This window comes from Pinus tabuliformis, chromosome 6 (assembly GCF_031772625.1).
Source record: "Pinus tabuliformis cultivar Carrire ecotype Pingquan chromosome 6, CPIR1, whole genome shotgun sequence".
Lineage (NCBI taxonomy): Eukaryota > Viridiplantae > Streptophyta > Pinopsida > Pinales > Pinaceae > Pinus > Pinus tabuliformis.
The window spans coordinates 1,302,058,046-1,302,130,134 of NC_142292.1; the positions used below are offsets into that span (position 1 = coordinate 1,302,058,046).

Consider the following 72,089-nt stretch of genomic DNA (forward strand, 5'->3'; position numbering starts at 1 on the left):
AAGAAATTCAATCCCTTGAGTTCTTATGTTAAGAGTGTCCATCATCAACATATGCACAAAATTTGAGTTGGAGTATTTACCGATGTCTATAGCAACCTCAAAACTTCAACATGCCTCTAAATAGTTCAAGAGGGGATTTTTCAGTGTTGCAAGGAGCTTTAGGGAATGATCCCTCATCTCTCTTCCTCTTTGAGTCATTTCCTTCAGTGTTACTATTTGTTGGTTCATGTGCTTAGAATTCACATGAACTACTCTTCTTCTTTCATTGTGTAATATTCCTAGTGGAAATTTTACAATGATAACAAAGACATGCAAATACAATAACACAAAAAAATTTAGAAACAAATGCACATGAACCAGACATTTTTGCAAATCCCCAAACTGGCCAATGTTTTATTAATAATATCAGCTTGTGGTACAAAGAGTTGGAGTAAGTGCACCTGGGCTTGCACAAGGAAAGCTACAAGCACCAAGTGATGAGTACAAGTAAGCCCAATAGCTGCAATATCCAGTTCCTCCAGAAAATTGCGTTGTTGTTCCAAGACTACACTGTTGCCTGAATTCGACCTTTGATTTTCCCACTCTAGAGAGCCCAAAAAATTCTAAGAATTTGAGAGTGTGATCCTAGCTCAAAACCCAGAAAAACTTAGAAAGGGTTTTCCTTGGTTTCAACCTTCAAAAATTGACCCTTCACAGCTTGGCCCTCCTCCAAATACGAATTTTATTGTTGTGACTGATCCTGTCAATCTCTGCACTCCCACCTCCAACAATCCTTCTGAAATGGCCCTCCAAATGATCTCCCAGCTCCCCAGCTCCAAAATCCCTAGGATAATGTTGTGCCAACAAATCTCACTCCAATGACTGCACAGTCCCTGTGTTGTTGTTACCCTCCCTGCTCTGCGTTGTTGTTACTCTCCCTGCTCTGCGTTGCTGCTACTCTCCTTGTTGTTGGAACTCAACCTCCTTGCTGCTATTTTCCTGTTGCTATGACTCGACCCTCCTACTGCTACTTTCCTGTTGTTGTAACTCGGCCTCCTTGTTGTAACTCGACTTACTATTGTTGTAACTCAACTCACTGCTGCTGGTACAACTTGGAACGAAGTAGAACTCCCTCCTAGGGCTGGCACTCGAAGTCCACCGAAGCAAGGGTTGAGATCTCCGCTCGGAGACACTCGTGTGCTAAACAACACAATATTGGCTCAGCTAAACAACTAAGGCAAATTTGATTTTCAAATAGACAAAAAAAAAACCCCATTTCTCCCTCATTCCTTCCTTTTATAATTGTTGGCCATGCATTCCTTGTGGGTCTCTCCACCAATTCGATTTGCCTCAAGGAATTCGAATTCCTTTTTCCCCAACTACGTACTTCATGTGGACCCCATATTCCACTACCAAATTAAACTTCTTTTTCTCTAATTTTGGTGGCCTTCATTTCTCCAAAAATTAAGAGGGGACTCCCTCGACCCACTTTTCCTACGTTTTCATGCCAAAACATTACTAACGCCCAAATTACAAAAAAATGGAAATTATTCTTACCAAAATAAATTTAATTGGGGAAATTACACGTTGTTTGTCAGGGTAGACTCTTCTCATATGTTCCTCTCCATAGTACCAACATGAAATTAGCTTTCTTTTCTCTTTGTCCTTACAAGGTCTCTTTTTGGCCTTGTTAACATGACGTTCTTTTGTATCTTTAGAGGTCGATACATGTTGCAATGACCCTTGCGGGTATGATAGGTTATGTAGTAACATTATGTTCTGCCTTTCCCACTCCTTTTTCTTCCTAATGAGCCTTTTATTTTCTGCCTTGCAACTCTTCAACTCAATTTTCAAGCTCCTAAAGGTTTCTACTCTTTCAAGGGAACTTTCCCTTTCCTGCTCATGGACTTGGTCCAAGCTATGTTGTACCTCACTGTCATCCATCCTTTTGTTTATTTGTACAAATGGATCTTATTATGTGTTGTCATACACACATAGCGGTTAGTTATATCAGTATAAACAAATTGACTTGTTACCTTGCCATGACAACATCAAGCATGTTGATCTATTGTTGTTCACATATCTAGAACTCATGTCAGTGACATATTATAAGAATGAAAAGTGCACATTAGTATGTTTATATTCAAATCATTACTAAGTTTGAAATCAACCCTTTTACCAAGACTAGTAGCCAAAACAATTACAAGCTTAAAAGTCAGTTAGAAAATATAATAACATTTCAAAATATACCATTCTATCACTTCATAGTTTTGATATCAACACATGCATTCAATAGACTTAGTCAATTCTACAATCAACACACATTCAAAGAAATTAAAAGAGCATATCAACACGTTTATAACCATACCAATCAACATATTACAAAAATTAACGCCCATGACATATGCACGTTTAAAAGCATGTGTTGCCCTTCAATAAGAGAATATGAAAATGACAAACTACTTATCTATATAAGTTTTAATCATTTGCATGCAAGCCTCCTCAGGTTCAGTGCTGAACCTTAAGCTCTCATTCTAACTCTTACTTTCATTTCCCATCTTGTGTAAGTGTTGAACCATGCTCTAATACCACTTTGCAACACTTCCTCCCAACCCCTTGGGTTATTCTCGGGCCATGGGAGGTGTTATCTTAACCTTAACCCAACTTCTATGGTCTCTTTATGGAAATGGAGTTACAAAATTCCATCTCACCCAAAGTGTGCAAAACTCACTATGGACAACACCATTGCATCCAACTCGTCAAGAACTTTCCAACAATATGAATTTTATCTTGATTTGTATCCTGGATTGAAAGTTATGCCCATTTGAAAATCGAACACATTCCAACTCTACCACATCAACATGCACTGCCACGTGGCATACGTGGCTCTACCACATCACACAAATCCCACATAGCCCCCGCCATATCATAGCGCCATATTGCCACCACGCCCCACACCATTCCTTCAAGATTTACCCCATTCAAACCTCCATGGTGTGCCAATACCTTTCCCATCACTTGCTATTGGGTTTTCCCATTACACACTCACCATTAGTCATGCCATTCTTCCAAGGGTATCCTGTTTCAATCCTTTACGGCATGCTGAGACATTAATATTTATGTTATGTAATGGGAAGGTTCCCATTTCACGTCTTTTGTCTATCGTGACTCTTCACAAATGAGCATTGTAAATATTTTTGGGAGATCCATGGTCCACAATGACATGGCCCTGTATTGTGTAAACTCCATGCTTGTGCCACCTATCACATCTAGGTCACGTGGCACCACATGCCACATACCACATCATCGTCTATACACGTCACGTGTACTCCTAACGCCTTGCTGACAACATCCTGATGTCATGGTTATGTCACCCTGCCACGTGGCACCCTTTGATTGTGCTATGTTTCACTTAGAAATAGACTCTTTGGTCATCCAATGGGGCTGATTCTTATTGCCATGTGTCACACCATGCAGGTGCCACATTAGCATATGTCCACATCATCACCCATGTAGTGTCCATGTAACCATGCTTGGTCTATGTGGCACCTTCCACCTCATCCTTCGCCAGGGGGTCCCACACGGGTAGACCCTTCGCGCAATATGCTAATTCACATTATAATGTGTTTAATGTTAACAACACAATTTCTCCATTAACTGCTTGATCCATTTCTTCATTCCCCGGGGCAAAGATATTGTTGTCTCGCCACTGCGCCATAGTGCTTTAGTGCCACGACAAAGTCTTATGCCATCTGGGTGTTGAAAAATGGTAATGTTTCAAAATAAGTGACAGAGGGGTGATTCAATCCTACACCTTCTGTCAACATTCACTTGACTCATCATGTGCTACTTGCTGAGCGTGGAAAGGTGCGGCGCGACGTGAAAGTTTCTCATCCAATGATGAAGGAGATTTTGTCCTGCGCTCTCTTTCTATAATGCCCAACCTAAATGACCATTTCATACAACTTAGTAAGGCAAGGCTCAGCACATCATGAAATCTTGCATCAGGTAACAAGGATATTTGAGTCTCATTTCCCCATCTTCACCGACTCAAAATCTCATGTATATGTTAGCCTAAGGACATATTTGGCTAGAATAAAGGCCTATGCAGACCATGCACAAACTTAGGACTCCAAGTGTTTTCTGAGGCTCTGCTGAGCCTTCCTTGGATCTGATTGCAGCGTGGTGCATTCTCACGATGAGAAAGAAAACATTACACATTTACCTAAGTATAGATAAACAATCGTATTCAACACACATAATGTCTATCTCATTCTCTGTATAATATAATACATTTCCAAATTTTAACAAGATGGTGAGCCTTTCAACTTATAAGCATGCCAACCAAGAGGCTCTAGAGTTTATACTAACATTGCTTAATAGTTTCACTCCCAATCAGTAGTAAGAATTTATGTCATAAAATAGACTCCACACGCACAAGACTGTTAGCTTCACTGATAAACATACATCACGGTATGGAGACAATCAACAATCTCAAGGAGTTAATAACCACGACCAAGCCAAGCAATGGAGTCCACATGTTATTCTAGTTAACTGAGCATATTAAACATACATGCAACATTATATAACTTAGCTCTAAATTTCCTAAAATTACTAGCAACCTAGGGATCTAAAAATCCCTCCAACCATGAGAACATTCGTACAACCATCTCAATCTAATTAGCGAGAAATAACACATCCCTCTATTAAAAATACTGATACATTCATAGCCTTCATACAAGGTAATATCATTTACTACAATGCAACACATGAGCAAGTGAGTATACTTATCTGAGTATCTTAGAGATTGACAACTGTGGGAGGGACTTCAACTCTCCACCCAACCATAGGGTAGCTACACCATAGTCATTCTTGTTGTTGTACACCTTCGAGCTAGATCCACGGTATAAGGGAGTGATTTTTGAGTGATTCCAATTTAAGTTTATTACTCAGTATTCTAGGAGTGTGAGGTTTCATTATAGGTGGTTTATGAGCTTGTTGGGTAAGCACTAAGTGGTTTATCAACTTCATAGCAAGCACTCAACACCCAACTCCTCCTCTAAGCCTCCCACTGATCTTTTAAGCTTGGACACCACAATCCAATAGCTATAGTACATCAATATTGGGAATCATACCCCAAACAACTCTAAGTCAAAATTCTCCTACGCTCCTCCTCCCCAAGAGTCCTCCCTCACTTTCCTTTTTGCTTGCATTCCTTCTCTTATTTTCTATAGGCTTGTTCGTCTTCCTTTCACGTTGTGGGCTGAACATGAAGGATTAATGCATCTTCCCTACCCTATCATTTCTTTGTAACTGTTTGGCAATAGGGCATTCTTTCATACGAGCTATTAGGTCCCTATACTACTAGTGTAACCCCGTATTGTTATTAGTACAACCCCCTTATTATATTGTTGTGCCCATGTAGTCCCCGTATTGTTATTATTGTGCCCCATAGAAGCCCACTATTGTTATTATTGTGCCCTTACATTATTATTGTTAGGTTGGCTCTGATTATATTATGACCCCTTAGACTCCTATATATAAAAAAGAGGTCTTGTCATTTGTATCATCCAAGAATTGTTCATTTGTGTAATGTAAAGGAGGTTTCCCCCTTGAAGAGGCTTATTTCTAAGGCGTTGATCTACCTTTTCTATCTTTTTGTGAGCTGGTTTCATAACATTTGGTATCAGAGCTTTGGATTATAGGGTTTTGCTACTCCAAACAGGTCATCATGGAATTTTCGCTATAATTTTTATTTTTATTTTTGCAACGTTTCAGTAGCTAAAAAAAAACCCATTTGATCTGAAATCGTTCTGAACTTCGGGTCCAAATTTCAGAGCTTGTCTCCCTATAGTTTCAAAGATATGATCTGAGGAAGTTAGGGTTTTTCAAACTCCCGAATTACATTCCAAATAGGTGACTTGGGGAAAATCATCATAACTTTTGTTCTGAGCATCAGATTGAAATTTTGTAAGAAGTTTCAAAAAGAGGACGGCTTGCATTTTTATGTATATTAGTTTCAGGTACTAAGGTTGAAACAATGACACGTGGAACTTCGTACAAGTTCGCTCGATTGAACTAGTCTATAATCAGGTCACCGTGGGAGATTTGGCATAACTCTTCCTTGGAGAATCCAAACTTGATCAGACTTGCAAGGTTAGAAATAGGACTCAAAGGGATACTGCAGGACATGATTTTAGATATTCAAGATCCGCAGTTATAGAGATACAACAGATTCAATATCGAGCTCTTACAAAGTGAAAAAAAAGGTGTGTAGTTTTTTTGTTTTGTTTTGTTTCTTTCTTGCATAAGATTGGTTTGAAAAATTAGTTTGAAGGAATTCAAAGACAATAGTGAATAATTATTAGAATTAATTGATGCCCCGAAGAAAGAAAATGGAAATACCTAGTAAGCAACCTGAAAGCTCTAGCATGACTCGTGAAGAAGAGGAAGAAATGCAACATGATATATCAAAATTATAAGATCAAATACAACAAATTTCACTCTCACAAAAGGTAACTGAAGCCAAGATGAATGGCGTGGAAGCTAATATGAATGGCGTGCAAGTTAAGATGGATGGCGTGGAAGCTAAGATGGATGGCATGGAAGCTAAGATGAATGGCATGGATGCTAAGATGGAAGAATTGAAGATAAATTTGAATAAGTTGCTACAAGAAATGGTTACTAATGGTGAAAGGGTAGTAAAGGAAACTCATGATGAGAACAAAATAAATGTTAATCATGATTTCATAGAATCTAATGTTGGATTGAAGACCCACCATGTTCCAAAAATCGATATGAGGAAATTTGATGGCAAGGATCCCGGAACATGGATACTACAGATGGAGCAATTTTTCGATCTCCATAATGTGCAAAACACACAAAATGTATGTATTGCAACTTTATATTTGGAACCAAATCAGTTTGTATGGTATTAATGGCTTTTGTCTCATAAACAAATTGTCACTTAGGCAATTTTTACGGAAGAAATGATAGCACATTATGAGGATATAAAAAACAACACCTTTTTTAGCCAATTGATAAATCTCAAACAAAAGGGTTCAATGATGGAGCACATTGAGGACTTCCAAAAATTGAACATAAGGGTAAAATATATTCCAGAGGAGCATAGGATTGATGTGTTCATAGGGACTTTAAAGGATAATATCCAACATGAGGTTCGCCTTTGGGAACCTGATTCATTGGAGAAGGCATTCAGGTTAGCAAGAAAAATGGAAAGAAAAATTATGGCAACTAGGAAGCCTACCACTCACAACTATAAAAGTTGAAGTGTTGTTGCCCCTAGCCTTCCACAACCTACAAGGTTGACACCACAACAATTGGAAGAAAAAAGATAAAAAGGGATTTGTTACAGTTGTGATAGCAAATACACTAAAGATCATAAGTGTGCTGAGAATAAATTATTCTACATAGATTGTGAAGAGGAGGAAGAAAAGGAACAAGAAATGCCAAAAGAAGAGGATATACTCCAGGAACAAACCCTAGATAAAGAAGAAATGAATCTGACCATATCTTGTAATCCATTGGCTGGAATTACCACTCCTCAAACTATCAAGATAGAAGGACATATTAAGAAGAAAAAGGTAATAGTGTTGATTGATTCGGGAAGTACCCATAATTTTATTCATTGTAAGATAGCCAAGGAATTGAATTGCTTGCTATATCTAGCACCAGAGTCTCAAGTGATGGTTGCAAGTGGAAGAACCATAAATTGCTCTAGAAAATGCAATAGTATCAAGCTATCCATGGGAGAATATGTATTGAATAGCCCAATGCTTTCCATTCCAATGGGTGGTGCTGATGTTGTACTAGGAGTCCAATGGCTACAATCCTTGGGTATAATAGCTTTTATTTTTCAAGAACTTTTCATGAAATTTGTGCGGAAGGAAAGGAAGTTGAATTAAGGGGTATTGCAGGGAAACCGGGAAAGGTAATCATCTCTAACGGTATGACAAAGCTTCTAAAGAAGGAACAATGAGGCATAATTGCATAATTATGTTCACTAGAGGTTCCCACATCGAAATCATCTATTTCTCCAGATCTCCAAAAAGTCTTGGACAATCATTCCAAGGTATTTGAGACTCCCAAAGGCCTCCCACCTATTCGTGATCATGATCATGCTATTTATTTGATTCCAGGAAGTGTTCCTCCAAACATCAGGCCGTACAGATATCCATATGCCCAAAAGAGTGAAATTGAACGTATGGTTGCAGAAATGCTAGAGGCTGGTATAATTCAACCTAGTCAAAGTTCTTTCTCTGCACCAGTAATATTGGTGCACAAGAAGGATGGATCATGGCGCATGTGTCTGGATTATAGGGAGCTCAACAAGCTCACTATTAAAGATAAATTTCCCATTCCTGTGATTGATGAATTATTGGATGAGTTGCATGGATCAATTTACTTCACCAAGTTGGATCTTCGTTTAGGATATCATCAAATCAGAATGAAGACTGAAGACATTCCGAAAACAACATTTAGAACTCATGAGGGTCATTATGAATTTTTGGTCATGCCTTTTGGCCTTACTAATGCACCTTCTACATTTCAAGGTTTGATGAATTCCATTTTCAAACCCTTCCTTAGAAAATTTGTGTTAGTATTTTTTGACGATATACTAATCTACACCAAGTCTTGGAAGGATCATGTTCAACGTGTTGACAGGGTGCTAAAACTATTGGAGGAGAAACAATTATATGCAAAAAGCTCCAAATGTTTCTTTGCAGTATAAGAGGTGGAATATCTGGGTCATATTGTATCTCATGAAGGTGTTAAGGTAGACCCTAGCAAAATTAAAGCCATTAAGGAATGGAAAATCCACAAATCCATAAAGCATATGCGAGGATTTCTCGGGTGACAGGGTATTATTGCAAGTTTGTTAAGAATTATGAGAGAATAACAGCACGTCTAACAAAGTAATTGAAGAAAGATGCATTTTCATGGACTCCAGAAGCAACAAAGGCCTTCGAACATCTTAAAGAGGCAATGTGCCAAGCACCGATCTTAGCTACGTCGGACTTCACAAAAACCTTTATGTGGAATGTGATGCTTCAGGAAATGGAATTGGTGCTGTTTTAATGCAAGATGAAAGACCCATTGCTTTCGAAAGTCGTCCAATCAAAGGAAAGTATTTACACAAAGCTATTTATGAGAAGGAAATGTTGGCAATACTACATGCACTTAAGAAATGGCGACCCTACCTAATGGGAAGACACTTCAAGGTAAAGACGGATCATGATAGTCTTAAATACTTTTTAGAACAACGATTATCCTCTGAAGAGCAACAAAAATGGGTCACAAATATTTTGGGTTATGACTTTGAAATCATCTACAAAAAAGGGAAGCAAAATGTTGTTGCAAATGCACTCTCAAGAAAGGATGAGGATGTGGAAGCATTATTTTGTGCTATTTCTCTTATCCAGCCAGATTGGATAATCGAAGCAAGGGATGTATGGAAGAAGGACGAAGAAGTGTGGCCACTCATTCAAAAGTTGTAGAAGATCCCAGTTCAAACAATATTGCCAGAACTCGACGAGGAAGGAAAAACCATAGTGGAACCTGGAGCAGTCACAAAAACAAGAACCTAACAGCAACGAAATCGATCAATTTCAGAGTATCTCATCAAGTGGAAGAACTTACTCGCTGAAGATTCCACATGGGAGGATAAGAATTTTATACAGAAGCATGAAGAACTACTCAAGCGTTGAGGACAACACTTTTTGAAGGAAAGGGGAATGTTAGGTCCCTATACTACTAGTGTAACCCTGTATTGTTATTAGTACAGCCCCCTTATTATATTGTTGTGCCCATGTAGTCCCCATATTGTTATTATTTTGCCCCATAGAAGCCCACTATTGTTATTATTGTGCCCTTACATTATTATTGTTAGGTGGACTCTGATTAAATTATGACCCCTTAGACTCCTATATAGAAAAGGGAGGTCTTGTCATTTGTATCATCCAAGAATTGTTCATTTGTGTAATGTAAAGGAGGTTTCTCCCTCGAAGAGGCTTATTTCTAAGGCATTGATCTATCTTTTCTACCTTTTTGTGAGCTGGTTTCATAAAACCAGCCCACCTACTCACAACTCTCCCTTGGATCGTGGATCCAACAATCCCACTCCGTAGGCCAACCAATTAAAATTTATTTTATTTTATAATTACATAATGTTTCAACCAACCATGATTCTCCATGCTGACATTGCACAACCATCATTTATCTTTATAAAAATAAGGGTCAACATAAGGGGTGTTACATCACCTCACAACTTGATATTTTGCCATTGTAAACTCGAATGGTCTAGGTTGGTTAGATTAGTTCCTTTTTGTCTTGAAGTTGTTTTTGATTGATGAAGTGTGATGTGGTTCACTTTAAGCAATTGACTTCATAAAGAAGGATAAATATTCAATATTATAGACAAGTCTTACTACATACAATTTAATTCTACATATACAATATTTGCATTTCATAAGTTTATGAACTTCAAATTGATAATAAAGTGTTACACAATTTAAGCAAATAAATTGCCAAACACTTCCTCTAAAATGATTATTTGTTGAAGATACCTTTGTCACTAGTGGGAGTCGCCAAAGGATTTTGGTGAAATGATCCATCATCTTGTTCCTTTGTTATTCAAGGGTGTACCCGAGTTAATGACTTGATATTTCATGCTCTATTGTTTTTCTTTAGTTCATCCACTAGGGGAGTTTGCTTGGGCTAACAAGGAAGATCTTCATTAGGGGAGTTTGCTTGGGCTAACAAGGAAGATCTTCACCAGGGTCTGTTAACTTGAGGTCAAACTCTTTGTACCTTGACCTCACATGAGACACTCATGAAAGAGCAACAAAGAGCATATTGATTTGCAGAGAATGCACAATGTTGTGAAAAATAGAGTATTACAATAAAAATCATATTCTAATAATCAATTGTTAAAAAGTTGCAATGTGCAAAAAAAATACATAATGGTTATAATGTTGATAACTTATTTATGAGAAATATATGATGACTATGCTCATTTGCAAAATAAGTCATAATAAAAGGCAAAAACTACATTTAATAATAATAATAATAATAAATCTTAAAATGCAAAAAGAGAACATGAATGTACATATTATGTTAGATGATTATTACATGAATGTTCTCAAGAGTTGGAGTATGCCCTAAAACTTGTTTAGCTAAGAGTTCATCTTTTTTGGACGTAAGGAAACAAATGAACGACCCAAGACCCAGAGACATCTAGTAAGAGCAAAACCTTGCGCCCTTATGAATCACTAGTGGGTAGTTCCAGGTGACGTAGTTTTAACGACGAGTCCACGTACATTTAAAAATAGTACTGAGTGATAATTATCCCACTACTTTTGCTCCCTTATGAATCAATCACTAGTAAGTAATTTTAAGTGATGTAGTTTCAATGACCATTGCATTTGGAGATAATAATGAGCGATAACTATCTCCCTACTTGTTTGACGACTAACTTACGGGAAATTTTCCCAATGATTAAAGCAGAGAAAATCATTTCAAAAAGAAGAAAACCTCGTCAATTCACTTTTAGCTCTTTCCTACATTTTAGTTTTTCCATAGAACAGAAATCGTCCTGTTCGTTTTGAGTTAGTCGAAAAACAGATTACAAACTACGCTGAATCTCAGTTGTTGAGTGCCAAAGCCTCACCAAATCAGAGGGGAGAGTGAAGTTTAATTTATAGGGTGTTTTTTCTGTCCAATGTATTATAGCAGCAAATATGGCTTGGATAGCTGGCGGGCTGAAGAACGTGTTAGGCAGGGCTGCTGGTTCAGCCAGAGGTGCGTGTGAGAGGGCATTGTGGGTTCGTTCAGAGAGCAGCTATGCATCATTTATTGGGAGCTGGAAGCCCACGGACAGCCCTGGTGTCGCCAAAGCCAGACTGGTAAAACTCAGGAAAAACTATGAGAAGGAGGTCAAAGAGCTCCGCAAGCAGTACTTCTACGAGATGGAGGCAAAGAAATTAGAAGATCAGGTCAAACGCGAGGCCGAACTAGAACGAATGAGGGTCGCCAGAGAAGAGCGTAAGGCTGCCAAGAGAGAACGGTCTCAATTGCTTGCAACTCAACGCCAACAACAATCGGAAGAATTCAGAGAAATGCTGGTAGTCATTCGTGCATTGTCCTTTTGTCAATACCCTTTTGAGGATTTCATTTTGGGTCTTAAAAATCAGTGCCTTTTCTGTTGAATACCCGATTGAATAAGTTGGGTCAATACTAAACATCCATGCTCTGCTAGGATTGGAAACTTTGTGGAAGTAAATAAATAAATATCTAAGATATAAACAGACTTTCCAACCCAATTGGCCTTTTTGGAATATTATAATTTATCCAGTTGATTCATGGCATGAACTAAATTACCCAATACCCAGCACATATAATAAATACCAATTACACCAAATAAACTGGGGGGACAGCTCTAAGTGTTGGGATGAGTTTCACCTACAATCTTTATGAAATGCTAGAATCTCCTTATAACCAAAGGTGGCAATATTTGATGATCATGTAGCAATATTATATAATCCTGTACAACTGGGCATAACTGTGTGAAGGACTATAATAATCTCCTAGTTTGATAGAAGCCAACTTTTTGACCCTTTTCCGATTTGTCCTCACTGGAATCCAGCGATGAAAATTTGTTGAAATTCACTGTTAAGTCTGCTGAAATTGAAAAGTTTGATTGCACAATTGGATTCAGCAACTTAGAAAACCCTTATTACACCTGGATTTTGCAATGTATTCATCTCATACCAGCAATTCCAGCAAAGGAGAAAGCTTTCTGTCTAAAATTGCTTGTTTTGCCTCCCGTTGTTTTGGCTGGATGGAAAAAGGCTCAAACGTGAGCCTTTCATATTATGCATATACTAATTTCTTACTCATTATATATGTGGGGACGGTTCATGCCAAAGTACGATTATCTTTCGCAAGTGATTCCGTAAATTGGCTAAAGTGTCATAACATCCTTTAGGATTGAATGCCCAAACAAGTAGATGTTATGCCGATATTTTTGTGATGCAGCCAAAGTGGAAGGGCTGAAAAAAATGAGTTATTTGAAAGTTTTCAGACATCCATTTCCTTTGCATATTTGTGAAGCTAGGACCACACACATGAGCAAGGGCTTGAATGACTTTGAAAATAAGTCCACATCCTACAATCATCAGAGCGTCAACAATATTGCAGGTTTCTGTCGAAGACCTTATGTCTTTTTATATTGAACAAGCTGACAGCTTCAGAACCTTCAAAGGGAAGGAAGACTTGCAAATCTCTGGCAACTTCAAGATCTTCAACTATGATGATGTTTATGTAGAAATTTCTGCAGATTGATGTTTCTTATGCAATTCAGAAATTTCACTTCTATACTAGAGTTTTCTCGGATCTTAACTTCGTGAATACTCAACAGTAGGGCTACTATGAAATATAAACAAAATGGTGGCAACAACGGATTATATTTCAACTCTTAACAACCCTAATCTACTAGGAAGTTCAAGAAAAAGATACCAAGATGCTCCAATAAGTTTCAGTCCTTTGGGGCAATCTTATCGTGCATGTAACAGATCTGAAAACACCTATGATAGCTGTAAATACAACCACAAAACTGCCATTATATTCTTCAATGTAAATATTAAATGACTTAACCTATTTGCCCTTAACTTATGTCAAATCAGAAAGACATATAGTGCTCGAAATTACAAACCATGAAGAATATAGATGGCTGAAAATCAAATTTGCAATTTGCACAAATATTGGACAGCTGAAAATTTCATTAACATGCAGAAAGATGAAGTTCATGTACATACGATAGCCTTATCACAAGGTTAGTACAATCCTCTACCTCTCCAAAACCCTAGTTAGGGAAAAGCAAGAAAACCTTGGCTCACACCAAGGAGATCCAACAAACATGTCCTCCAAGGCAAGACATCTCCCCTTCTTCTTCTCTTCACCAAGCACAACCTGGGATTCATCTCAAAATCCTTACCCAATTCTCTAAGGGATCAAACCCTAACCATAGTATTCAAGATGAGCAAAGAAGCTTAAGAAACCCTAGTGACTCCAAGGGAGAGAGAGATGAAGTACAAAAAATCTAAGAGAGAGGGAAAGAGAGAAAGGCTAGTGTGCTCATCCTAGTCACAACTCTAGCACAAGATGAACATGAATGAAAAAATAAGAAAGGACTCTTTCGTTCCTCTATATATATGAGAGGTAAGGGAGGCCAACAATACATATGCAAGCCTATGCCCTTACAAGAAACCTACAATGCCACATGTAGGCTCATACATATGGAGCGATACACTTCAAGGTTACACATGTTGAGTTCCAAGGTTATGTCGTTCATAGGTAAGGCTCCAAATGCAAGGTCACTCCATGATGTGTGTCTATTTGTAATGTTCCTAAGAAATTAATTGCCCAAGAGACGTAGTAGCCCATCGATCTCTGTAGGCTATAGTCCTTGATAAAGGGGAAAACCCCAAAATACCCAATATTTGGGCAACAAAGGGCAAGTTTTGGGGCAGCTGGGCAAAGAAACCCAAAGTTGGCGTTTGGTGTGAATTTTACTCAATTAATTAAGAAGAGAATCCCCTCGAGGAAATCTATAAATAAAAGAGGGTTAAATTCATTTTGGACCATCATTGATTGGATCATTTATCTTTGTTTTCTTTGAGCATGAGGCTTCGAGGGTTTGAAGACCCCTTTTCTCCTATCAATTTCGGTGGTGAAAGGTTCCACCCTAGTTGATAAATTTGTTTTCATCTTTTTATCTTTCTGATCTTGTTTTGGCTCAAGCATTTCTCTACATAAGGAGTAGAAAAGAAGATCTGTGGAAGCATCTTGGTAAGGAAAATCAAGACACTAGAAGTTGGACTATTTCTTAATTAAGGCTAGACCAATTGCCATTGGAAACAAACTGGATTTCTATGACCAAGGGTCTCTGAGGCCAGTTGGCCGAAACCTCTGAGGCAATTAAAATCATTAAGCCAGATCCTCGAAATTCTTCTCGAATCTGGACAATAATTCTTCCTGAAGCGACCGAGGTTTTCTGTACACAAGTTGAACTTTGCGGCCACCTCCGATTTCATCTGAGGCAGGTCATCAAATCCACTGAATCCTCTCTAAGGGCAACACCTGAAGAAAGGTTCTAGAGGTCAAACAAGTCTGCTTTAAGGACAAATAATAGTGAAGTTCTGCAATAGATCTACTCTAAGGCTATATGGGTTACACTGTGACCAACAAAAGCATTACGCATGAGATAAAGAGTATCATGGTCCAAGCGAGGGTCAAATCCGAGCAGACGCGAGGATTTTTGAGAGTCTACCACCCTTTTGTGTCGAGCCTGAAGCTCTTGAAGTAGTTTTATGATCTCCGCAGTGATTCAGGTGGTAATCCAAGTAATTTGAAGACCGAATTAATCTTCTAAAACAACTTCGAGGATTCATGTAGCAGATGTGGATCCTGTATTTGTGTATGACGAGCTCCCGAAATAGGTTCAAGTTTGTTGGATAGACTGAGGTAAGAACAGAGTACGGACCTAAGGCAAAACTCAGATGCTTGAGTATACAAGATTTCTTGTAGGGTTTTAGCACTTGGAATCTCTGGTTAGGGTATTGTTTCATTGTTAATTTGGTTATATCTATCTCCATCAAACGTGGACCATACTGTGTATGCATCTATAATACTGTGCCATATTGTTGTATGGATTTGATGAACGATATACTATACTGTCGGGCTTATTGTGTTGGTCGATTTGAGGTTTGAGTTCATACATTGCTCTATTTAGTCTACTGTATTTTTGAGAAATTGATATTGTTCATTGAAGAATACGTTATCTAATTAACCATTGTTTGGAAAAAGAAATTCCGCGGAAAACCTAGTGCCCTATGAAATCCTAGGACAAAAATCACCCTAGATCTCTAAAGTGGTATCAGAGCAGAAATCCCACCATCCTGGATGGTGCTTGAAGATGGAACAACTGGAAGAAATTTTTGGCAAGGAATTTGCAGAGTCATGGCGGAAGTTAGAAGAGCAGCAAGCAGAAACTATTAAGAGATTGCAAGAAGGGAACATAGTGGCCCTTACAATGTTAGAAAAATTTAACAAAAAGGCTACAACATCTAATGAGATTGAAGGGGATCCATTCCTTGAACTCGATGATAAGAACACACAACAAAAAACAAGTATATGGAAATGGGATGATCTTTGGGTTAACTGTAAGAAAAACAAATCAAGCAACGCCGATGATAAGCCCAAGCCTGCAAAATAAAGTACAAGAGAAACTAAGGTAGAGGCAAAAGCATGGACATGGTTGTATCCCCCCAAAAAGAGGAAAATCCTAAAGAAGACACCATAGCTAGTGGTGACCGTGTTGAAGGTGAAAGAAGTCAGCTAAATCTCAGGGAATAGGATGAACTTCTCAAGGAAGGGGATACCCTTTCTAACAGCAACACCACTCAGATTTCAAATATTCAGAATATTAAAGGAGATTATGAAAATATTCCTGGTGTAAAGGAGGGTAAAGGAAGTAGTGTCTGCAAGGGCTCTCCAAACACCTCTTCCAGTGATTTGTCACTGTACAGCTCAATCTCAGTGGTAGCAAGCACAAAGACATCAGATAGGGATATTGACATTTCCACTAAGAGTATTACAGGGTCTACTATGAAGCTGTCAGAGGAAGATCTACAGGTTGCAGTGGGTGTTGGTCGTGATATGGAACCATATAATATTTTATTAGATGAAGAAATGGATGAGCAACCTGATGACCAACATGCTATTAATGACAAGTCAGAGGGTGCTAATAGTATTGATGGCAAGTCAAAAGTTGTTGGTGGTGTTGATGACAAGAATAAGGTTTTCAGGAGCAATATGGGCATTAAGTTAGACCTAGTTATTACCAAGTGCAAGCTGAGAGACAATTGGACCAAGGTCACAATTAAGCCCAATTTAAGTAAATTTAATATGACCCATCTGGAAGATGATGTTGTTTCCTTGATGAGGAAGAGAGTTATGGATATTGCTGGGTGCCTTGGGAAGACAGTTAAGGTTGAGCTGAATGGACAACGGTTGCCTGTCAAGACCTTTCAAGACTATTTTGGCCTATACTTGCAAGCAACTTCCAAATTGAAGCCAAAGCCTCTTCCAAGTATCTGTGAAAATGCAAGTGAATCTGTGTGAGCTTAAGTGATGTACAATATCAATAGGTCAGCTTTGTTAATGTAATAGCTACCATTAAATGTGGTTCTTACATAGATTTAGTAGCAAACCAGATAACGACCAATGTGATGAACATTGTAAATAAGAAGAACAAGAATGCTGCAGTAAAAGCACATACGATCAAGAACCATTTATGGATCTTTGTCAATTCTTTATTTGACAATCCCACTCTTGACTCCCAAATGAAGGAGACATTGACAACTTGCAAGGACAACTTTGGTTTGAAGTGTGAACTCTCTCGAGAATTATTAAAGAAAGTGGCAAAATGCGGAGTGGTTGAGAACATATTGTCATGGGATGACTTCAAACAAAGCAAGGATCTCAATAAAACTGATGAAACTGAGAGACAAAGGTTGGCCGGTATCACCAAGTTTGATGATGCAGGTGGCAGGAATTCCGAGAAATGTACTCTAATTTTAACAGAGGCAGATTCAGCTAAGGGGTTTGCTACGACAGGGTTAGCTGCTGTTAGTCGAAACCACTACAGTGTGTTCCTTCTCAGAGGAAAGTTGCTGAATGTAAGGGAAGCTAGCCATAAACAGATCATGGAAAATGCTGAGATTCAAAATACCAAGCAAACCATAAGGTCCAATCAGCGAAGGAAAAACACTGTTCAACAAATCCTTGGTCTGCAGCATGGAAAGGATTATGACAGTGTCAAATCTTTGAGATATGGCCATCTGATGATTATGACAACTCAGGATCATGATGGTTCTCACATCAAAGGATCGCAAATCAACTTCATACACTCTTTCTGGCCATCTCTACTTAAGATTTCTTCATTGCTCATTAAATTAATCACTCCTATAGTCAAGGCAACCCATAAGGATGGAAGGACATTATCCTTTTATGCCATGCCTGAGTATGAATCATGGAGAGAATCTCCTGGTGGATCAGCATCAGGCTGGACCATAAAGTACTATAAAGGTCTTGGTACAAGTACTTCGAAAGAGGGCAAGGATTATTTCAAAAATTTGGTCAAGCATAAAAAAGACTGGCTAAGAGAATTTGAGCCGGCAACATATAAGGACCAGACGGAGACACTTATCAAGTGCAATGACTGTGTAAACAAGGAACTGATCCTATTTTCCATGGCTGAATTGCGAAGATCCATCCCATCCATGGTTGATGGATTAAAACTAGGGCAAAGAAAAATTCTGTTTTGTTCTTCCAAGGGAAATTTGGTCACACGAGAAAGGGTTGCGTAATTCTCAGGAATTGCCTTGAAACATTCTGTTTACCACCATGATGAGCAGAGTCTCGCCAACACAATTATGGGAATGATGCGAGATTTTGTTGGAAGTAACAACATTAACCTTCTTGCTCCACTTGGCCAATTCGGTGCTTCATTGAATGATTATGATGTGAGAAGCTGCTTGCAAAATCAATATTTTGCAGACTTGGGGTTGCCATGCATAGCCAGAAGCTCCATTAAAATACATAGTACCTTTGTGATGGATTGGGTTAAGCAAATGACTACTCTTGAGCCACATACAAATATGCCTACTCGATATGCTGGGAGATCAATATCTGTGGCCACTATTGTAGCTGAAGGTACTGAAAAAGAACATTGGGCAACTTATGATCGACATAAAGAACTTAAATTGCAAGAAGCCATCAAGATGGCTGAACATCTACCTGATCTGATTTCTAATATCAAAGAAGGGGGGAACAAAGAGGGCAGTAGTGGAACTTGTCATTGCTTGTGGACAAGCAATGTCGGGAAGGGGAGACTGTAATGTTCCCAAGAAATTAATTGCCCAAGAGATGAAGAAGCCTATCGATCCTCATAGGCTATAGTCCTTGATAAAGGGGGAACTCCAAAATACCCAATGTTTGGGCAGCAAAGGGCAAGTTTTGGGGTAGCTGGGCAAAGAAACCCAAAGTTGGGGTTTGGTGTGAATTTTACTCAATTAATTAAGAAGAGAATCCCCTCAAGGAAATCTTTACATAAAGGAAGATTGAATTAATTTTGGAGCATCATTGACTGGATCATTTATCTATGTTTTCTTTGAGCCTGAGGCTCTGAGGGTGTTAAGACCCCTTTTCTCCTATCAATTAGGTGGTGAAAGATTCCACCCTCGTTGATAAATTTCTTTTCATCTTTTTATCTTTCTGATCTTGTTTTGGCACAGGAATTCATCTACACAAGGAGCAGAAAAGAAGATCTGTAGAAGCATCTTGGTAAGGCAAATTGAGACATTGGAGGTTGGACAGTTTCTTAACTAAGGCTCGACTAGTTGCCACTGGAATTAGACATAATTTCTATGACCAACGGTCTTTGAGGCCAATTAGCCAAAATCTTCGAGGCAATTGAAATCATTAAGTTAGATACTCGAAATTCTTTCTGAAGCTTGATAATAATGCTTGCTGAAGCAACTGAGGTTTTTTGTACACAAGTCGAAGTCTGAGGCCTGTTGGAAAATGTAACTAGGTTCGGTCTTCATTTAATCTATTTGAGTCATCTTGTAATGTACTTGTCAAAAGAATAAAGAAAAGAATTTTTATTATTATTATTGTGACTTATTAAAGCATGGGTTTCATGCTTGGTTCACCATGTTTTAGGTCAAAGTCCCCATTTAGGACTTCTAGGATTTATTCTGAGTCAATAGAGTCATTGTACTTTTAAAGAGACCCTTCTTGGGCTTTTGAATCATGTAAAAAGGTTAAGTATTGAGTCAAATGTAATTTATGTATCCTCCACATCAAGTTGGCCTAGAAGAGATCAAGTCGACCTAAGGACATCAATTCAACCTCCCTTGAAGCCTATAAATAAAAGCAAGTCGAATTCATTTGGAGCACTTCATCAAAAGCAAGTTCGATATCTCTAAGGAAGCTGGGAAGTGCGAAGTACGAAGCCGGGAAGCCAAAGGAAGTGCGAGTTGGGTGGAGTCTAAAGAGAAGAAAAACGAAATTTTGGTGCCTCTCTCTCTCTTTGTTTCGTGCCCTAGATTGGGAGATCGAAGTCTTTCCAAGTTTCACTGATGCTGGAAGCTGCCTGATGCCAAAAGCGACTGCCTAGTCGAAGTTGCTGGAAAGGAGGTTGAATATCTGGGAGGCTAACTTGGTGTGGATGGAAGGTCTTGTCTTTGTCTAGGATGAAGAGTCTCAAAGAATACTATTGAAAGGAAGAATTTTCTTGATTAGGTTTTCGTCTTGAGGGGGAGTTTTCCCTGGCATAGTGCCTACATCCGGTGTCCATTGTTTTATGTGCTATTGCTTTGGTAATTGCTTGATGAACTAAAAGAAGGAAGATATAAAGAATCGTAATAACAAAAACATCACAAGTAATTATCAAGAATAAGAAAATCTTTCTGCCTTTCTGATTTTCTAACATGGTATCAAAGCTTTGGTGAAGAAAGAAGAAAAAGGCAGTCTCAAGCACTTGATCAAGGAACCATTCAAAAGGACTATCTCAGGGAAAGAGTCTACTATATTCAAGGAAGATGTCTAACACAATCAAGGGAGAGAACAAACTTGAAGGAGCCTCAAACTACAGGTCTTGGAAGAAGAGGGTTGACCTCATCCTTGAAAAGAACAAGGTTCTAGACTTGGTCAAAGGAAAAGTAAAGAAGCTTACAAAAGACTCTAGTGATTGACAAAGTAAAGTTCAGGGAACTAGAATTGGTGGCCATGACTCTAGTGGTAGAAGGAATAAACGACAACCTTGTCCCATTCATAGCCAACATCAATCATGCTCAAGAAATGTATGAAGCCTTGTCAAGTTATTCACTATTAAGAACATTGGTCAAGTAGCAAGTTTGAAGAATGAGCTAAGGACCACAAAGATGATTAAGGAAGACATAGTGGCCTCCTTCTTTGTGAAGATAGCAAGAATTAGGGATGATATTTTGGCCATTGATGAAATTGTTCCAGACAAAGTGCTCATGATCATTGCTCTATTAGGAATGCGACCTACTTGGGTGCATTTGCTGCATGACTTAACAGTTGGAAGGAAGTGTTAGTTTTTGGTAGCATCAGCAGTGCTCTAGTCGAAAATTGGTGGAGAGGCTAAGGCACATGAGTTCTAAAGAACCCAGAAACCGTTTGGTCAAATTCCACTCGGATTGTATTTTATTAAAATAATTAATATTTTTAATGGGGTTCCTAAGTCTAAACTTAGGGAAATTAAAATATTAATGGGTATTAATCAAAATATGGGTGAGAATGATCTAGAAGCTAGATTAAGTTATGTTTTGATCTTAGCCATTGATTAGAGATTTAATCTCGACCGTTGAAGACTCGGTAGGAAAAGTATAAAATGGAGGCTTGGGGTTCATTTGGAAATACACACAGAGAGATTGAGGAAATCGATTTTCTGAGGTGAGAAGTTTTCAGGAGGAAAATCGATTGGGGAGATCTTACAGCTGAGGGGCAGTGAGAATCCGGAAGATGGGCTTTCCGGAGAATACTGACAAAGTGGCGGAGAGAGCTTGTAGAGAGGCAGTGCAGTAGTCAGGATAGCCGACGCAGAAAAGTTGCTTGTCACGCAGAATCCAGAACTGCCGGAACTACCGCGAACTGCTGGAACAGTGGGGAAAATTGATGCAGAGGGCAGGAGCCAGAACTGCTGGGAATAGCCGGAACAATCGGGAACGCTGACGCAGAGGGCAGAAGCCGGAACTGCCAGGAACAACCAGAACTGCCGGGAAAGCTAACGCAGAGGGTAGAAGCCGAAACTGTTGGGAATAGTTGGGAAAGCTGACGCTGAGGGTAGAAGCTAGAACTGCTGGGAACAACTGGAACTGCCGGAACAACCGGGAAAGCCGAGGTAGAGGGCAGAAGAGGTGACGTAGAAATAGCCGGGGCTAGCCAGTCTTGTGCCGGATCAACCGGAATTCTGCTGGGTGATGTGAGGTAAAATTTACTCAGATTTTCTGCCAATATTTTCTCTGTAAAGGATTGCTAGATGAGCATCCTAGATTTGTATTCAAATATTTCTCTTGCATAATAATAAAACCCTTAGAGCTGCTGCATCGGTTTTCTCGCATTGGGTTTTTCTAGGGACTATTGTGTCCAAAAATAAGTGTGTCCTAGGTATCTTGTTCTTTGCTCTATTTTCTGTGTCATGAGATTAAATATTTAGTTAGTGTAGGTTGCACAAGTAATTTGCTTCAGTATTCAGAAGAATAACTTGAAGAATGTAATTTAAAAAAAACAAGTAGGTGAAGTAGATTCAAATTTGCTGCTGTAGGGGTTCCTTGGACTAGGAATTTTCACAGTAAGCACCCACTTTTGAAGAACTATGGACTGCCTGCAGTTAGGAAGAATTAAGGATCTCATTAGTTTCCAATCCTGAAGGAGTATCAAATGCCTACATTGCTCATCACAAAGGAAAGAAATTTAAAGGACCAAGGAAGAAAGTAGATATTTCCAAGGTAGAATGCTATCAATGTCGTAAGAAGGGTCATTACAGGAGTGACTATCCCGACAATCCAAGAAACAAGAAGAGAGAAAGACATCAAGCCAACATTGTTGAAGGAGACCCAAAGAAAGTCAAACCCGAAGAATTAGATTCAGGCGCTTACATTAGTAAGTTCTTTGCTTTTAGTCTTAGTTATTCTGTTTTGTGTTTTTCATATTTAGAATTTATAGGTTTTAACATGTTTTTGGAAAAGACATTTTCTTTTGTTTTATAAGTTTTTAGGTATCCCTCAAGCTTTGGAGGGAGCCCCCAACAACTCCCAAAGATAAGTATCTCATTTCCTTTTAGTTTTTGGTTTCATGTACTCATTTAGTTTTGATTATATTAAATACTAATCACCATTCTCCCTCTATTGTCTTGATTAGGAAAACATCTACTATATTCTCAAGGAGTATGAAAGAGGACCATTCAAGACAAGGTTTGTTAAGGAACAAAGGTATGCTTTAAAACATTGATTTCTTTATGATAAATGTTTATTCATTTGAAAATCTATTACTAACATTGTTGTGTCTAGTTATAGTGAATCATATTGATTCTTACTTTGGGTGATTCATCACTTGATAAATCTACCCCACTCCTATTCTTAACTGATTTTATAGAACCCTAGACAAGTTCTCTGGACAAAACCCTAACCTAAGGGTATGCTTATGGTAATGTTTGAAACTCTAAACTACTTAGGGTTATTGTGAAATGCTATTGGAAGTTCTTGTTGATGATGTCATGTTTGTGATTTCAGTATGATCATGGCATCTTAACTTGTTAGGGTTGAATGATGTTTGTTTGAGATCTCGAACCTTTGAAATTTTTGGAATAGTAGGGTTTGCTTTGCTATATTATGAAACCCTATATTTTTAGGGTTTGGTTGGGCCTATAAGCAAAACCTTTGTTATGAATGCAAGATCCTAGGAATGAAACCCTAGGCATATATAGATGTGTCCATTTGGTCGAAACCCTAGCTTGGTCTAGGTCAGTATATGTCTAATGTATTAATGTTGTCTGACATATGATATGCTTATGCATGATAATGAATTCCTAGATACATGTGTTGACCTAGTTATTGATGGTCATAAGTCTTAGGATTTAATATAAGTCCTTGTCTGAGATTCTAGGATGATATTTGGAAATCTAGGGTTTTGCAGCCAAACCCTAGTAGTAGTTAAATTCTCTAGTATGTGTGATATAACAATCTGAGATCTATTTATATAATGATTGTTGAGATTGTGAAAATAAAATTCTAGGGTTTTGGAGTTAAACCTTAGTAAAATTGAAAATCTCTGATGTATGATGGCAATGTGATAATTTGAGATTTGTGTAAGATTGTTGAAATCTGAGTTTTAGTTGTGATTGATGTTTGATTGAAAAGTCTAGGGTGTGCAACTAGCCCTAGTGGAAGTTGGTCATGTTGATGAATAAGCTGTGATTGGTTTTAATTAATTAATTCTCATGTACGAAATCTAGAATTTGTGGGAAGTCTAACATATGAATTCTGAAAGTTGTTAGATGCTTTGTAGATCTATATTTATTTGAATTGTTTCTAGGGTTTGCTATATGTTGTAGTAGGGTATGCCATACCTTTGGAAGAAACATTGAAACCCTAGATGAAATGAAAATTGTTATGAAGTAGTCTAGGGTTTATAACAAAGTCCCTAGCAAGATGTTGAAGAGTATGTGTCTCTTGTTTTGGTTTCAGATATATAAGGTTGAAATGCCTCCGTAATTCTGATATGGCTAACGTCATGTTTTTATAGATTTGGTTGTCCTTTGCTATCTAAGTTGTGCAGGGACACAATCTTCAATATGGTGAAGATGTTCGTTAATGTGATAAGCATGATGAGGATGATGATAACTTTGATGAAATGGTTGGAAGCCACAAAAGATTCTCTGATGATGAAAAGAAGAAGTTGATCTCCCTGAGGAAGCCTGAATAGAAGAGATCTCCCTAAGATTAAGAGGGAGTTTGGATAAAGAGATGCTCCCTGGTTGAGAGGGAGGGCATAGCTTGGTTTTGATTGAAGAATGAATTTCAAAGGATATGTTGTTGCATGAGAAGTAGGAAAGGAATATGTATGATTGAGGAATCTTCTGTCAGAGATTCGGTTGATAGTCCTACTATGAAAAGTTGAGAAGCAACATCAAGTTGTTTGGAAGACCCTGGAGGTTTGTATTTGATTATGTACATATGAAAGTATATTATTGATCAAGGTTGTGTTTGTACATGTGAGTCTCTTAAAGGTTTTTGATAGCATGCTGGTTACCAATCAGTTTGATTGGGAGAGATTGGTGATCCTTGATCTGCTGGATCAAGGAGTGTCGAGGCTTTGTGAGTGAAGCATTGCCTGGGAGGACATCTAGTTGGCACGTTGTGTTGATGACTAGGTCCTGAAGTTGGAAAGGTGGTCTTGATTATAGAGCTCTGTTTTTGGATACACACCTGGATCTTTGGGTTGATAGTTAGCAAGTCTAATGGTACCTAGAGAGGCTGAAAGCTTGAGTCCATCTTAGTCCCACCCGGATAGATTGCCCTGGTCAGGAATCTAGTCCGTGGCATTGCGATACCCAAATTGTTGAAAGACTAATGGATAAATTGCCCTGGTCAGGAATTTAGTCCATGGCATTACGGTGCCTAAAGTTTTTCATGGTTCATATAGTTGAGATCTTCCTTGTACTTGTATATGATGAATACCTCCCTAGTTAAGAGGGAGTGTTGGAAAATGTAACTAGGTTCGGTCTTCATTTAATGTATTTGAGTCATCTTGTAATGTAATTGTCAAAAGAATGAAGAAAATTATTATTATTATTATTATTGTGACTTATTAAAGCATGGGTTTCATGCTTGGGTCACCGTGTCTTAAGTCAAAGTCCCCATTGAGGAATTCTAGGATTGATTCGGAGTCAATAGAGTCATTGTACTTTTAAAGAGAACCTTCTTGGGCTTTTGAATCATGTAAAAAGGTTAAGTATTGAGTCAAATGTAATTTATGTATCCTCCACATCAAGTCGGCCTAGAAGAGATCAAATCGGCCTAAGGACATCAATTCAACCTTCCTTGAAGCCTATAAATAAAAGCAAGTCTAATTCATTTGTAGCACTTCATCAAAAGCAAGTTCGATATCTCTAAGGAAGTTGGGAAGTGCGAAGTACGAAGCTGGGATGCCAAATGAAGTGCGAGTTGGGTGGAATCTAAGGAGAAGAAGAATAACAAAATTTTGGGGCCGCTCTCTCTCTGTTTTGTGCCCTAGATTGGGAGATTGAGGTCTTTCCAAGTTTCACTGATGTCAGAAGCTGTTGCCTAGTCGAAGTTGCTGGAAAGGAGGTCGAAGATCTGGGAGGCTGACTTGGTGTGGAGGGAAGGTCTGGTCTTTGTCTAGGATGAAGAGTCTCAAAGAATACTATTGAAAGGAAGAATTTTCTTGACTGGGTTTTCCCCTTGAGGGGGGTTTTTCCCTGGCGTAGTGCCTACATCTGGTGTTCGTTGTCTTATGTGCTATTGCTTTGGTAATTGCTTGATGAACTAAAAGAAGAAAGATATAAAGAATTGTAATAACAAGAACATCACAAGTAATTATCAAGAATAAGAAAAACTTTTTGCCTTTCTGATTTTCTAACAAGGCCAACCCCCGATTTCGTCTAAGGCAGATCATCAAATCCACCGAATCCTCTCTAAGGGCAACACTTGAAGAAAAGTTCTGGAGGTCAAACAAGTCTGTTTGAAGGACAAATAATAGTGAAGTTCTGTAATAGATCTACTCTAAGGCTATACAAGTTGCACTGTGACCAATAAAAGCATTATGCCTGAGATAAAGAGTATCCCGATCTAAGGGATGGTTAAATCCCAGCATACGCGAGGATTCTTGAGAGTCTACCACCCTTCTGTGTCCAACTTGAAGCTCCTGAAGCAATTTTATGACCCCCACAACGATTCAGATGGTAATCCAAGTAATTTGAAGACCGAATTAATCTTCTAACAACTTCAAGGACTCCTATAGCAGATGAAGATCCTATAGCAGCGTATGACGGGCTCTTGAAACAGGTTCAAGTATGTTGGATAGATTGAGGCAAGAGCAAAGTATGCACCTGAGGCAAAACTTGGATGCTTGAGTAGACAAGATTTCTTGTAGGGTTTTAACACTTCGAATCTTTGGTTAGGGTATCTTTTCATTGTTAATTTGGTTCTATATGTCTCCATCAAACATGGACCATACTGTGTATGCATCTATAACATTGTGCCATATTGTTGTAGAGTTTGATGAACGATACACTATACTGTTGGGCTTATTGTATTGGTTGATTTGAGGTTTGAGTTCATACATTGCTTTGTTCAGTCTACTATATTTTTGAGAAAATGGTATTGTTCATTGAAGAATATGTTATCTAGTTAACTATTGTTTGGAAAAATAAACTATGTGGAAACCCTAGTGCCCTATGAAATCCTAGGGCAAAAATCACCTTTGATCTCTACACTATCTCTCCTCCTACAAGCCTCCAAAATCTCCAACGATCATCCTAAACCATGCATTCTATTGGGTCCACTCTTCCTAAATGAACATTGTTGCAACTATGTTTCCTTGAGTTAACTCCAAGACTCCATGCTAGCATCTAAGCTACCTTGTGTTGTCTAGGGCCCAATGCCTTCCTCTAGGATGTAAAATGCTCCTCCTCTGAAGAAAGGTGTTCTCCAAGCAAGCAATCATCTTCATGTGGCTATCATGTGGATACTAGAGCATCACCAAGTTGTCTGAATATCTCCAACACCTTAGGGAAGAATATCATGCAAGCATCCAATTGAGGTCAAGCAACCACTAAGTGAGATATCTCCAATGTGCAAATCTATGGCAAATCATCTCACATGTGTAAATCCATCATGGTCACTATATACTCCAAATCTCATGAAGCACCACCAAACATGGTGTAAACACTTTCCAAGTAACCTTTAAAGCTAATAGCTTATAATTTGGAATGAAGGCATTGTGGTGCTAAAGTTGAAAGAAATTGTGTAGAAAATCCATGAAAATTCTGGTCTGCTTGAATGAACAAACATGAAACTAACTTGTAATCCAAGACACAAAATTTTCTCTACTCAATTTGCAACGGAATAGGAACAAAAATAATATAGTCACACAATATCAAAAAGACAATTTTTTCTAGGGAACCCAACTGGGAAGATTCTCTGCTTGATTGAGATTTTTTTTGATAGAAATTTAGAGCAATGGATCTCTTACAACGTAGTCCTGTTTCAATAGAGAAAACAACTTCTCCCTGCTAGTCCTTAGCTTGAAACATCTTACAAGAATGCTGATCCCGCTTCTTTCTTTCCTTCCCTGGCTGAGCTCCTATTTCCTTGCGCTGATTTCTCCTAAATCCTAGCGCAATAGACACTCCTATTATTTAGGAATTACCCCTAAATTCTAGTGCATTCCTCAAGGAATTCTCGTCTATCAATCTGCCCTTCCCACCACAAGCTCCTACACAAACTCGTGCTCTCTATTGCCTTGTCTCACCAACTTGTGCTTACAAAACAATTGAATAATTCTGTTCCTTCGTCCTCCTCATAAGCTTTTCAAATAGGCTAAATTTGGCAAGTTGTATTTTTGGAAAGTGATCTAACTAGTGATTGATGAGTTAACTAGTCTAACTGACTCATGCAACTCGTCTAGTCTCAATTTAGAACTTGAGACTCAATCACTTGTCTTTTTCCAAAGATAACTAATACTAGGAGACAACCATTGAGCCTCCCACTCTAGCACATCAGTCAAATTGCTTCATGAACTGTCCTAACTTATAGGAATTTGCCTTGAATTTTAGGAATTCGTCCTAAATTTTAGGAACTCGTTTATGCTTACGAAAACTGCTTCCGTCTCTTTGACTAAGGCACAAGTCAAAGAATGACCTTTTTCGCTACTATTTTCAACACTTCGAGGAAGGTGCTTTTGGAAGAACCTTGTGCACCTGGATCTGTCTCCAACACTACCACCTTCTCCGCTACTGCACCTGCTCCCTCTAAACTAGAAGATTTAAAAATCTGAAAGTTCTATGCAGAAACTTAAAAAAAATTCTTCGTAGAAATTTGAAAGTTCTATGCAGAAAACTGAATGTTCTATGTTGGGACTTGAAAGTACTTTGCAAAAAACTAAATGTTCTATGCTGTTACAATTACTTAGAATGCAAATTTCTTTTTCAAAAATTTTCAGATTAGCAATTGTAGCTAAAACATAAGCATAAGGACTATATGAAGACAACCAAACACAAATATGAGACACTGAGATTTAGGTCCAATGAGCAGGGCAAAAGCCCCTTAAAGGGAAAAACCCAATTGATTCTTTTTCTGTTAGATTTCTTCAATTGTTCAACAGAGTAAAAAGAGAGAGAGAGAATGAGAATGAATAAAGTCACCAATGTCTAATCAACTTGCAACTGAAGTGCTCTTGCTCTTTGCTTGAAGATCTCCTTCTCTTGATCAGATCTTGTCCTTCACACTTGTTCCAACTCTTTCTTTGCTCTTTCTCTTCACTTGCTCTCACACTTCTCTTGCACACACTCAACACTTGCTCTCCTTCTTCACAATGAACATGCTACTCTCAACTCTCACTTGCTCTTGCTTAAATAGATGAGAAAGGAGAGGAGTTACAAAATGAATTCATGCCTTGAGCCAACAATAGGAGAATCAAATTCCATGAGGGAGGAGTTACTTGAGGAGAAGTGTAACTCATCCCAAGAATAGAGAGAGAGGTACACTTGTCTTGAGGAGTTACAATTCAAATTAGGGAGAGAGAGAGTTACACTTAGACATGAGAGAATATTTAGTGAGAGTTACAAATCAAATTGAGTGAGGGAGTTACAAGTGCATTTAATGAGGAGGAGTTACACTTTTGCCATACATCGAATTAGTGAGGGAGAGTTACATTCTCTTAAGTGTGGAGTTACTATTTTATTCCAAGAGAGAGGTTCGATTTGCCAAGTAAGAGATTCTCAATTTAATTGACTTATTCCATGAGACTATTGAGAATTCATTTTTATTAATCCATTAAAGGTGAATGACTTTAGACTATTTTATAAATAATAGTATCATAATAATAATAATATTAGTAAGGATAAAATATTAATTCTTGACTTGTATAATCATGATTGATTTGATTTTAAAGTGGATTCCATATGTCGAGATCATCCTTGATCATTTAGACACGACTTTCTATTTTTGGAAAGTCACTTCCAAATTGAGATGTGACTTACTATTTTTGGAAAGTCATATTAGAATTGTCATAAATGAAATTTTATTATAGGTGGTTCAAACAGAATTGAAATATATGATTTCTTCTAGGATAAATTCATCCTTGAGTTGCCAAATTTTAACACCTCTGAACTAGAAGATTTCCCTTCTTTCTTCTGCGGCAGTTGATCTGAAGACTTGTTCTTTCCCACCATGCTCTGCGAGTCCATCGCTTTGGTCATAAGTGCCATGTACCCTGTGTACCTCAGTGGCTGCTTCTTTTGGGTAAAGGTGACACTAGAAGATTCAACTCTTTTATGATCTCCCTTAACCAAATCCTTTGCCCACTTGGCTCAAACTCTCCCTATACTGGGAGTCTCTGATTGAGTAGCTGCCTCCACTCGCCTTGGGCTATGCTTCTCATCATCCAGCTGGTTAGCCCAACTTCGACTAGCTTAGACTAATATTTAGATATTGGTTGAGGCTCCATCTTGAGAGCTCTATCCTGCTCTCGCTCAACCACCACTTCTCTACTTTGAGAATTCCCTGCCTTGCTACTCAAGGCTGCACCTGTCTCTACCTGCAACTTGTAGAGATTCTTTAGCCTCACACCTATCTGCTTCTTACATCCAGAAGCTAAGTTTTGGAGGTATGCCTTACCTCTGCTGAAGATGATATCATACCCCTTGTCCTCAAAGGTAGCTACCGAAACAATATTTTGCCTCAATCCTAGAACATAGAGAACATCTCTGAGATGAAGAGGATTACTTGACTCCCTCTGAAAACTGACAGTACCAACTCCTCTAGCTGCATATTGACCATCATCTCCTAACTCAATATGAAACTGTATGTTCTTCTGCTTCAGATGGCTGAAATACTTCTTGTTCCCAGTCATGTGGAAGGATGTTCCTTAAACACATCTGGCATGTACTTTGCATCCTCTTTTGTTGTTCACTGCAACTTATTCTCCCTCAGAAAGTGTGCATCTCCAACTCTACAATCCGCCACTATCAATTATCAAGCTCCTTTTGTGTCATTGAACTTTGGATCACTGAACTGCCCCACTAGCAGGCCTCTAGCTCCTTCAAGATCATCAACTCTTAGGGACGTCCACGCTGCCCACACACAGTCAACACCTTAACTGATCTAGGGCTCCATCACTGTTGTTCATCACCTATGAACAAATCTCCATCATTTCCTTGCTTCTGCCCACCAACCTCCACTTCAAGGCATCCCAATCTACAGTCCCAACACCCACTGTTCTTTCCATAATCTGAATTAAGTCTCAACCTCTTTTCTTCTCTAAAATAGACTGCGTAGGTATTAGGGACTGACTTGTGGAATTGTTCTTGCATAGGAGATAAGTCTCAACTAGGGCATCAAAGACTACCCACATATTAATCTTCTAACAACCTTTAGATGATTGAACTAGGGTAAGATAATCTGGTGTCAATTACCCTAATTGACAGCCCTCCATCAATTTGCAATGATCAACTTGGAAAGACAATCCCTTACCTCTTCAAGACGCATTCTTTTGTCTTGAAATAACTCGGATCCGAGCACTCTTTTCTGAGGATTCAACCCTCCCTTTAGTGTTCTTGAACAACTACAAGAGTGCCCTACTTTTGGCCTCCAAAACATTCCTCAAAGTTTGCGCTATTCCCCTCATATAGACCCTCATCTCCTGCTCTGGTCCACTAGAGTATGTGGCCCTCTTTCCTGCAAGAAACTAGGCCTTACAACCCTCAATACATTGCTCACGAGGGTCTCGGTCCTCTTCTTGAAACCATAACCTATATAATCTGCTATATAGAGGAAATCTACCCAGAACTTGTGCCCAAAACTTCTAAACAAACTCGACCAACATCTACTTCTACACGGCCAGACCATAACTAGGGAAACAAAACTAACCTCGTCCTCTTCTCCTCACTTTGGCTTGGCCTCCTTAGGGCTGTGACTCCCTTATTTGTCCTTCACCAAGCTGAACTTTATGTGTTGGCCTTAATTCTCTTCCTCGCTCTGATGCCGTGTAGAAAATCCACAAAAATTCTGATCTGCTTGAATGAACAAATTTGAAACTAACTTGTAACCCAAGACACAAAACTTTCTCTACTCAATTTGCAGCGGAATAGGAACAAAAATAACACAATCACGCAATATCAAAAACACAATTTTTCCTAGGGAACCCAACTGGGAAAACCCTCTGCTTGATTGAGAATTTTATTGATAGAAATTTAGAGCAATGGATCTCTTACAACACAGTCCTGTTTCAATAGAGAAAACAACTTATTCTCCTTGCTAGTCCTTAGCTTGAAACACCTTGCAAGAATGCTAATCTTGCTTCTTCCTTTCCTTGCCTAGCTGAGCTCCTATTTCCTTGCGTTGATTTCTCCTAAATCCTAGCACAATAGAGGCTCCTATTATTTAGGAACTACTCCTAAATTCAAGCACGTTCCTCAAGGAATTCTCCTCTATCAATTTGCTCTTCCCACCACAAGCTCCTGCACAAACTCATGCTCTCTATTGCCTTGTCCCACCAACTTGTGCTGACAAAACAATTGAATAATTCTGTGCCTTCGTCCTCCTTATAAGATTTTCGAATAGGCCAAATTTGGCAAGTTGTATTTTTGGAAAGTCTAACTAGTGATTGATGAGTTAACTAGTCCAACTGAGTCATGCAACTCGTCTAGTCTCAATTTAGAACTTGAGACTCAATCACTTGTCTTTTTCCAAAGATAACTTGCACTAGGAGACAAAAACTGAGCCTTCCATTCCATCACATCAACCGAACTGCTTCATGAACTATCTTGACTTATAGGAATTCACCATGACTTTTAGGAATTTGTCAACTTTTAGGAACTCGTGCATTCTAAGGAAAACTACATCTAGTCTCTTTGACTAAGGCACAAGTCAAAGAAGGACCTTTCTCACTACTATTTTCAACAAATTATTTGTAATATTTATGCAACTTTGAAGGCCTAGCTCCCCCACTTTTAAGTTTTGTCACCTTTGTAGCTCCTAGATATTGCCTGTGTAGATCCCTTAGTTAGAAACTTGTATCCTTCAAGATAAAAATATTGTCAATATTAGAAACCCCTTACAAATTGTTTGCAATATTAGAAACCCCCTACAAAATGTTTGCAATGTTTGTTCTTCAATTGTACGGTTCTTTCTTTCTGCTACCCCATTTTGTTATGGATTATATGGAACTATCGGCCCCCTCTTAATTCCAACCTCCTTATAGAAAGCTATAAGTTCCTTTGACGTGTATTCTCCTCCATTATCGAATCTTAGTACCTTTATCTTTCTTTCTGTAAGATTCTCTACTTTTGCTTTGAATTCTTGAAAATTTTCAAATACTTCATCCTTGGACTTAAGTAAATAAATCCAAGTCTTCCTTGAGTGGTCATCAATGAAAGTCACATAGTATAGATGACCTCCAAGAGATTTTGTAGACATAGGACCACAAACATCAGAGTGAATGAGATCCAAGATTTCTTTAGATCTTGAAGCACTGCTTCCAAATGGTTTCTTTACATTTTTCCCTAATGCACATCCCTTGCAAATTCCTTCATGATCCTCCTTTAGTTCAAGGATGCCATTCACCATTGAGTTTAGAGTTGGCAAGATTTTGTAATGAAGGTGTCCAAACCTTCTATGCCAAAGCTCACATGGGCTGACTTCAATGTGAACCAAGGCTTGAGAGAGAGGTGTAAGTAATTCTGTAGAGCCTTCCTTCACGAATCCCAATAACTTTTGCATTGTTGATGCTAGAGCCCTTATCCCACACCATAACTTTTCCATCTATAAAAGCAATTCTATCTCCTTTATCTTCTAAACATGAAATAGAAAGTAAATTTTTCTTCAAACTTGGAACGAATAGAATGTTGTTGAGATGTATGTTTCCTCCATCTTCTAGCTCCAACGAAGTTGATCCAATTCCTCTTACTGCATAACTCTTTTTGTCTCCAAGTTCGACTGAATAAGAAGTTTTTCCTCTTGATAGGGTCTTTAGTTGTCTATGTTCACCTGTCATATGTCTAGATGCTCCATTGTCAATTACCCAAATATTTTCATCTTCAAAAGTACCTGTAAGTGCTGAGAATAATCCTTCATCCTTTGTAGAGGAGGTCTTGATCATATAGTTCTTGATAGATGATAGGAGATCCTTAAATGCTTTGATGCCTTGCTTGAGGTGACTTGCCATCATAGAAAACTGCTTCAATGAGAATTTCAATGACTTCTTCAAGGATGTAGTGATCTTCATCATACCCTTTGTCAACCTTAGCTCTTATACAATGTTGATGAAATCAATAAGGCTACAAAAGAGGTGATTTCTCTTAGACTTGATAACTGCTTGTGATGTTCTTTTACTTTTCTTGATTATTATCTTCTTCTTTTCTTATTATTATGTTGTTCTTATCATCAAACAACTACCAAAACATGAAGATCAATAGTACACAAGGACACAAGATGTAGGCTACTAGCCAGGGCCAAAACCTCTCCTCTTGAGAGGAAAATCCACAAATCTCCTCTTCTTATAGGTTCTTCAAATGACGAATTCCAAGACCTCTAGACCAAGACCAAGACCAATACCCTTCCAAGGCCAAGTCAAACCTTCTTGATGATGTGCTTCTTCTATCTAAGTCAAACCAAGTCAAATCTCTTCCAGCAGCGCAACCTCGATCCCCAACTTCAGAATTTCGACCCCCACTGCAGGTTTGAAATTTTCGGCCCTTGATAAGGGAGATTTAGGGTTTCTAGAGCTTCCTCTTTCCTTCACTTGGACAACTTCTTCTTCTATGCTTTATGAGAGATCAAATTGACTAATCTTCTTCCAACTTCGACGCTTTCCTTGCTACTTGAGAACTTTGGCCTTATTGTTGCAAAAAGCCTAGCTTGCCTTCGCATGTGTGAGTGAGAGAGAGTACAAAAAACCAAAAACATCATCTTCTTTCTTCCTTCTTCCTTCGCTTGCCTTCGCATGTGTGAGTGAGAGAGAGTACAAAAAACCAAAAACATCATCTTCTTTCTTCCTTCTTCCTTCGCTTGCCTTCTTCTTCTTGTCCTTTGCTTGAATGATGAGTGAATGAGTGAGTCCATAGGAGGTCGAATGCTCTCTTATATATAGGCTTCTAAGGAGGACGACATGCCCTAATTAGGCTGACTTCTTCTCTGCTAGGCCGACTTGGTCTTGGAGGGGTATTTTTGACACTTTGACTAAAAAATAATTCTTTTGACATGTTACAAAATGCCCAATGGGGTCTTTTACATATGATAATGACTCTTTGACTTCTTGACTCAATGACAAAACCTAGAAGCACTCAATGGGTGCTTTGACCTAAAATAAAATGACTTTGAGCATGAAATCCATGCTACAAAAATAATAATAACAATTTCTTTTTCATTTTACAATATACAAGAATCAAGAGTACAAGTTGCAGCGATTGAGTCACTCTCTTGTCTAAGGTTGGACTTTCAAATTGGCAAATATGTTTTACTTTGTTCTATTGTACACTCTCACTCTGCCGAACAATTTGACATTAATAATAAGAAGATTTGATCAAGGGTTTTCCCATCTTGGTGTTTTTCCCTGGCTTGTACCATATTATTGTGTCCTCTTGTCTTGGCTTGTCTTCGTCATCTATTATGTTCTCTCTTCAGAAATTGTTAATATGATAATTGAATTAATCAATGAGCTAATATGGAACTGTGAAGATTATATCCTAAGAAAAGAACATGTCCTAAATTTAACATATGAAGACGGAAACTAGTTAGATATTTCAACAATAGGATCCTTTATTAACCTCTCTTGTTGAGCAAGGAAACACCTGAACCTTCGAAAGCCCATTTGGAAGGGCACGCCACTATGAAATGTCCACTTTTGCCCCTAGTTTACAAGCTTATTTACTCAATTGCACTAATGAATTGTTGTATTGGAAGGTGAGGAGGCACATTGGATCTTATACAGGATTGCAGGTGGGTCTCCATTTGGACTTGGTCTCCCTATTTGGGGGATAAGCCCTCCAGAGGGTCATAATGACACTTGTAGGGTAAGCATTGAGAGCCACGGGCCTCCACCACAACAGAGCATTCATTGCCACGCTATGGCCTTCTCCAACACCACGTATTGCTTGCTCATGCCCCAACTCTACAAAGATGATGATGTACTTGGACCATGTTGTCCAACTGGCCACATACTTGCACTTGACACTTGATAGCGGATCCAGAGCCTAGATGGGGTGTTGTCTCATCCGGAGAGACATGGGAAGGCACGTGTCATAATTCTAGCCCTCGTTGATGGAGCATCGACATGATTGATCCAGTTGGAGACCCATGAGACCATTGCTTGCGTCCTGTTACCACTCAAACTAACAGGGGTCCTAAAAGGGGATCCTTGAAGAACTACCACTAGGCTAAGGGAAAAAATGGAGCAATAGCCCACTGTCACCTCAACTAAGGCTCCCTACTCTTTACGGACTTTCACCGATGGGAGGAGACCCGTTATGATAAGGATTGTGAAATGGATGGACCAATGATAGGGTGAACGGTGATCCTAGAAGCCTATTCACAAGAGAGGCTCAAATATGTGGCTTGCTTGCTTTGGAAGGCAAGGTTGTAAGCTCTCATGGAAGGGCTTAAAGTGAATTTCAAGGTTTAGATTTAGGGTATGTATATTATAATGGAGGTCCCTAGGCCTTAAAATTCTTGTGAAAGTTTGGATTCCAAGTGATCCTTGAAGGATTATCCTTAATAGTGTATGGGACCACACAAGACCAAGTGGACCCGGGGTTAGGTCAAGGGGGTAGGGTTTAGCAACCAAGGATATGCTTGACCTATTTTGGAGGGAGAAAGGGATCAAAGGAAGATTTTTTAGTGCAAGACAATATAAGGATCCCAATGAGGTCTTTAGCCTAAAGAAACTAAGGGCAATACTGATCTTGAGGCTAGGGCTTGAGGTATCTCACAATCCCACCGTCGGAATTGCTTCAAAATTAGAGGGTGCCTAGGAGAAACCCTAGCGCAAAGATGCTAGGAGATCGAATGTTTTCTGTGGGTGGTTTGCAAGATAAATGATGAGCTAGGATACCTAGAGGGCTAGACCTAGAAAAGAAAAGGTAAGAGAAGGAAATAAGTTTAAGGTGATCACCTTTATGGTGGACCAATGCCTAATTCTTTGGGGAGATTTGGAATCAAGAGTAATTGTGACTACGAATATTGAATTTTCCATGTCAAGGAGGCCTCAAAGACAACTTCGCATAACAATAGTGTTAAAACTGGCAACTAGGGCCAAACTCCATGTGGGTCATCTTATTTATGGCAACTGATATTTTTCTTGGATCCCTCTCATCGAGAGGTGTAGGATTGATCTAAAGATCATTCAATTTGATAAGTATTCATGGAGTTATGAATTTATTTGCGTTATAAGACAATTCGTCAAGGTCGGCCAACAACCAAATAAACACCACATGTGCTCAACGTTTTAGTATAAATAGAGGTGGCCATCAAGTCATTTCAACACACTTGGGATTTCTTCCTCTCTCTACTTGTCTTTGGGTTTTAGTAGGAGGAGAGATCCTAAGGAATAACGTTGCCTTGATCTAGAGGGCAGAAAGCCAGAAAAGCCGGAATTGCTGGAAAAGCCAGAAAAGCCAGAAAAGCCGGAATTGCTGGAAAAGCCGGAAAATCTGGAATTGCCGGAAAAGCCGGAACTGCCAGAAACGTTGGAAAAGTTGGAAAAGCCGGAACTGCCGGAAAAGCCAGAAAAGCTGGAATTGTCGGAAAAGCCAGAAAAGCTGGAAATGATGGAACTGTCGGAAAAGCCGAAAAAGCAGGAAAAGCCAGAAAAGCGAGAAAAGCCGGAAATGTCGGAACTACCGGAAATGCCGAAACTGCCGGGAACAACCGGAACTGCCGGGAACAACTGGAACTGCGAGAACTGCCGAAACAACCAGAGCATCTGTCTCCGAAGGAGAGCAGCATGCAAGGGACAACTACTAACATTGGGACGGTTGTATGGTACTTAGCAGCAAATACACCAAGCATGCAATGTTACAGCTAGCATGCAAGGGACAACTAGCATGCAACAAAAAGCATGCTAAGGACAACAAGCATGCTAGGGGCAACAAGCAAGGGACAACAAGCAAGCAAGGTGCAACCAACACATAGGTCAGGATGGCAACATGGTGCAACAATGGCACATAATGTAGTACAGTGATGGGTACAGTCATGATTAATGAAGCATGATGAGGTGCAGCATAGTGATGATGGGTGCAGCCTGGTGCAGCACGGTGAGGTGCAACATGATGACGAAATGTAGCACAATGTTAGGCGAAGGAGTCATCTTGGAGAATTAGTTGAAGCAGCATGTCTTCAACTGATCTCATGTATCGTCTTCTTAGAGATGATCTATGCTCTTATCTAGATAAGTCAAAGTGTTAACTTCTATTGTAAACGTACTATCTCTCTCTCTCTCTGCTGAACTATTGAAGAACATATAAGAAGAATTGATCAAGGGTTTCCCCACATTGGGGTTTGTCCCTGGTTAGCGCCACATCGTGTTCTTTTGTCTTGGCTTGTCTTCTGCGATTTATGTCTATGTTCTATTTGCAGTTTACTTTAATGCTGATGTGATTGCTAATCTGGAAAAGATATGGAGCTAACTGTGAAAATTGAAATAAATTGCTCTAAGCATAGAACATACCTAAAATTAATAATTAGGGCAACAACAAAAGCAACTTCAAGAGCTTTATACTTTGTTTTGCAAAATTGATGGCTTATCAAGATGAATTTCAATGAAGAAGCATCTTTAGGAACATTCATTCATAATACATGGCCCATACATGAAGCATCACTATCTAGGAACCGAATCTCCACATTTTCGCATAAATGGATGCAGTAAATTAGCCCTAGTATAGCGAAATCCCAACAACAATGTATGTGACAAAAATAGAAAAGGAAAATAACATTAAATTGCACTTACATGTATTAAGAGTATATCCAACCATCAAGAATTTGCCAATCAAGAAGCTCCAAGACGAGAAAATAATCCAAACATCAAAATTCACTCCATGCTCCAAAATTCGTCCTCAAAGAAGGATAGCGAAGTTCACAAGAGAGATACAAGTCCAATCCAAGTGATGATGCTAAAATGAATTCATATCACTTGTATTTATACACTTCTAATGAGTTTGATTTAGCTAATTAGGCCTACACTAGGCCTAGAATAAAATAATGTGTAAAATAACTAACTTTTGGTGACAATCCCACCAAACTAGCTTATAAACAAAAGAATAAGCCTCTTAAGAGATCGAATGATCAATAGTACATGTCGTTGGGCCTTTTAAGAGGCCTGATGAAGTCCATAGGTGCCATAATGAGATATAGGACTCCCAAAAGTAGTGGACAAGGGGTTGGCCCCTTGTTCTCCAAATAATAAACCTGTGGTGCTCCCAATGGGTGTGGGGGCATACATGTGTCCTCATGGGTCTCCCAATAGATCGAAGATGCCTGTAGACCATATAGAAAGGGCTCAGATGATGGTATAAGTGATGCCACATCATTATACAGGTCCTGGGTCATTTGCCAAGTGCATGATACAACTATGGGGCCAATTAGGCATGGTGAACTAGGTGCATCTTCCTTGTCCAATAGATGAAACTCTAGCAATCTTTGAACATCTCTGGGATCCATGGAACGCTGTCTATTGCTGTGGAGGCCCACATGTGCCAATGTAGCCCTCTAGATAGTTAGGACTCCGTATAGGGAGACCAAACCCAAAATGGAGTGATCCAAAATGGATCCTAAAACCCTCTAAGTCTTCATAAGATCAAAAACTATCGCAAAAGAAAAACCTTTAAAAAAGGCGGAAAACACTATCGCAAAGGAAAAAAAAGAAATCGCCGAAAACATAGTTGTCGGGGGCTTAAACAACTTTGCACAGGAGTCGTCGGATCTGGCCAATCAATGGTCCAGATCCAATCGGCATATTGCAATTGGCAGTGGCAAGCGAAGGTTATCGGAGGCAGCTTTACGGGAAGTGCGATAGCGATCAACGCGATTAAATGAGAGCCGTTGATCTATGCGCGCAGATCAACGACCCAGATTCAATCGCGCTATCGCATTGCTATATATATATATATATATATATATATATATCTAGACTTAGTCACGGCCCGAAGGATCAGCGATATGCGATTGCGATATCGCAATATCGCATCGGAGCAATGCAAAGGATCGGGGCCGATAACAAATGCGACTGCGATAGCCGGACCCGATAAGATTATAGATGATATTTGATATATTTTGAGATCTAGAAACAGTGCTTTTTCTATGTAAATTCACGTTTTTGTTAAATAAACGAAAAACAAAGGAAATACGAATAAAGCAATGAATTTGGACCCGAAAGGGTTTATACATGCAGATATATATTTTGAGTTCTGTAATGAGCGGGATTTTGGGTGGGCCTTAGGCGGTAAGTGGTATTGGACGGGCTCCGCCCGATCCCATACACTGACCACCATGTGGCCAGGTGCCGGAAAGAGAAAACCACCATTTTCGGGCGGTTAATCCCTGTAGGCATAAGCCGCTCGAAATGGATCTGAACCGTTGGATCAAGATCATTTGGATCACTCGGATCAACAGTGGACATGTGATAGTGATATAAAGGCGGACCCGATGGAGTTATAAGGCGGAATTGATAATATTTTAGATCTGATAGACTGCGTTTGGGCGGATTTTCCCGTGTTTTAGAGTATTTCTCTGTGTAAACAGAGAACGACCATTTTTGGGATTTCAAAGGCGCAATGGTCCCTTCCATTACAGAACAGGTGGCCACCATTCCTAAAGGCGTTTAGCAATGATTGCTAACGCTCAGAGGGGGATTTGAGCGGACAAAGGCCGGGAGCTAGAGAGCCTAGAAGAGGAAACAAACAGACAACGCCGATTGGCTTAAAAGCCACAGAATAACAGAGACAGAGGCAGGCAGTGCTGAGATAGAGAGAAGACAAAGACAGAAAGATAGAGGGAGAGTTTGTGTACTCAGTAAGACTTGAGGGATTCATGCAAACCCCTGTTATTTGTTCTTGTTGTTTTGAGACTCAATTTGAGCTCACATTTTGTAAAACTCTGGTCTTGAAGACATAATAGAAAGGTCACCATTGAAGGCTGGACCAGGAGACGTAGCCCAGGAGTTTTGGGTGAAATCCATATTAAACTCACTGTGTTATGTGTGTTTGTCTATTATGTTTATTTAGCTGCTTCACTGTCTATATTATTCACAATCTTATCGATCCGTTGCACTAAGTAATGTAGGCAAATCCATGCACATGAGTCTGTAATACGTTAATATTAGTCTAAGATCTCATTTATAGATCAAGTGGTATCAGAGCTTTAGGTTTGCTAAGGTTAGACAAGCTTGTGCTGGATTTTTTTTTGAATGCTAACTAGGTTAAAGCTCAACCAGAGAAAATGAGAACTTGTTGAGGCCAATCCAAAAATTGGAAGAGTCTATCCTCAGAGGAAAATGGTAGAAGAAATTCCCTTGGGAGCAGAACCTCAGTTCATGGACAGTTTCATGACCATGAGAGCCATGGTGGAAGAGATGTATCGAGAATTTAAGAAAGGCCGAGGTGAAAGCACTTCAGCATCTCAAACAGAAAAAGGAGCAGAGGAACCTCTTCTAGATGGCCATCCAGAAGGCAAAGGAAAAGAAGAGAGGCCTTCTCCACCATCTACTCCATCATCACCATCCTCATCATCTTCTTCACATAAAACTAGCCCTGAAAAGAAAAAGAAGAAAACTGCTGTGATTAAATTAGATGTGAAATTTGATTTGCCAATTTATGATGGTGAATTAAATGCAGAAAAGCTAGATAACTGGATTAGACAGATTGATGTATATTGCAGGGTGCAAAACATTAATTCAGAAAGGAGAAAGATTCAGCTGGCTAGCCTTCGCCTTGGAGGAACTGCACTAGTGTGGTGGGAAGGCAAGACACAAGCTGATCTGAAGAGACATGGTAAAATTCTTTCTACCTGGAATGAATTTGTTTCTGCCATTAAAAAACAATTCTATCCACTAGCTTATATGCATCAAGCAATGATGAGTTGGCAAACTCTTCGCCTATTAAAGAGCCAAAGTGTACAAAGCTATACCCATGAATTTAGAAAAAGAGCTTTAACTCTAGGCATTTCTCTAGACTCACCTGAAACTTTGCTGAAGTATGTAGGTGGTCTGCATAGCTATTTGAGACACACCATTCTCATGTTTAACCCCACTAGCCTAGATGATGTATCAGTTCAGGCTACACATCTAGAGGCTAGAGGCAAGAATGTGAACCCAAAGATTGGGGGATCATCAAAACCATCTGCAAGAAAGAACAAGGAAAAGAAGAAGCAAAAATGGAAGGAGGGGAAGGCAAACGTTGTACAGAAAGACAAACCTTCATACACTCATTGCAAGAAGGATGGACACTGCTGGTTTTGCATCCGGAGCTGAAACCTAAAAAGTTTGGTGGTAAGAAGAAGAAGTCTGCTGCTGCTATTCAGAAAGACTTGGGGTTAGAGTCAAGTGATGAAACAACAGTGACAGCAACAGGTATAAAAGGTAAAAATTTTGAAGCATCTACAAGTGATTTTGCACAATCTATTGATAATGAAGATAATGAGAGGAAAAGACATGAGCTTTTTCATATTAGAGTTATTTCCAAGCACCAAAAGATTGATACTTTATTTGATAGTGGTTCACAAGTAAACTTGATTTCTGAAACAATTGTAAAGAAGTTGGGCTTACTAACAACACCTCACAAGAAGCCATATCCATTAGGTTGGGTATGTGATAAAGCAAAGCTACAAGTGACTAGACAATGTAAACTTAGGTTTGCTATTGGGTCAAATTTTGTAGATGAGGTTGAGTTAGATATAGTTCCCTTGGATATATGTGGTATTGTTTTAGGAAGTCCTTACTTGTATGATAGAAAAGCCATTTTCTATAGAACTGAAAATAAGTATCAACTCACAAAAGATGGAATAGAATATATTGTAAGAGCTCATCAGCTCAAAAATAACTACACTCTCATAAACTCAGGGCAGATGAAAAGAATTGTAAATTCATGCAAGCAATTTTTACTAATGGTTGTAAAGGAAAAGAACCTTGATAAAACCAATGTATTTGAACGCTGTGATGCTAAACAGAAATTGATTTAGATAAAGTTGTTTTAGAATATGATATCCTATTTCAAGAACCTAAAGGTCTGCCACCCAAAAGGGAAATAGTACATGATATTCATTTGCAGCAAGATGCTCCATTCCTAACATCGGAATGTACAGTTTTTTCGCTTTAGAGAATGTAGAGATCAAGAAGCAGGTACATGAGCTGCTCAGTAAAGGGTTCATAAGACCAAGCACATCACCATGCGGATTTCCAATCGTGTTGGTGAGGAAGAAAGATGGTTCATGGAGGATGTGCATTGATTACAAAGCACTGAATAAAATAACAATCAAGAATCATTATCCTCTTCCTCGCAGTGATGATCTATTAGATCAGCTGAAAAAAGCTGTTTACTTTTCCAAGTTGGACTTGTGTAGTGGCTATCATTAGGTTAGAGTTGCAGAACAAGATGCATGGAAGACTGCTTTCAAAACAAAGCAAGGGCTGTATGAATGGCTGGTTATGCCTTTTGGCTTAACTAATGCTCCTGCCACTTTCATGAGAGTTATGAATGATGTACTCCGACCTTTCATTGATGATTTTGTAATTGTATACCTAGATGACATTCTTGTTTTCAGTAAAACATGGGAAGAACATTTGAAGCATGTAAAGCAGACTCTAGATGTTTTGAAAAGAGAAAATCTCTATGTGAAATTATCAAAATGTGAATTTGGCAAAACATCTTTAAATTATTTGGGTCATATTGTAGGGGGTGGTGAATTGAAGATAGATCCCTCTAAGGTTGAAGTCATTGTGAACTGGCCTAAACCCAAATCTGCTATAGAAGTTAGGAGTTTCCTAGGAGCAACACAATATTGGAGAAAGTTTATTGCTAACTTTTCCTTGATTGCAGCTCCCTTACATGCTTTAACAGGATTGAACAAGGTGTTTCAGTGGGGAGGCAAACAACAAAAAGCCTTTGACACCTTGAAAGAAAAAATTAGTACAACACTAGTACTAGCATTGCCAGATCTTCAAAGACCATTTGAGATTGAAATAGATGCCAGTGACTATGCCATGGGAGCAGTGTTGATGCAACACGGTAAACCCATATGTTATCATTCTGAGACATTTACTTCTGCAGTAGTTAATTATCCCACATGTGATAAATAATTGTATGCTTTAGTACAGAGTGTGAAAAAGTGGAAACATTACTTAATGGGCGAAGAAACAATCATACATACAGATCATCAACCACTTCAATATTTACACTCATAAACTAAATTGCAACAATCGAGACACTATAGGTGGATGGGTTTTCTACAGCGGTTTCATCTTGTCATCAGATATAAGAAGGGCATACACAATAAGGTTGCAGATATGTTATCAAGACCAATCATAAATGCATCTACTATACTTGAGCATAACTCAGTATTGCATGAAAGCTACATTGAACAATATGCTCAAGATGTAGATTTTAAAGATGTATATGCAACTCTAAGTCATGGCAAACAAGTAGAAGAATTGGATTATCATATTAAGGACTAACTCTTATATCATTTGGGAAAGTTATGCATTCCTCAAATTGAAAGAGTTAACATAATCCGAGAAGCACATACTTCTCTAATATCAGGTCATTTTAGTGTAAGTAAAACAGTTGCACAACTGCAAAGGTTCTGTTATTGGCCAAGAATGCATGACATAGTTTCTAGATATATAAAAGGGTGTACCATGTGTGCTACAAGCAAGCCCAGTAATAGAAAATTAGGCTTGTACACTCCACTTCCAATTTCTTCTTGTCCTTGGGAAAGTGTTTCCATGGACTTTGTTGGGGGATTGCCAAAATCTAGAAAGGGTCATGATTATTTATATGTTATTGTGGATAGGTTAAGCAAAATGTGTATTTTAATACCTTGTAACAAGCAGATTACAACTGAACAAATAGTGAGGTTGTTCTTTCAACATGTATGGGTTCATTTTGGGTTACTCACTTCCATTGTATCTGATCGAGATTCCCAATTTGTTGGGAAGTTTTGGTCTAGTCTATGGGAGTTGATGGACACCAGGTTGAAGAAGAGCACAACATTTCATCGACAAATAGATGGCCAAACAGAAGTGGTCAACATGACAGTGATCTAGTTGCTCAGGGGCTATTGCAGCAAGCATCCCAAGCTTTGGGATGAACATTTGTGTTATGTGCAACATGCTTACAACCGTGCCAAGCACTCTTCTACATAGAGATCTCCTTTTGAGACTTGTTTTGGTTTTACACCAAGGTCTCCCTTGGATTTTGTCTTTGGAAAAGACATAGTAGTTGATGGACACAGTGATGTGGACAAAGCAACCAAGTTCATTGAACAGATCTAAGAAATTCACCAGGCAGTGCAGGAACAACTGGAGAGAAGCCAGGCCAAGTACAAGGCAAGGCATGACAAGCATTGAATTGAGCATAGCTTCCAAGTTGGTGATCAAGTCTGGCTGTACATCAACAAAGACAGAATGCAAAGTGAAGGAAAAAAGTTGAAGCCAATAATGTATGGGCCTTTCAAGATACTTGAGAAAATTGGTGAAAACACTTTTCGCCTTGATTTTCCAGCTTATATGCATATCTATTCAGTCATTAATGCAGAGAACTTGAGACTATATGAACCTTCATTGATTGAAGATCCCGAAGAGCAAAGTCAGTTGCCTTCTATTGATGATCTGTTGCCTGAATATCTCAATGAGTTGCAGGAAGATACAATTCTGGACAGGAAGGTGAGAACTACGTGCAGAGGGGATGTTGAGTACCTGAGAATTGGACTCAAAGGTTCAAAACCAAGCAGTGCAAGATGGATAGAGATTGGACAAGTGAGGAAGTTGTATCCTCACTTGATTGATGCTTAAAAACCAACTTTTGGTGGTCCAAAAGCTTTTTCAGTGGGAAGGCGTGATCCAAAATGGATCCCAAAACCCTCTAAGTCTTCATAAGATCAAAAACTATCGCAAAAGAAAAACCTTTAAAAAAGGTGGAAAACACTATCGCAAAGGAAAAACAAAAAGAAATGGCCAAAAACAGAGTTATCGGGGGCTTAAACAACTTTGCACAAGAGCCGTCGGATTTGGCCGATCAATGGTCCAGATCCGATCGGCATATTGCAATCGGCGGTGGCAAGCGAAGGTTATCGGAGGCGACTTTGCAGGAAGTGCGATAGCGATCAGCGCGATTACACGAGAGCCGTTGATCTATTCTCTCAGATCAACGGTCCAGATTCAATCGCGCTATCGCATTGCTAATATATATATATATATGGACTTAACCGCGGCCCGAAGGATCAACGATATATGATTGCGATATCGCAATATCACATTGGAGCAATGCAAAGGATCGGGGCTGATAACAAATGCGACTGCGATAGCCGAACCCGATAAGATTATAGATGATATTCGATATATTTTGAGATCCAGAAACATGGCTTTTTCTATGTAAATTCGTGTTTTCGTTAAATAAACAAAAAACAAAGGAAATGCAAATAAAGCGATGAATTCGGACCCGAAAGGGTTTATACATGCAGATATATATATTTTGAGTTCCGTAATGAGTGAGATTTCGGGTGGGCCTTAGGCGGTAAGTGGTATTGGACGGGCTCTGCCCGATCCCATACACTGGCCGCCACGTGGCCAGGCGTCGGAGAGAGAAAACCACCCTTTTCGGGCAATTAATCCCCGTACGCATAAGCTGCCCGAAATGGATCTCAACTGTTGGATCAACGCCTTCCCAACCTCTCATGCTCCAACTTGTTTCTCTTTTTGCTGTGGATGTGCTCAAACATTGACCAATTGCGCAAAAAAGAAGCACTACAGGGTTGACTCAGAACTCTGATGGCGAATTCTTGTAATTGTGGTGCCTCAGTGCCACAATCTATCTGCCAATGAGCTATAAAAAAATAACAACAAAGATTATCAGTTTGTAATGCAAAACATATAAAAGAGAACTATCAAATTACAAGCTAAGTTCTAACAATTTGCACTTACAAGGCATTTTCTTGTCCTTGAGACTTTGGCTTGAGCTGAATCCAAACATGCCAGATGCTTCCTTGTACATATCTCGTTGTATGCTGATTTTGTCTTGAATATCTTGATTCGGGAACATCTTCTCAGTGCATATCATGACACCTCTCATCACCTCGAGATCTTTTTGAATGTTAGACCCCTCATAATAGAATAAGCTTGGATTGAGATATACTCTTGTTACATACAATGGTGAATGTAGTTTCCTGTCCCACCTGAAATCAATAGTTTTCAATAAAGGGAGACATTTAGTTTCATTTCCCTTATAGAAAGTCTTGATGGCCTCTTTGGCCTTGTCCATGCCTTCATAAATATATCCCATTGTAGGTTTCCCTCCATCCATCAATCTCAAGATTTTCAGAGGGGTCTCAGTGAAGTTGACAATCTTAGTGACTTTGTCCCACAAACTGTCACCAAAGATAGATATTTTCATAGACAATGCTTCTGGTTTTGTGCTATCTTTCCAAAATGTCCATTGCTGGCTAAAAACATTCTTTTCAAAGCTTGGCACTCATACAAAAGGCTTTGGAGGGAAAGAAAGTTTGTAGCAAATCTTGTGATAGTTGGGCGACTAAGCTCACTCTGTGTGAATTCCCTGATAAGGTTCAACACCCAAGCATGATTATAAATATACTTGATAATTTGATTGCATTCTAGCACAACATCTTGCACCCACTCCAACTTCCCATTGTCCTCTAGTATCAAGTCTATGCAATGGGTAGCACATCGAGTCCAAAAATTGGTGGGATATTTGGCACAAAGCAACCTTCTAGCTGCCACATAATTTGGTGCATTCTCCGTGATTACTTGGACAATATTTGCAATCCCAACTTCCTCCACCACATTAGCCAACAATATAAAAATCAAATGTGCATCTTTTACATGTGCAAATGCATCGATGGATTTTAGGAACATGGTTCCTTTAGTTCAAGCTACAACAAAATTTATTATTGTTCTACCCCTTTGATTTGTCCACCTATCAAACATAGTTGTACAACTTGTAAATTTCCATGAGCTTTTAATGCTCTCCAATTGTTCCTTGACACACTCAAGCTCCTCATCTAGCTCTTTCCCCCTAAGTGCATTATATGATGGGGCTTTGTATCTAGGGCCGACACTTGCAATGACATCCACTATGGGCCGATAAAAATAAGACTTTGCGTAGTTGAATGAAAGACTGTTATGGTACCAAAACCTCCTCATTGCCATATCTGCCTCCTTCCTCTTCTTTTCATTAAAACTTTCCAAGGTTGTTTGAGATCCTGGAGTTGTACGAGGACCGAAGAAAGAAGAGGTTATACTCCTGTTTGCCACAACACTTGAAGAGGAGTTACCAATACCTGGACTTTGAATCTGTGTTTCACTTTGAGATGAAGATCTACCTATCCCAACAATCTCATCCTTCCTTTTTTCCCTCTTAGAACTTTCTTCTTTAATGGCTTCCAAAGCAGTTGCCATTTCAGTAGTGACTTCATCAAGGCAATTTTGACAACATCCCACACCATTCTCAGGAATTCTAGTTAGGTGGTATTTTAGCCTGTTTATGCCTGCATGCATTGTGGCATTGCAATAATTGCACTTGACATGGTGGTCATTATCGACAGTGAGTTGTTGACCATGTGCCCATGCCAAATCACGAGACTTTTTAGTACCCTTTGGTGGCGTGGTGACAGAATCTGGAAGAAATTTTATTTATTTATTTTTTAATTTTTTATTTTTTAATTTAATTGATATTTTATTTCAATTTTTTTGGTTTTTTTTTTAATTTACAATTTTTTTTGGGCCCTGTGGCTGAGTTTCTCAACCACACAGGGCCAGCCACAGGGCTTGTTGGCTGAGGAGAGACTCTCCTCAGCCTGCAAGCCCTGTGGCTGAGTTTCTCATCCACACACGGGGCTAAGACAGTCTCCTCAGCCCGTAGGCCCTGTGGCTGAGTTTCTCAGCCACATACGGGCCCTGTGTCGCTGAGAAACTCAACCATAGGGCCCAAAAACAATTGTAAATTAAAAAAAATTAAAACCATTTTTTAAATTGAAAACAAAAAAAATTACATGGAAAACATTCAAACAAGAAATCCAAAGTTTGTTCATGAAGCCTACCCGTTTGTGATGAAGCTGGGTTTGATCTGATGAAGCCTCCTATAGCCTCCTTTAAGAGCTCCTTCACTATGCAATGGATCACTCAACCCTCATAGAAATGAGTCAAACACTCAAATGACAAGTGAATTACAAATGGAAGGAAGATGAGGTGCTTATAAAGCCTCCAATTTCACTTTCCCTCCACCTCATTTCCAAAAAAACAAAAGAAAAAAAAATAAAAATTTCAAATTGAGGGTCGACAGGTCTTATAAGGGTCCGATATGGGTCTAATGCCAAACCCGCGGGTCCTATACAGGTAGCCGGGTTTAATACGAGTTTAGCTGAGTATGGGTCTTAGGCGCGGGGTTTATGCGAGTGACCCGTCTCGCTATAGAACCCGCCAAGAACCGCAGGTACTCGCAGGTCTTATGCGGGTGGTGCTACACTGTTTGAGAGAGAAGCTTGGACTTGTGGATATTTCCTCCTTGGTTGAGAGGGATTGAGGATGGACACCGTATTCTCCATGTGTCATGCATTAGGTCAGGGCTAACAACAGTAAGTCTAGTGAAGGCACTGGTAGGGAGAATGGAGGATTGGATAAGCATATGGGACCGATACTCCTTGAGGAATGGTATCCAAGATAGGAGTAGTCCCAAGGACCAATACTCTTTGAGGATAGGGTAGGGCATCCAAGATAAGAGTAGTCCTGAGGAGGACCAATATTCTTTGAGGATTGGGAATCCAAGATAAGAATAGTCTTATAAAGACATACCTGGTGAACATCCGAATGGGGTATGTGCCTTGAGAGGTGGTGCTGGTGTCCAAATGTATGCCTCCCAGCATTGTGTTCTAATCTAGTGGAGAGTTAGAGCTTGTCACTCAAGGCCTTGCTATTTTGTAATTGAAAATGTTGATTATGATGATGCTTATCAATCCGAACTCTTTTTATGTGAGTATTTCAATTTGAGAGTATCCTTGTATCTTGTTGTGTAGTTATGAATACCTCCCTAGTTAAGAGGGAGTGTTGAAAATGTAACTAGGTTCGATCTTCATAACTATCTTTGTACTTGTATCAATATGTATTTCATATATAAGCAAAATGAAGAAAGATAAATTTTATTATTAATATTTTTCTAGTCAAAGCATGTTCTTCATGCTTCTAGGGTTTATTGAGTCAAAAAGAAAAATTTCCATATGTCAAAGTCCCATTTGGACTATTTGTAACAAAATAAATTTTTATTTTGAGTAAAAAAGAGTCATTTTGTCACCACAAGACCAAGTCAGCTTTGCCTGGATAAGTTGGCCTAGAAGGGGTACCTATTCGACCTCCTGGAAAGCTATAAATAGAAGAGACTTCGAACTCATTTGAAAATTGATCACTCACTCACACACATCGATTTTTGGATTTTGGGTCTTGGATATCTCACTTTGATTTGATTATATAAGAAGAGAAGTTGTTTGGGTCTCCCCCTTTTGGGGTTTTGCCCTAGCTTGGAGCCTGCATCTTTTGTTCTTTGTCTTGTGTGATCTTCATGTACTTTATGTTTTGGTAATTTCTTGATGAAGAAGACATAATAAAAGTAATAAAAGGTAACACACATTCACAAGTAATTATTAAGAAAGAGGAATCAATCCTAATCTACAAGCATATTGATTTCTAAACAATGGATACCAAAGAAACATCCTTAACTGAGCTTCTATAGCCTGTTGAACAATAGACATGGCCTTTCCATATGATTGTACGGGAGTTTGATTCATATGGTTGTATTGAATTGTACGAAAGTCTGGTCTGTATGGCTGTGCAGACTTCTGTACAATTGTATTGAACTGTATGGATTGTTGTCTTGAACTGCGTGCTGCCTATTACTGCACAAACTAGCAGGGGACCTAAAAGAGGTTCCTATGAGGACAACTGCTAGGTCAAGGGCAACTATGGAGACTTAGCCCACTGTCACCACAACTAAGACTCCCTACTCTTTACGAACTTTCACCAATGGGAGGAGACTCGGTAGTTGGGAAGTCACTTATAAAGTATAGATCAATGAAGGGGCAGAGTGACCCAAATGATTCCCTTTCCAGAAGAGTTTGAAGGATAGGGCTTGCTTGCTCTTTAAGCAAGGGACTTGATCTTCTAGGGAAAGGGGATGAGGATTGGAGGGTTGAGGTAGAAGTATAAGACCTATAAAAGATGTTCTCAATCCCTAAAATCCTTTTGAGAACTTGGATTCTCAAGTAGTCCTTGCTAAATAGGCTTTGGTGAAGAATGGGACCACACGAGGCCAAGTGGACCCAGCCCAGGTTAGGGGATGGATTTTGGCAACCAATGATGTTCTTAACCTGGCCAAGGTGAGGGGAAAGGATCAAACAAGAATTTTCTTCCAAAGATGCCAAATTGATCCTGCTAGGTTCTAGCCTTGGGAACACCTAGGCAAAACTTGATCCTAGAGCTAGGGCTTGAGGTATCTAGGGATTCCATTGTCAGAATTGCTTCCAATTTGGAGGAGAACAAGGGGACCCACCAGCATAGTTGTATCTAGAAGATCAAAGTTTTCTTGTGGCCAGTTTCCTTGGAAAGTGATGCCCTAGGTGACCTAATGGGGCTAGACCTAGGAAAAAAGGGTAAATGGGTAAATACTAAATAGAGGGTTAAATTGATCACCCTTTTTGAGGGACTAGTGCCTAATTCACTTGGGGATATGGAGTCAAAAATAATAATGAAGAAGGATTTAGTTTCTTGTTCAAGGAGGCTCCAAAAGTCAACTTTGTCCAATATTAGAGGAAAGATAAGAAAAGTGACTTTCAAGCATTTATACTTCATACAAATGGTGCAAGCTTATCAAGATATCATGATCTCTAGGACATTTCATTCATCTAATAATGGCCCATACAAAGAATAAGCTAAATAGACACATAATTCCACATTTCGTGCATGCAACAGTAAACCCTAATTAAAGTGAAATTCAAATGTATGCAGCAACAAGAAAAATAACGTTAAATTTGCACTTACAATGTTAGAGAGTATATCCAACCAACATCAGATTTGCAAATAAGAAGCTCCAAGATAGAAATAACCCAAATCTATACATCAAAATTCATCCATTATCCAAAATAATCCTCCAAGGAAAAAGTGCGAAATTCTCTAAATATAGAGAGATCCCAAGTCAAGTGATGATACACATGAATCCAACTAACTCCTATTTATACACCAATTAGGAGTTCGATTTCGCTGATGAGCCTACATTAGCCCTTAAAAAAAAATAATATGCAAAATGACCTAACCTTTGGTGACAAGCCCACCAAACTAGCTCACAAATGAAAGGTAAGCCTCTCAAGAGGACAAATAATAATTTATGCATGTCGTAGAGCCCTCTAAGAGGCCTGATGAAGTCCATGGGTGCCACAATGAAGAATAGGACCCTCAAAAGCAGTGGACAAGGGGTTGGCCCCTTGTAATAACCTATGGTGCTCCAAATGACATGTGGGGGCACACAAGTGTCCTCATGGGTTTCCAAACAAATTGAAGATGCCTGTAGATCGCCTGTAAGGGCTAGGATGATGGTGTAGTGATGCTACATTATCGTGCAAGTTTTGGATCATCTACCAAGTGTATGGTGTAGATCTAGGGCCGACTGGGCATGATGGATCAGGTGCATCCTCCTTGTCCAATAGATGAACCACGAGCAATCTTTGAATGGCTGTGGGGATCCGTGAAGTGCAATTTGCTGCTGTGGAGGCCCATGGTTCTCAACGCTCACCCTATATGTGCCAATGTAGCCTTCTGGAGGATTAGGACCCCGTATAAGGAGACCAAACCCCAAATGGAAACCATTTGCAATCCTGCATAAGATCCAATGTGTCCCCTAGGCTTCCAGTACAACAAGTCATTAGAGAAATCGAGCAAATGAGCTTACCTAATCATGGACCATAGGTGGGGACTTCATAATGGCATGCCCTTCCATAATGGGCTTCGGGATGTGCCAATGTCTCCTAAACTCCCAATGGGGTTAACCAAGTACCCTATTAGGTGGTTTTTGCTTCTAAAGGGGATAATATAGTCAAGGTACATTCATCAAAAGGTGGTGGCATATGGCGGATAGGTGAATGAGAGGGGGCAACTCTGGGTCACATGCTGGGGCATTGGGGTAGCTAATAAGAGGGAAGCACACACTTGGGTTTATAAGGTGTAGGAGGGAGCAATCATGGTACATGAGGTGCCCCGACCTTGATTTTTCCACCTTTCTTTATATGCCTTTTGCCCTTTTATGATTTTCTTTGATTAACTGCTTGAGGCTCAAGGGGTTAGAGCATGATGTATAAGATATAGCAGTGAATTCCTCCCTTTAAGGTGGGGCAATTCATTGCCCACCAGGGATTGGGACAATCATGGGTTCCTATATGATGAGGAAGGTTCATAGAACTTGTTGGAACCAGGGTGATGGCCATGATGATGGGGTAGAGCTTCATGTAATGGCTTTTGCCCACATACTAAATGTTTTTGTCTCGACTATCCTTTGCATTTTGCGGTACCTTTCTTGTTGAATGTGGCCATATATGATTTTGACTTTCTTTTTAGCCGCATCAAGCTCCGAGGTTCATTCCAAGCCATGACCCAAGGTGTGGGGAAGAGGAAGGGGTGAGCTAACCCTATGTGGAGCCGATGAAGGAATGTGGACCCAGGTGGGAGAAGTGATGGATGGGGTAATAATAAATGGAAAGGGGGTAATATAGGTGGATAAAGGAGTGGGACCACGCAACCAAAATCGGGTTTTCCCATGAAATACCATCCCTGAAACCAAGTGGTCAGTAGAAGAGATCCCACGAGACTAGAATCCAAGGTGAAGTCCTAAAAGGGGTCTAGGGGACAGAAACACAGCCCTAGCCCATTCTTTTTGCCAAATCCCCCCATTAATCCATACCCAGAAGTTTCCGTGATAAGCAAACTACAAGACTCAATTTCAAAATGACAAAGCATATCTTTAGCTTCGGGAGGCCCATCAACATACGATCATGGCAGATGGGCGAGGGACCACATGGCCAACCCAAGTGGCGGAGAAATGGCACAGTGAGCTAGCTGATCGCTGCAAGGGGCTGCTAGCTGCTGGATGAGAACCATCTTGGAGAAATTTTTTCTCCTAGGGATATTACCCACAAAATGGTGGGTAACACTGCCCGGGAACATTTCTTTCCTGGCTGCCTGCTATCTCTATCTTTCTCAGCTACTCAACTACTCAAGTGTGTTGAAAGCCTCTACCTTGCCTTGTCTTTAGAGTTTTAGCAGAGAATCTATTTTAAGATGACTCCTACTCTAAGTCATGCAGGAGATACAATTATACTAAACTGTTAAATATAATACTTTCACTTTTTTTATTAAAGTGAATGTCAATACCTCTTCCAAAAATATAATTATTTTTTTGAAAATACTTTTCAAAAATATCTTGAACTACTACTTGCATGTTCACACTGAAGATGTGCAGAAATTCCTGTCTAAGCTATAATTCTCAACACAAGTGTTATTATAGGCATACTCTTGCAAACAGAGAGGTTGCGGAGGTTAATGTGCTTGGCGGAGGTTTCCGTGCATGCTTGCAACTTAGTGAACAGTGGTTTTCTACCATAAAACCTCATCCAAATAGCAAGTCATTCCATGCTTAGCATGCCATGTGGGGCTTGTTTAATTTAGTATGATTTCTTTCCTCTTTCCATGGACAGTTAGGTCAAACTAGCCCTAGTTGTGTTTTAGGCTTCTCTATCAATGAAATGGAGACGACTTTGTAGAGGTTAGACAATGTTTTCTGAGAACATTATGGCAATAGACTTCTATCATTGTCCCATCTTCTAGGTCTAATGAACCACTTCCACCATTGGTACTAATGGATCTATTTAGCCTGTCATGTGTTGTCATTATGATGTAATTTGATCTCTTGAATAACATACTAATTTGATTCAACTGTGCCATGTTTATGGCTCTTGGAATCACTTGTTGAGTAGTTTAGTTGTATTATAGTGGGTTGGTTAGCTACTTTTGCACTTTGATTTTTCTATTCACTTAAGGCACACATTCACTTCATTTCATTTGTTTGATGTCACTGTTGTAATTGGTTTATGAATTTGATCTCAACCATCTTGATTTTTTCTAAGAGTTAACCCTTGCTGTTAACTTTCTATGAGCATTCAAAGTGCACATTTTGTGTGCTGTTTGGTTGAATTATTTACGCTGATTTATTAGTTTGATAACGGCATACAACCCCTAGGGACACACCCCCTTAGATTGGAAAAGTACTGTTGATGTTTGTAGCTCAGGCAAGTATTTCTGCACAGCCCTTGTGTCTATGTGTGCAGAAGTCGCCCACATTCTCCTTAGAACACTTGCTCCAGTGTGAGCATGTTGCTATTGTAACTTGGCCCAAGTCTAACTTAGGAAAAAACACATATTAGAATGTTGGCTTATTGAGCTAAAAGAAACTTAGGAAAAGTAAAGTAATTTACTTGATTTTGTTTTAATTTCAGCCATTGATCTCAAGTAAGGGGAGATCTAATCTCGGCCATCAATCACTTCAGAGATTAAGGTTAGAGATGTAGTTCAGTATAAAGTTATAAAAGCAAGGCTAGGGAGAGGGAGAAGACACACCATACATAGGCACTAGCCTCGGGAGGAGGAGGAGTGTGACACTGCAGAGTGCCGGGTCCGAGTAAGTACAGGAGAGAGCTTGGAGATTTATATCTGCCAAGGAGATCGAGCACCGATCTAGGGAAGATCTGCTGGATCAGATCCAAGGCATTTGTATTTTTGTATTTTCTTAGTTGGGCCATTATCCCAAGACGGGAGCCCAAGTAAAAGCTAGCAAAAAGAGGACATCCCTACCTATCTCCCCTTGAAGAGGGGAAGAAATCAGTTGGGCTTTCATTAATTACACCAGAAAACAATGGGTTAGAAATACTGCCTTGGACACACAACTATTCTTGCCGAACTGAATTTTTTGTGAGATATCTAGCAAAATATCTCCAATTACTTTGTGAGATTTGTTTGACATGTCTAATTAATGAACAGTGGTTTGATTCTTCCAACCCTTGTTAAATGAAAATCTTCTTAAGCTAAAGACATAAGATTATCCACCGATTGTTTACCCTGTACGAAGCTGCCTTAATCTGTAGAGTTCAGCACAGGAAGATGCATTTTGAGCCTTGCTGTGATCACTTGACACTATTTTATAAGTTGCATTACACAGGGCAACTGGTCAATATATATCAGAATTTCCGATAGAGAATCATTTGGAGCAGGAAATGAACCACCATATTCATAACATTTATCCTTATTAAGAAACTTGTTTAGCTTTGAATAAACTTAAGTTGAATACCATGGTGACGGCAAAAGAACTTTTTGTAGAAACATAATTTTTCTTAGTGCTTTAACAGCATGCCATGGCTTTATGTATAGTTCTTGGCAGCTTCAAAGTCCATCATGGAACAAATTTTATGCAAATTTCTTTAATTTGTACTTGCAGCAAAGAGAGAGAGCTAAGAAGGCTGAAAGACGAATGCGGAAAGAAAAGTCACTTGAACAAAAGAGAGGAAGGGAAAAGGAACTTACATGGAAAAAGAGTTCTTTATGGATTGACGAAAAAGACTTGGACAAGAGGATTGTTGAAGCTATGGTGGATACTACTCCACTATAAAGATCATTTTGTTGCATCCTTCTGCTCCACTTTAGAAGCCATTTTGTTGCATTCATACTTAATATGCAATAAATGGGTTGCACTTAAGGACAAAGGTTATCTCTGCTTTTCAGTTCCTTATAACATCTGTAAACTAAATTTTGCAGTGACTAAAGGAAATTTTCTGACTGTTTGGGACATTCTTGGCTCTGTTATATGGCACATTAATTATGAAAGACATTCTTGGCACTATTATATGGCACATTAATTATGAAAGACATTCTTGGCACTGTTATATGGCACATTGATTATGAAATAATCTGTTATAGTAGGTAATGAAATGAGGTTTTCAGGTTTTGTTTGAGATGGTTGAATGGTAAAATCTGCATTATAATGATCTTTGGAATCACCTGTTTCTTATGGCTTGTAACATTATGCTTCTAAAAAAAGTGTTCAAAAGTCTGTTTCATACACTGGATGCTGGAAAATACAAATGGAAAAGTAAAATGTATAGAGTTAAATATTGTCATGACTTTTGGAAATCCTATTCGAATCTGTTGCCTCAGAAATGCCTTCAATATTAGTATTGCATATTATAGTTGTATATAGTTGAGAATCTCTGCTTTCATGGATATATTTGTGTATGTAAATGGAGATTATATTACCCTATTATCAGTGTAAGGTGAAAACTACCTTTCAAGGAATTATGTGACATGCCCACGTGCACCAAAATATTAATTGCTAAAAGTTGTTGGGCATTTTTCTCGTTCAAAACCGAGCCAAATCAACAGAAAATCTTTTATTCTTATAATGGCATGATACCAATTGCTGTGAAAAAGATATTTAGCCAATAAGCAAAATTGCATCTAAATAGTCATGAAAAGAGGGTTTGTAGAGTGATCCCTCTGTCAGAAGAAATCAGTTGAAAGCACAATATATACCATTGCCATGGAAACGATATGTAGGAACTTCAATCCATTTGATACACAAACAACCATTGTCATTATAAATTTGCAAAATCCATTGGTGGTTCATCATTCAGTTACTGCAGTCTAGAAATACGAAAGGCCTAAGGTTAATGCACCAATTCAAGACGGAAAGGGAAATGTAACATGCAACTGTGTTATGCTTCTACACTGGGTATAAGCAACTGTGTTATGCTTATACTTCAATATTTTTATTCTGGTTTTCTTGGGTGACACTTTGAATGCCTGAAACCATCATCTATCAGATCATATTGTCAAGAAAATACTAATATTGATTAACATATGCACATATGAGAAAATAATACAGAGAATTGGAATCACGCTGCATACAATTTTTGAACTAATAACCTTTTCATTAGCGAGAAAAGCCACTACCTCATGGCTAGGAAAATTAGGAAGTTTAGGATCGCTCTTATAGATCTTCATCTGTTCAATGGCAATATTGGATCTGATAGGGCTGTCATGAGACCTAAGCTTGATTTTTGTTGTGATTGCGTGATTTCTTACCATAAAAGATGCTAATTGGTTTAAAAAAGAGCAGTTTATCCTTTCCCTACATTTTTCCTAGTCTGATACTTAATGGTAATCTGCCATAAACATTCTTCATTTTATTAATGATGTAGGTAAATAGTCCTGACATGTTTAACACCATGGACCCCACTAACTAAGCAAGCCTGCAATATCTAAGTTCAGATCAGCCAGCTGTCTATCAAAGTGGGTGCTAACTCAAATTCTGCTCCTACACTTTAGGAGTAAGTGGGGGAGCCTAATGAGTTAGTCTTCTGTAACCCTTACAAACAATAGTACTTACTACCCTTGGATGGCCTGCCTTGTTACGACTTAACTCCAGTCACTAGTGGCATCCCCCTCCTTCTGGTTAAGGTTTAGACTTAGGGGCCAGCTCCCTAGGGTGTTTACTATAAGAATAGCGGCTTTCCTAGGAGCCTTTCTCTGAATGCGAGTGCCACTTGAAGATGTCATCCCAACTCCGCATCTGACAATGAAGATGACAATGACTTGGATGCAATTTCTACTGTCCTACTTAGGTCTCTGAATGTTCCATCAGTGAGCTATTTCTATCTATGTTTGATAACAATGAGCCCCCTATGAATAAGTATCTGTTTGCATGCTTGAGGTGCTCCATCGTAGTGCCTTGAGTGAATGAATGAGTGATTGAGGTAAGGGCTGCAGGGGCAACCTATATAGATAAATCACCTGCTTATGAAGCATTAAGGGACCCACTTCTTTACTGAATGCATAATAGGTCAACGATGAAATGGGAACAACAAGGTTCCCTCTGTTCTGGCGGTGCAGACTTCTCTTCTTTCTCTCGGGTATGTTGGAAACCAGGGGGCCTTCTCCTCTCTTAGGTATGGTGGCTCAATAGGGTACATATCCTCTCGGCCATTTGATGGGTGCAATGGTAAGCAAGTAACTTGTGGCAAGTTCTTCATCCCCAGGGATAGCAAGAGATATATGGGAATCAAGAGTGAGACGTAAAGGTATTCACTCAGCAGTTAGTTGCTCCCTCGTCCATTTCTCTAAGGGGCGGTAGCACGTTAATAAGTGACTCCTTTCTCAATTGCCTCGATCCGTGTCAAAAAGAAAATAATGACTATGGTATCTCTTTATTGCTGTCTAGCCTGCCGCGAATATCCAATAAAGAGAATCCTAGCTTCTTTCAATAGCGTAGAAGGCTCAAAGCAAAGCGTGGTAGTACCCTCGCGCATTCATCTATCCAAAGGTTACATAGAAACGTCCAGAAATGGCAATATTTCTCATCAAAAGTGTCTTTTCTTTCCCGCGATGAGGTGAGCCCGACCCCCAAAAAGGATTTCAATCAAGAATGTGAAATTAGAGCGTTTTGTGTCATTGGTATCTATAAAGACGAGTTGGTGGTTGCTCCCGACGTTGTAGCTTATAAAAAAGCGTATCATAGGTGTGGTAAATCACCTTATCTACGAGCCCATTTTGGTGTTTTCCGTTCCGTAATTCCTTCCCGGCATAATGAGAACCGGCATAATGATTCCCAGGAGCGCAAGGAGCCCCAGCACAAGCAGCAAAACGACAAGCCTAAATCCCAGCATCATTCGGACACGGTCATTTCCATCGGCATAATTTGAACCGGCAGTAGTGCTAGGCAGGCTGATGAAGCTAGTTGAGGAGGGAAGGAGCAAAAATATGAGGCCGATGAGGGCTGGGCTGGGATATGCAGCTGCTCGAATCAGCGACTCGATTGAGCTCATGGGATCTTGGGATGGGATAATACTCCACTGGGTTACTTGGATTGGATACTTGGTTACCGATTCTACAAAACAGACTAATTTGACATTCTTTCCTATGCAGCAATGATCTCCTATTTGCAATGACTTTTTCTAGCCCAGCGGATGAGCCCAACCGAGTGTCCCATCCCCTCCCATAAGCCCAAGCCGAGCAACCCAGCCCAGCTATGACCGGCTTCCAATGAATGGATGACATGTTAGGTAAGCTGAGCTTTACTTGAATGAGGAGGCGTACCAAGGCTGTATGAATGAGTATGAGGGCTGAGGTAGGGATTAAAGTCTAGCTAGAGTTTGAATGGCTTGAACAATTGGATTGACTGGATTGAACAAGTCTGCTTGAACTCCTATCCATTGGTGAACATTTTTCCTCTGGTCTCTTGGCACTAGGTAATGGAGAAGTTGTAAGGTTGTTGCACCTCACACTTCATCTTAATCTCTCTATCGGTGACCTCCCTCACACACACACACTGGTTCTCTTTCGCTCTTTCTGTTCTTGTTCGCTAATTGATCTTCAGCCACTTTCGCTTTCGCTCTTTCAATCTTTCCCGCCCCACCTCCTCTGTGTGTTGTATCCATCCGACTTGAAATGCCTAGATAGACATTACCAGAGATGTAATATGAATAGATAAGGCCAGATATGTTAGATGGCAAGACTTGAGATGGTGAGATGCCCATGACCTGTTGATAATTGGGCTTGGAACTAGGTGTTGGGATTAGGGTTTGGAATGCCCGGTTTAGGTGTTGACTCATAGGTTTTGGCAGTTACTCATTATCCATCTGAGTCGATGAGCTCAACTTGCAAGTCAGATGAGCACATTGGTCTGGATGAATTGGATCCGAAACCCTATATGGATCTAGTTTTGGACCGAGAAGGGATTGCAAATCAATTGCGCAAGACGAGCCAACCCAAAAGAAAGCAAGTGAAGGCTGCTACTAACAAGGCTATGAAAGAGGGAAAGACTACAAAAGAATCATATTCCGGTTGCTAATATTCCTCTTATTCTTGTTCTGCTTGCTTTCCCGCTAACTTTCGATTGGGATTTCTATTGGCTGGCAGGCGAGGAGATCCAATAGCCTGCTCCTTTTTCTTTAGCGGTTACTGTTATGGTTGCAGTTGCGGTATTCCTATTATGTCTATTTTTGGGTATTCCTATTTTCTATATATTACTACTAAAGTTCCTGTTTCGGTTTCGAAGCTTGAGAAGGTAAGGTGCTTGAGAAGTAAGGGTAATTTATTGCGAGCAAGCTCGCCCCTTATGGCATCTTGGCTACCCGTCCCTTATACATTGGAGCTCTTTTTATTACGGTAATAAGGAGAAATATTCCCACCCTGCCCTACAGAGGGTACCTACTTATAGTAGGGGAATCCAAACTGTAGAAGCACAATGTTCTTTCCTTATTAAGACTTCAAAATCCCTTAACTAATCGTGCTGCTATTAGACTGGATCCTCGCTAGGTTGGGATTATAAGCTGTGAACCTGACCTTGTGTTGCCATTAGGCCCTCGCTAGCGAGTTGTTGGGTTGGAAGATGAAAGCCGGAAGCAGGTAACAATCTATCCTGCTTCTGGCTTTCAACTTCCAACCCAAAAACTGGCTAGCGAGGGCCTAATGGCAACACAAAGTTAGGTTCACATCTTATAAGCCCAACCTAACCAATGGATGGAGCAACATGAGTTCAAGCAAACACGTGATGTTCAAGCTAGTCAATACATGAGATGGAGTTACATCCAGGAAACCTATATATAGACTATCATGCCAACCTTAGACCTCACACCTCCTTCTCTTTGGGCTAGTGATAGAGAGTCCTATGCCAATGGTGGGTAAATTCACCACTGAAAGGTGGCGTTGCTATCTCGTCCAACCATACCAGCAAGCAAGACTGACACTAAAATGAATTTGATTCTTACTAAACTAGACCTTTTAAGTAAGTTTCTCTATTACAAGCAGGATGTCGTCAATTGCTTGTTGAGTGCCTTATGCTTGCTCGCTTTAGGCTTTACAAAAGGAGCATAGCTCAAATACTCAGTTAAAATGAAAACTTTATCATTTTGTGTTATGCAATGAAAAACAAAGTATGGATGTTATAGACCACAGGGTTTGGCGATGCAAGGCCTACTGAAGCAAGGAATTCGACTAAAGAAAGGTGTTATTGGTAAGGCTTTGGACAAGTGCACAGACATTGAGAGATGCTTCTTAGATTGGCTAGTTGCAGATCTCTGGGTTTAGTCTACACTGAAGCTGGAGTGTGAGAGTGACCGGGAGGTTCGACCTTTTGGATCACAACCCAACTCTTGACTTTATTAAAGATTAATAGATGCCCCCGAATATAGTGGTGAAAGGAAAGAAGCGAGGCGCGGATCGATCAACATGTAGTTGGGTGTGAATCATAGTGTCGATCATTCGTCCCCCTGTGCTTACCTACTTGCTACCCTACCTGCCTGCCTTTGTTATCAAAGTAGAGGACATGCCCTCTCCCGTTATCTCCGACCAAGTACTTTCGCCTAGTAGCTCCGATATTTATCCATATTGATAAAAACAAGCCCATATCTGACCAAGCGCTTCCGCTTGGTTGGTAGCCCTGATATTTCAAGTTATGTGAGGTGTCTACAGGCCTAAAGACCAATTCTTATATATGTTTCTCCACTTCGATGAAATTAGTTAGTTGAGCCATGCTCATGTTGTAGGGAGCATCTTATCCCTCTCCCTAAGGTTGGGCCCTCCTTCCTCGCTAGGTGGTGTGGGTTTGGGGGAGAAAAAGTTTTGCTTGCTCAGTGGGTTCACCACCTGCAGGCAGGGTCTAATGAGTCGTAATCCGGAAATTCGTTTGAATTGCTCCAATGAGAATGTGGGGAAGAACCAAAACAAGATGGTGCCACCTACGTTCGAATCCCTCCCATATCCCCTGCGGCTAACACTCTTTATCTTCCCACCTACCTTTCAATAAAAGATCGTCTACTTTTCATTGGGTTTCAACAACTATCATAGGAAAAAACCAGGAGATAGTTCATCTGAGAGTTAAGTATGGCCGTCTTCTCACCATCAAATTTTTGGGGTCCATATAGATCACCAATTGCTTAAGAGCCCGACCGATAAAAGGTCGTGTGGACCGGAAATTAATTGACGAATATGGAGCGAGACCTACTCCCTCCCATCCCGGGAATAATTGAATAAAGTTATCTCCGGTAACCGACATTGGCGTAAAAAAAGTAAGAATGGATGAATGACACATAAATCGAGGGCTATGTGGATCCTCGGACATATATGAAATGGAATGAGGATGGACCAAGCTACTTACGAATGTAACCACAATTGGCATAACTACGGTCGGGCTATCAAACACAGGGTCGGAAGTGAATTCCGGGTCGAACCAATCTGCGAATCGAGCTCTGTTACCCTTGCAATGATGTGGTACCCCCAGGAACATTCTAATTAAGTGCTCTCCGAACCGTGCGGGGAGGTTTCCCATCACACGGCTCACCAACTTGATATTATGGTTCTTAAGGGTAACAACCACCGTATGTCCGAACAGGATCCCCCCCCCCCTTCCCCCTCTATAGGGTTTTGACTAGAATTTCTTCCCAGGGTTATACCCTCTACCGGTGGTCGAGCCCCGTTGCCGGTCCTCTATTTTTTCCCCTCAAAGAGCATAGCGAAGGGTCCCGTTTGAGGGGAAGAAAGTAGTATCCTGCCCTTCTTGAGAAGGGAAAGGTACTATGATTTCTTCCCCTCAAAGAGTTAGAAGGGTTGATCAGGACAGGACCTTACTGGGTTGACCTTTTAGGACCTTCCCCTCGCGTACACTATAACCTACCAAAGTGAATCAGTAAAGAAAGGCGCCATTCGTTATCGCTTTCCTTTGCCACTCAAGTAAGTGTACGGCATCTGCTTGGGCCCCTTCTTCCTTCCCGCTGATTCGCCCCCCCCCTATGAAAGTCAGTAGAAAAAGAGGGGGATCGATCAATAGTTGAGTGTACTACGAGCCCTCTGTCCCACGCATCCAACCAGCTCAGAATGCGTGGTTCACCGGTTCCATTGACTATACTCTTCCAGTTATTCAATTGATATAGAGGTGCGCTTGAAGTGGGGGGTGTGTTGTCCCTATTGGACTCTTCCCATAAGGCCCCCTAAAGCCCGGGTATAAGCACTCTCAACTAATCATAGTTTCATTCTTTTGCCTAGTCTTTGTTCAATTGTAACTTGCTTGAAATCATTGCTGAGAATTTCTTCTGATTGTAAATGAAAATTCCCTTTGAAGCCAATACTTTTGACTTGGGGCTTGTTTTTGGATAGAAAACATTTCTAGCATGGAAACTCATGTAAATTCTTGGGAAACTTCTTGGAAAGGTTTTTGAGAAGTTTCTTTTTATAATGTACAGGAGATGTTAGATATTTTCTGGGATATTAGTAGGGAAAATGATGGGGCCTATTTTCCAGAGAATTGGCTAATTTTTAAGATACTTTCGCCAAAGCATTGGTAAAATTTGCCACATATACACTTAAATTTATGTTCAAATTGGTATAGATCATTATAGTTGCCTTGAATCTCGAAAATGGAAACCAAACAATAAATATTTATTTATTTATTTGTTGGAGAGTTTTCAGACCAAGAGGTTCATCAACTATATATAGGAGAGGAGTTTTTATTTCTAGTTATCTTTAGTTTAGGGCTCTTGAACCATCAATAAGCTCTTGAACCCATTGATGTTGAAAGTTGGATCTACTGCTAATTAGGGTAGCATATTTTTTCACAATGTTTCAACTTTCTCTTATATATATATTACAGTATGCAACATATTACAATAAGAAGAATAACAAAGGGTAGGTCACTGAGCACCTACAATTTATTAGAACATGAAGACCCACCTCAAATTGGAGGATAACAACCCAAGATAGCAAACTTTAAACACTAGGAGTGCCACAAAGTTGAATGGTTTTAACCCCCATTATTCGGGGATACCAAAACATCCAAATCACCATCAATATTAACCATAAATCAATATGGAATATAAATATAATAGAATTTGGACTCTCATTCATTCCTTCTCGCAGAGAGGAAATCATTAAAAAGTTTTGTTAAGGTAAGGAAATTATCCTCCAAATGTTGATTGGCATAATAACATGGCTTGGGTTGATTAAGTAGCCAACATTTGTGGTCAATCAATGAAGTAGTATTTTGGTGGTCTAGTGGATCGAGTATGGACATCAAGTAGAGATTCTTCATGAAAAAGGAGGTTCAAAATCAAGAATTCATTGTTGAGATTTATATTAGTCAACAAGAGGATTGAGGTAACCAAACATTTTCCAAATTCTGAAGCAGGCTTCTCACAAGTGTGCTAAAGGGAGAGTGCAAAAGTCAAGTACAAGCGCTGAAAATAGAAATGCACAACTACTTTTAAGAGAAAAGATGCTAGTCACAAGAGAAAATACAAAAACTAGGTGCCCTTATGTTGAGAAATCCAAAGAGGTGGCAAGTTAATTGATTTCTCTTATTATGAAATTATCTTGTGATGGTTTATTATCAGTATTCTTTCATTCAATTTATCTTTTCATTATCGTCAAGACTAATGCCAATCAACAAATAGAAGATGACACAAGATGTAGGCACACAACCAAGGCAAAACCCCACTCTAGGGGAAAACCCGATCAAGAATTCTTCCTTCAGTAGATTCAAAACAAGATGAGATAACCAAGACCCTCACAACCTAGACTAGAGACTCCCTCCATCAAATCATCCTTGTTTGATTTTCTTTAGTTTGTCATCCATGTCACTGTGTGAGCATCGAGTCCTTGTCACTGTGATAGTACCAACTTCTTATCACTGTGTTAGCAATGAAACCATCTCACTATGATAGCACCGAGACCTTGTCACTGCACCTAGACCTTGTCACTGTGGTAGCACCAAAACCATCTCTGCAATTTATAGTGAAGTTACATCTTCATTACTGTAATAATACCAAACACTTTTCTCTGAAATCCGAACTTTCTTATGTCATTTGAGTGAAGTCCTTATGCTTGTATATATAGCTGTTTGTCCATTATAAATGAGCCGACATGAGTCCTTGTAGAGAAGTGTCTTTATATTTAGGCTGACTAGATGAAGAGGTTGACTTGATGATGATTTACTTGACGCTGACAACAAGGAGACTTTGATGGAGGAGTCTTTGACCAAACAAGAATTGACTTTGACTTGAATAAATAATCCTAAAGCCTACAATGGAGGCTTGACCTATGACAATTGACACAAGCATGAAATTCATGCCTTAACAAGTCAATTCAATTAATATAAAATTTCTTTTGCTCATTTGACAAATATATATTATTTTGACTCAAGTACAATTATGAACACTGAACCTAGTTACATTCGTCAACACTCCCTCTTAACTAGGGAGGTATTCATATTTACATATAACCATAAAGGTACATGGAAGATCTCAAAACACATAATCTATGAGGAAGTTCGAGGCACTGCAATGCCATGGACTAGATTCCTGACTAGGGCAAGCTATCCAAGGTCTTTCAACAATTTAGGCACCGCAATGCAACATACTAGATTCCTAACCAGGGCAATCTGTCCGAGTGGGACTAAGATGGACTAAAGCTTTCAACCTCTCTAGGTACCATCAAACTTACTTGCTAACCATCAACCCAAGCATCTAGGTGTGTATCGGAGGTCAGAGCTCAATGAACAATAGCACCCTCCCTACTTTGGGAACTAGACATCAACACAAAGTGCTAGCTAGATGTCCTCCCGGGCAATGTTTCACTCACAAAGCCTCAACATCCCAATTATTCCAGTCAGTACCAAATCCTTCCAAATCTCTCCCAATCAAACCGATCGACAGCTCTAAGCATGTTAAAACATGCTATCAAACTTTCGAGAGATTTACCTATACAAACATAACCCCAATTAGTAACAAACATTCAAATGTACATAAACATATACAAACCTCCAGAGTCTTCTAGACAACTTGATGCTGCTTCTCAACTTTCCACAGTAGGACTTAGAGCTTTCCCAATGAATCTTGACAAAAGATTCCTCAACATACAACTTCCTTTCCTACTTCTCATGCAACAGCATATTTCATAAATCGATCCGACTTTTCTTAACTCAACAACCCTTCAAAAAGACATTCTCCAATTTCTTCTATCAAGGTGTCCATCATGACTATGATATGACCTCCCTCTCAATTAGGGAGATTCCTTTCATCCATGCTCCCTCTCAATCTAGGGATATTTATTACAATCAAGCTCTCTCTTAACCTAGGTAGATTTCATCCAGGCTCCCTCTTAACTTATGGAGTTCTACTTCTTCTTTATGACATTGAAGAATCGTTCATGGCTTCCATCCTTCTCATTAGAGTTATCATTACCATCACCATTCACATCATGCTTATCACATCAACTTTTCTTTACAAACATCTTCACTATCTTGAAGATCACGTACCTGCACAACTTAGATAGCAAGTACAACCAAATCTATAGAAGCATGAAGTTAACCATATTGGAAGCATTCAACTTTATATATCAGATGCCCAAACTTACAAACAAGAGACACATACTCTTCAACATCTTGGTAGGGACTTTGTCATAAACCCTAGACTACTTCATCAAGGATTATTTCATAACAAATTTCATTACATCTAGGGTTTCAATGTTTCTTCCAAAGGTATGACATGCCCTACTACAACATATAGAAAACCCTAGAAACAATTCAAAAAAATATAGATCTACAAAGTATCTAACAACTTTCATAATTCATATGTTAGACTTCCACTAGGGTTTCATACAAACTCTATATTTCATACATGAGATCAACTCAATCAACAACATAGCTAACTTCCACTAGGGTTTGTTGCAAACCCTATATTTTCTCATCAATCATAACTAAATATCAGATTTCAACAATATTACACAAATTTCAAATTATCATATTGTCATCATACATCAGAAAATTTTCACTTCTACTAAGGTTTAACTCTCAAAACCCTATAATTCACAAATATTATCATCCTAGAGAAACAAACTTCGACTAGGGCTTAGTTCCAAACCGTAGGACTCATGACCATCGACAAACAGGTCAACTCATATATCTAGGACTTCATCATCATGCACATGCATCTCATAACATGTGTTAGTCAAACCCAACTACATAAATATCAATAAGAGTTAAACATATAACAAACTTGATCAAACTAGGGTTTGATTGGACAAACACACACATGCCAAGGATTTCATTTTTAAGACATTATAAGGGTCTTTCTTATAAAATCTACCAAACCCTAATGATCTAGGGTTTCAATACAAAACATAGCAAACCCTAGATTATCAATACTTCAAAGGTTCGGGGATTTCAGACGACACTATTCAACCCTAACAAGTTAGGGTTTTCATGATCATATCAAAACCCAAAACAAGACATCATCATAAAAAAGCTTCAAATAACATTTCCCAATAACCCTAAGCAGGCTAGGGTTTCACACATTATCATTAGCATACCCTTAAGTTAGGGTTTTCTAGAGAACCTGTCTAGGTTTCTATAAGAACAATCAAGGATGTAAGGAGGGTAGATTTATCAAATGATGAATCACCCTAAACAAGAATCTTTATGATTCAATATAGTAAGACATAATGATGTTAGTTTTGTAATGCAGATTTCAAAATAAGATGAACACACTTTTTATATTAAGAGAATTTTTATAAGGTGTATAGTCTAAGACATACCTGAAGTTTTCCTTGACAAACCTTGTAAGGATTCCTTTAAGTGTTCTCTTTGTATTAAGCCATGATATTTTATACTTGTAATACATACTTTCAAGAAAAACATATGATATCGAGAACATGATTTAATTTCTCAAGTTAGATCTTCTACACAACCATGAAGGATGGAATCCTATGATACTAAAGATCAAGTTATTCAATCTTTCAATTAGAACTCTTATTTGACATTCTAGATTACTTGTAAACCCTAGAAGATAAGGATTAAGGTTCTAATATGAGATTTTCATATGTTATCTAGGGATTACAATCTTTACCCTAGACTAGCTACCATTCAAGATTAGATATATTGAAAATCTAAAAGCTTATGAGCATACAAACCTTGTGTTTACATACCTCTGATTTTATAGCTCATTATACTTGTTGCATGTGCATCTTACTAAGGGACAATTATTACTTGATTTCCTTGAGCTGGTACCTTGTACTCGGACTATCAATTCATATCCTCAAGGATTGAGTTCCTTTCTCCATAGGAAAAACTTCAGATTCCTTTCATTGTCTTCAAATGGATGTTTTTAGATCTTGGATTAGTGCTCATAATTTTTAGACCAGACTTGGATCAACTTAGAAGTTTGGACTTCAAAATGTTCCTTGTAGCATGTTAGCCTTCTTCACACTTCGGTCTTGAGATCCTAATTATACATTGAGGCAACTTTCTTATATTATGGTCTTGTGATATCCTTTCCTTATTTCGGTCATACTTAAGTCAATCTTGGTGCTTTATTTATGTGGTGGCAGCGTAGATATGACTTGGTCCCTTATTACTGTGATGGCAACTAGAAAATATTTAATACCTTGATTCTATGACAGCTTGAATATCTCGGCTTGTAGTTATGTTATCCTTTTAACTAAATAGACTTCCGAACTCCCTTTTTGAGATATAAAGTTTGACTTCTGAGATTGCAGTGAACTTGTATCAATGATATTGCACCGAGCTTCTTCTCTCTGTATTTGATCTCATACAGTGACTTTGCTTAAAATCTTCTTGCCTATAAAGTATTCTTCTTTTACCATAGCTTTGGTACCATGTTGAGAAATCCAAGGAGGTGGCAAGTTAATTGATTTCTCTTATTATGACATTATCTTGTGATGGTTTATTATTATTATTCTTTCATTCAACTTATCTTTTCATTATCATCAAGACTAATGCCAATCAACAAACATAAGAGAACATAAGATGTAGGTATGTAGCCAGGGAAAAACCCCACTCTAGGGGAAAACCCGATCAATAATTCTTCCTTCAGTAGATTCAAAACAAGATGAGATAACCAAGACCCTCACAACCTAGACTAGAGACTCCCTCCATCAAGTCATCATTGTTTGATATTCTTCAGTTTGTCATCCATGTCATTGTGTGAGCACCGAGTCCTTGCCACTGTAATAGTACCGAATTATTATCACTGTGATAGTAACAAAATCATCTCACTATGATAGCACTGAGACCTTGTCGTTGCACCGATACCTTGTCACTGCACCTAGACCTTGTCATTGTGGTAACACTGAAACCATCTATGCAATGTATAGTGAAGTTACATCTTCATTATTGGAATAGTATCGAAAACTTTTATTTGAAATCCAAACTTTCTTGTGTCATTTGAGCGAAGTCCTTATGCTTGTATATATAGTTGTTCATCCATTATAAATGAGCCGACATGAGTCCTTGAAGAGAAGTGTCTTTATATTTAGGCTGACTAGATGAAGAGGCTGACTTGATGATGACTTACTTGAGGATGACAACAAGGAGACTTTGATGGAGGAGTCTTTGACCAAACAATAATTGAATTTGACTTGAATAAATAATCCTAAAGACTACAATGGAAGCTTGACCTATGACAATTGACCCAAGCATGAAACCCTATCTTTAAAAGGTCAATTCAATTAATAATAACATTTTTTTTCTTTCTTTTGACAAATATATATTATTTTGACTCAAGTACAATTATGAAGATTGAACCTAGTTACATTCTTCAACACCTTATGCTTATAACACTTTGTATTTCAGATCAATAATATCATGAGATGATATAAATGAGAGCTTCACTTATGTATATATACACAACTCAAGTGAGATGTCCTCCTAATAAGGGTTATGGGATTACATTATTGTTAGATTTTGAATTGCTCTGAAAGTGTTTACACCAATGTTTTCAAACTCAAACTTAGATTTGTAACCAATCAAGGATCCAACTAGACTTGGATCAGAATCTGAATGGTTTATAGTTCCAAACCATTATTCCAAAATATTAGGGACAAAATATGCAAAGTTTGCTCATGTATATACCATGTAACAATGAATACAACAAAATGGTATTGGGTGCAATACATATTCAAAACAAAATAAACAATCGACGAGGCTCTAAATGGCTTCTAGAGTCCAAAATACATGCTACAAGATACTACTATACTTCTTCATATCATTGATCAACATGATCGATCATCAAACTCATGGGATTCTTGACTTGAGCTATACCATCCTTTGGCTTAGACTTGTTGGACTCCTTAGGAACATCACAACTCTTTAGTGTTGCTCCACAATCTCCAAATGCTCACTAATGCTCAAAATTTCTCAATGAAAGAGATGTGAGGCAAATAGAGGGAGTGGGTGGTTCTCTATATAAAGTCATTTTAGGGTTTAGGGGGCGGGAAAGTCTAGTTTAGGTTTTAATTTTAGTAAAAATAAAATTTTCCCAAAAAACATCTCAACTTGTGGGAGAATGAGTCATTATAGATTTGTTTGAGTTGGTTGGTTCAATACCAAATTAGGTGGTTCATAAACTAAGTCAAGTGGTTTCATGATTGAGTTAACACCTTAGGGCATCAAATTAGTCATATTGGTTGAGTACAATTCTGAGTTGGGTTAGTTTTAAAACACTAGTTTACACCATGCTAGGGGTGCACTTCATGTGTTATGGAGTGCACGGTGAAACTTTGGGCCCTTGTTGAGTTTATATTATTTTCAATGATTGACATTTAGAGAGCTCAATATAGGTGGATGCTTATCCTTGGGATAATTGTAAGAGAAGGAATACTTCTTATGGAGGTAGTTATTTTATGTGGCATTGACATCTTCAATACATGGCACACATGTTAAGGTACACGGTGAAACCCTAGCCCCTTATTATATATTTTATGGTTTTGGTTGATTGACATTAGGAGAGCTTACAATAGGTGCATTCTTATTCTCGAGGTATGTGCTAGAGAAGGCACACTTATGGATGTAGTTATATTATGTGGCATTGACATCTTATACATAACACACATGTTGA

At 39.1% G+C, this 72,089-nt stretch overlaps 1 protein-coding gene across 1 annotated transcript; it reads left to right on the forward strand.

Moving 5' to 3' along the window:
- Window positions 1–11,527: 11,527 nt before the first annotated feature.
- LOC149263393 (uncharacterized) lies at window positions 11,528–57,136 on the forward strand. Its single transcript, XM_089426204.1, has 2 exons — window positions 11,528–12,122; window positions 56,630–57,136. Exons 1-2 carry the CDS (start codon window positions 11,739–11,741, stop codon window positions 56,798–56,800), a joined length of 555 nt encoding a protein of 184 aa, XP_089282330.1. The 5' UTR covers window positions 11,528–11,738; the 3' UTR covers window positions 56,801–57,136.
- The last annotated feature ends 14,953 nt before the right edge of the window (window positions 57,137–72,089 follow it).

Bases quoted from the DNA above. Each gene is read 5' to 3' on its own strand.
- LOC149263393 (XM_089426204.1), top strand. From the start codon at position 11,739: ATGGCTTGGATAGCTGGCGGGCTGAAGAACGTGTTAGGCAGGGCTGCT. The intron at 12,123-56,629 runs GTAGTCATTCGT...TTGTACTTGCAG, and splicing joins AAGAATTCAGAGAAATGCTG to CAAAGAGAGAGAGCTAAGAA.